This window comes from Lutra lutra, chromosome 3 (genome assembly GCF_902655055.1).
Source record: "Lutra lutra chromosome 3, mLutLut1.2, whole genome shotgun sequence".
Taxonomy (NCBI): domain Eukaryota; kingdom Metazoa; phylum Chordata; class Mammalia; order Carnivora; family Mustelidae; genus Lutra; species Lutra lutra.
In genome coordinates, this window is record NC_062280.1 from 30,209,003 (window position 1) to 30,281,091 (window position 72,089).

At 42.9% G+C, this 72,089-nt stretch overlaps 1 long non-coding RNA gene across 2 annotated transcripts; it reads right to left on the bottom strand.

Annotated features, from left to right (window-relative positions):
* Window positions 1-29,972: 29,972 nt before the first annotated feature.
* Window positions 29,973-34,209, bottom strand: LOC125095284 (uncharacterized). Of its 2 annotated transcripts, none has more exons than XR_007125837.1 (4): window positions 33,938-34,209; window positions 33,184-33,411; window positions 32,218-32,379; window positions 29,973-30,406 (listed from the first exon to the last, which is right to left on the bottom strand). It is a non-coding gene; the product is annotated as an uncharacterized LOC125095284 (long non-coding RNA). The 2 variants fall into 2 exon arrangements; XR_007125836.1 differs by having other exon boundaries at window positions 32,218-32,342; window positions 33,938-34,204.
* Between the last annotated feature and the right edge of the window lie 37,880 nt (window positions 34,210-72,089).

A 72,089-nucleotide genomic window follows, 5' to 3' on the forward strand; every position in this document is an offset into this window, starting at 1 on the left:
TATAGAGATCAGATTTCATCCATAAATTCCTTTATGATATTGTCCCAGTTACCTCTTTACCTTCATCTTATAAAACCCACCTGAATATACTCTTCCCTCCAAGTGTGCTACATCGTCCATATTACATTATACTATATTCTCCCAGGCTACTGCAATATTGATCATTTCTGCCTCTGTACATGTTACATTTGCCATGGATGCTTTTCTCTGAGTGTTCTTCTAGTTAACTAGTTCATCAAAACTCACATCAAATCCTGTTTACTCTGGAAAGCCTTTTCTGATCTCCCTCTCCCATTATGACTTAAACGTATTTTCACCATGTTTCTGTGGTTTTCAGTGCATACTCTATCTACTTATCATGATATCATGCAGTTATTACCATTCCTGGCACACTGTCTGGAATATACTAGATGCTCATTTAATGTTGGTTTAATGAGTGATTCAATGCGTTAAGTTCTCTGCTCCCATTTCAAGCTCATATTGTGTCCACATTTTCTTTTTTCCTTTCATGCACGAGGTCCCAGGGTCTCAGCTTTTTCTTTGTCCTAGGGTTCTTCCAGTCCTCAAAAGTTGGCTATAGAGTAGAAGTCCATTTTCTCCCCTCATTCCTCTTTGTTGGCTCAGTGAAAAATCCAAAGGCCCTTTTTGTGTTATGTTTTGACCACTTCATGGAAATAGAAGATAAAACTAACCAGCTGATTCTAAAAACTCACAGTGGCTTTCTCCCACTGTCCTCTTCATCCCTTTCTGTGATGATAACTGGAATCTCAGCTAGACTTTTACTCTCTGATTCATGCTCAGAGTTGGAGTTCCCCAATCCTTTTGATGCCTTTGACCTCACTTTTAGATATCTTATGAACCCCAGTCTTTGTGATTGGTACCTCCTGGGGCTGAGGATATGGTGAAGGCTATCTATTGCTGCATAACCAACAAACCCGGAACTCAGCATCTAACAAACATTTATTATCTTGCAAAATTTCTGAGGGTTATGACTCCAGAAGTGGTTTGGTTGCATGGTTTTGGCTCAGGGTGTCTTATGAGCTTTCAAGCTCTTGGCTGGGGATATAGGCTCAGCTGAAGGGTCCTCTTCAAGCTCATTCACACAATTGTTGGCAGGCCTCAGTTCTTTGCAGACTCTTAAACTGAGATCCTCATTTTCTCACTGGCTATTGGCTAGAGACCTCCCTTAGTCCCTTGCCATGTGGACCTCTCCATAAGGCAGCTTACAACATGGCAGCCAGCTTCCTCCAAAGTGACATAGCATCAGTTCTGCCATATGTTAGTGGTCATACTGACTCAGTCCTGGAACAGTGTCAGAGGGCACTACCTAAGAGTGTGAATACCCGGAGGTGGGTGTCATTGGGAGTTATCTTGGAGGCTGTCTGACCTAGGCAGAATTGGGGCATTTTGTTTTGGTGGAAAATAACATTTTTGAGAACTCCCCACCTGGGATGGTTCTCAGTTCAGATGGCCTCTGGTGTATTTGGGAATGATTTTTCTCTATGCATTTCTTTACTGATGTTTTGGAGTTTAAATCCAAATTCTTTTTACAGTTTTAGATACATCATTTCAGCTGATGCAACTTTTGACTATTTGGAAGAAAGATGAGCATCCCATAGAATTAGGAGTGTAGAATGCAATCTTGGCCTTAAGCCATCATATTTCCTAGACTCCAAATGGCAAACTAGAATAAAAGTTTCTAATTTCTGCTTTATAAGGAAGGCGTTATTTACTGCACACTGAAGGTAGGTGTCAGGAGGGCAGAGAAGTGCCAGACGTGCCAAAGGCATGTTGAAATATAGATTTAAAAAAAAAATAAAATCACCTGCTTTGTGGTTACTTCTATTGCTTATAAGCTGTACTTATGTATTATTCACAGAAGTGATTTTCTAATTCGTTATCATAGAAATCATTAAGGAAAAACAGCTGCTGTTCTTCAGAACCTAATAAATACATTGACATGACAGGAACATTTCCGAGGGAATATATTTTGGGGTCAAAGGGTCAGAATGTGTGGTTGGATCGGCATACAACCATGAGAATGTGAGGTCTCTTGGTCCATGCAGCTCTGCCCTGTTCACGGCTCAGCTACTGGACAGTGATTTTTAAGGTAACACTCTTAGAATCCTAGGGGGTAGGGAGTAGAAAGAGAGGTAGTGACGGCTAAGGCTGGTTCTCACGGGGAAGTTTCCAGCCACCCCCCCTTCTACCCTTTCTGCAAGCAGAGTACCTCTACATTTTTTATATTAGATTCCTGATAACTACAATATCATTTTGAGAAAAGATTTAGCAGCTTCAAAAAAAAAAAAGGCATCTGAAAGCCTCCAGCCTGGGAGACAAAGTAATTGAAACATCTCTGAAAGATATCCCTGAGCGCATGTGACTTTTTTTGATAACCAAGAGAGTGAGCGGAGAGATCAAATGGGTGGTTTTGCCTCAAAATTCTCCTTTGGGGAAACTGAATCTTTTTTTTTCTGATGGTGCTTTTGTTCAAAATGCTGTTTAACTGTGAAATTTACTATCAGAAGACTCAGGATTGATTAACACCTGCATCTTCCCAGGGAGGCTTTGCGATCTGAAGTCAGAGGTGGAGCATAGTCAGGGTTTCTCAATCGTGGCACTATTGACATTTTGGGCTGCATAATCCTTTGCTGTGGGGAACTGCCCTGGGCACCATGGGATGTTTAGTTAGTCTTTAAGTTGCTTTTAAAGGCTGGATTCTGGACTCATCCCTGGCCTCACCCCAAAGATGCCAGTAGCCCCCTACTCCCCAAGTGTGATAATCAAATATGTCTTCAGACGTTGACTGAGGTTCCCTGGTGGGGAGAAGTCACCTCTGGTTGAGAACCATCGGTGTGGTGGGTAAAATGGATGACCAAAGGGACAATGCTATTTTTGGCCCTAGTACTGTATTTGAATGTGAGGCACTGTCACTGCTTTTCATGCGATTGGTTTAGAACCAGCTCTGAAGACATTCTCCAAAGAGGTGTGTCAAGGTGTTTTGAATAAAGCTCTGGCTTTGTTGAAATGAGTGTCACGTCTCCCAACATAAATTCCTGGAAGGTAGCAGCCGTGTTTACTTGCACTGTTCTAGTGGGTTTGTTGTAAACTGGGCCTGGTTCGTTGTAAGTTTGTCTTGTTCCCTACCAAGGTGTCTCCCTCACCCACGGAGAAACTGAAGTAGAAAAAAAAAAAGAAAGTGTGGTGCTCTTGGTCTCTGGTAATTCTGTTAGTAAAATTTGGGAGGGAAAAGTCGGGGGAGAAACTTTGTTTTGATGTCTGGCATTAATGATCACTGTTTGGGATTAGTATAGATTGTTACCTTGCTTCCTCCTAGGAGTTCCCTGGATGTCTCCTTCTTCCCAGATATAGATACAATCTCCTATTGCCATGGAATCATAAAAGAGGTTTTGTTGGCTTACCTGACACTTACACTAAGTTTGCATCCCCTCTCCCCACCCCCCAGCAAGTCTCCAGGCACAGGCATGAGCATTGAGAGCAACAGCAAAAGGAAAGCTTTCTTGAAAAGCACTTGCCCCTAATGGATTGCAGCTGTAACAGATGACGCTCTCAATTAAAACACCCGGGCTTTGGGCTCTGCCCAAATGAAGAGTCCACGTGCTGACCTTACGCTCAGTCACCTTGGGGGCACGGAGGGTTGAGGGGCATCTGTTTGAAATTTCCTGCCACAACAGTGCCATTTGCAGAAATGGCCAGGAAGCAAACAAGGATGTTGTGGGCTTTCTTCATCAGATGGCTCCTCCAATTTTTTTTTTTTTAAATTTTTGGAGAGAGGCCTAGAAAAAAGGGTGATTGCTTGGTGCTGAGCACTAAACCTCTGTTAGGAAAGAAGACCCCAAAAGGCATGTGCTGCTGGGGCTGAGCTGTCCCTGGAGGAGAGGCCCGTGTTCCCTCTGTGGGGACCAAAGGCAAGAGCAGAAACTCCACCTGCCAATGCAGGTCCTGAGACTCACTGGAGCCCCCAGAACTGGTGTGAGGAATAAATGGACAGAAAAGCAGAATTTGTATAAGTTCGATGCTGCTAGTGGAAAGGGCTATGTATATATGTCTAGAGTAAGAAACTGAATTTGTTTTTAGGTTACCTTTGTTATAGGTTAAGACCTTCAAAAGGTGGGGTTGCTAATGATGCCTGCCTGATAAGGTGCGGGATGCAATGATCTGTGGATGTGACCAGAGCTTGGTACCTAATAAATGGTGGATAAGGTGATAAAAACAGTGATTGTCATCATCATCATTTTTTAAAGATTTTATTCATTTGTTTGACAGAGAGAGAGGGAACACAAGCAGGGGGGGAGTGTGAGAGGGAGAAGCAGGCTCCTCATTGAGCAGGAAGCCCGATGCGGGGTTCGATCCCAGGACCCTGGGATTATGACCTGAGCCGAAGATAGACGTTTAATGACGGAGCCACCACCCCCAGTCACCCTAATCATCATCATTATTATTAATTGCGTGGGGGCTGTTACATATCCCTGTACACATCTAAAGTGAAGGACAGAACCAAGGTAGAAATTGAGATGATTTAGGCTTTTAAGAGAATTGTAGCTTCAGTTACTTATTTTTAGACAAGCTGTTAATTATCTGGATAATTCTCTCTGCCCTTGTATTAGCTCCCTGTGGCTGTGTGACAAAGGACCACAAACTGGGTGGCTTAAAACAACAGAAATTTATCCTCTCAGTTCTGGAGGCCAGAAGTAAAAAATCAAGGTGTCAGCAGGGCCAGGTTCCCTTTCATTTGCCTCCAAAGCAAATCCTTCGCAACAGCCTGTGTCCTTGAGGGCAGAGCAGAAGTGTGTTGGGAGATGGTGAAGGCCAGGGCTAGCATGGTGATGCTGGGCAAGATATCCTGGCAACAGCATTACCTTGTACTTGTTGAGACTTAAGAAATTCTTTCCCGTGGAAGGGAAGGGGTTCACTGAGAGTCTCTGAGGGGGGATGACAGGCTTGGTCACAGACTGCATACAAGGGTTGAAGGCCGGAGAGTGGCTGATTATGACGGATTTCTTGCTTGAGAGGCCAGTGGTATTACTGACAGATTTGAGGAAGCTGGGAAGGCAACCCATGCTGGGAAAGCAGCTGGTGAATTTGCTTTTAAAGACTGGAGTCTGGCCTCATTAAAATATAGGAAGCTCCTCCCCGATCCAGACAGTCCCCATGACTCGCCACCATCATAGCTATACTATTGTGCCGTGTGTGTGTTTGAGGGGAGGGTGGGTAAGGTGTCAGACTTTGAAATCTCTAGGATTGTCAGTAGTCGGACAAGAAAAGTTTCTTGAAGCTCTGTTTTTGGTAGGTCTGCAGAGCAATTTCTACTGGCTATTTAAAATGATGTGTGCAGCTTTGAATGATTTATTATTTTCAAAGCTAGGAAAATATACAACTTCTTAGGCTTAGTCAATAATTAGTGAATAATAAACTCCACCAAAGAACTTCTATAATTTTTCAAGTACCAAATGTTTTACTTCTTAGATATCTGTTTTTCTCCGTCATTGACTGCTATTCAACCATTTAACTAGTTAATATGAGCACCCAAGGTAAATAAATGGAGACCTTTTAACCCAGAGACTTTGAGTGACAGCTTGAACTAAACCATCAGTCTTCCACCAAAAGAAAACACAAAAGCAACCCTTAACTAAGTGAAATGCAGGCATGTTTTGAAGGTCAGGTAATTTATTTTTTTGAGGGAGCGGAAGAGTAAAGAATTAAATTTTATTAATGACATGTATATTTTCAGTCCAATTTAGTTTTACAATACTGAAGGACTGCAGAGAGTGACTCAAATTATTATAAATTACAGAAGAGGTCTAGACATGGTGAGCTTTCTAAATTAAAGTTGTTTTTCTCTACCTCCCGGATCTTGGTGTTCTGTCCATAAAAATGCTTTTCTCTACGATAGTTTTGCACAATTTCAGGACTTCATAAACACCTGAGAAAAAAATACATAGTTTTTTTTTTTTTTTTTTTTTTTTTCATTCTCTCCACATAATTTGGCCTTGAAATGGAAACCCTATCACATGAACTCCGGGTTTGCACAGTCCAGGAAAATAGGCTACTGAGATATCCTAGCTGAGATGCAGCTCTGCAAGCTATAAACACGCTCTTGCATGTGCATGTAGACGCACATATGTGCACTCACGTGACACCTGGGAAAGAAAATGGCTGGCAGGAAGGCTGAGCAGTAGAAGCGGAATAAAAGCCCCAGACACGCTGAAGAAAGCTCCCAGAGGCAGGCTGCCTCATCAGTAAAACACTTGTCATTTCCTCACCGCAATACTGAATTGCTCCACTGTTCTCATGAGATTGCATATTCATAGAATAGACTCTTCCGTTGGAAGTATTTCTGCTCCTACCATGCAGGTTTTCGTTCTGCCTTCTCATTTGTCCTTTCCCAAAGTGAGTCATTGGGAGCGTGGGCTGTTATTCCACATTTGGTTGTGTTGAGGCATCAGCCATGAAGGGATATGAAATGTGCTTTGTCCGGAAAGGAGATGCATTTCCGGGGGGAAAGAGGAAGGAAGGATTAAAAGGAGGAGGTGTGCCTGGTTTGCCAGTCTGCTCCCTGGTGTTTCCTCAGAAGGCAATATCACTCAGAAGAGCCCAATTAATGGGCATGCCCACTGGGTGATTGCTGAGTGTTAAGACATCACCGGAAACATTGGCAATAGTGTGCCCGTTAATTCAGATCATTACATGTAGCCAGAGAAGAAGACAGAGCCTCCAAATGGAACTGTGAAAATAAAACACCTCCTCTTGCCCACGAAATAAATGCTGGACAGAAAGAATATCAGTCAGAAGTAACTCCAGATTGTTGCCCATGTGTCTGGATGCCACTCGGCTGGTCCACTCACTTCTCTGACCACTGCCTGTGACAGGGCATGGTGGCAGCCCAGGGGCACCCAGGGCAGGAGCCGTGGCCTGCAGGCACTTCTCAGTTGTGTCCAAAAGGAATGTTTGGCTGTAGCGCCCACCTTCCAGAAGTGTCAGTCTAGTCTATTTTACATTATTTAGCATCATTAAATAGCAATGATTTTACCATGCTTTTCTCTAAATCTGTGTTATTGTTTCTGCCTGGAATAACTGATGGTGATTTCCTGCCTTTCGAAATCCTGGTTCTGTGTTCATGCTCCTGGTCTCACCCTGGCTTCTCTCTCACCTGCCTGTGAACCCCATCCTTCCCTCCTCCAGTCTGACCCCCTCCTACAGCCTCCCTCACGCCACCTGCTGTCCCCATCTCCACACGTGCCCCACTGTGGGTAAGATGGGTTCACATACGGGACAGAGCTTCGCTGGTGGCCTCTGGCCAGGATTCCATTTTTAAAGAGTTCCATCCAAACCTTGATAAGAATCTGCAAGAGTAAGAGTGTGAGTTTTAAATGATTGTCTGTATGGCTAAAACTCTATGGGATTTTATATAAACTATGAACAAATATTTCAACTGGGAAACTTAAAAAAGAAATAGTCCCTGATTGGCCAGTCAGGAGGAAAAAAAAATGCATTCTATGTGGTTAGAGAACACTAGTGAATTACAGCAGGTCTGACCTGCTCTGGAAAATCTGAAAGGGCCTGCTGGCCACTGAGTTAGGTGGGTCTCCCTGTCCCAGGACCTCCACCTCTCTCAGCTTCCAATTAGACTTCAAGGCAAGCATCACCCCCAGGTCACAGAGCAGTTTAAAGATGCAAATGGTCAGAAATCTTCCAAAAGTTTGCCTCTAAGAAGCTTACAGGGTAAACCCCGGTCTGTACTTAGAAATATTTCTGGAAAACTCTCACTCATAAGAAAAGAAAGGTTTTATTGGTATATTTTCAGGGGGTAACCTGTGAATGGAAAGGAATGAACCATTATCGAGCTCAGTTTTATATGTATTTATTTTGTTTGATCTTTATCAAAAGCCAACATGTGGACATGTGTTAGGGAGTCTCAGGGACATCCTTGACTTCAAGGATAACTGGCAAATGTAGCCTACCTGAGTACCCAGGAAGAAGAGGGTCTGGGATATTCGATGAAAAGCTAGTGATCACTGTTACAGGTGCTAAATGGTAGACTTTATTATTCCCGTTTTACAGGTAAGGAAGTTAAGTTATCCAAGGTAACTCAGCTGAGTGAGTGAATGAGGAAGGACTTGGGGGTGAGGTACAGCGTATCCTGGTATTCTGACACCTTCCCAAATTCCTGGCTAAAGCATTGCAGTAATTCTAATTGCAGTAATTGCCATCCATGGGACATTATACCTTCCTTTCACTTCATAATGGCATTGAGGTGTCAGTGTCGTTATCCCTCAAGCACCAGGCAAGGGAACTGTGGGTCAATGTTGTTCTGTAACATACCCAACTAGAACCAAGTAGGACTGTGATGCAGATCCCTTCCTTTCAGACCCCATACCCTATCTTTGGCTGTCTTCCTATAATACTTTCTATCCAGAGAATCAGCTCTGGATTCGTAATGGCAGCTGGATACAAGCTGGGGGAGGGCTGGGTCAACTAGGTTAGGTATCAACTTTCCTTGAGTACATCTTCCCCTTTGTTAAGTACATCTTTGTTCCACTCCTGCTGTTTTAAAGCTCAGTCTTCCCATCTATTCATATGGATTTGACTGGAAGCCTAAATGGCAAAGTAGGCCTCTCTGTCAAATAATATTTTACAGTACTACTGTCTCCCATATATTCACAGACATTATTCTGCAAGAAAAGAGGGGTTGGGAATTATCATCTTAAACAAATGTTTATTGACCACCTTATTACAGAGGAACTCAGGACCCTGAGGTATGCCATAGAGTCTCTTGTCCTCCCTGGCTCACAGAGGGGCTGAGGAGACAGAACATGGCTATGTCAAAAGATAAAGGACAACGTGGTGTGGAGTTTGCTGGGGGCCATAGGACCAGCGCCAGTGCTGGCTGAGAGATGGTTTTTGAGCAGTCACTAATGTGCCAGCCTCAGTCCTAGGTGATTTTATAGGTTATCACATTAATCCTACAGGAATTCAATGGTGGGAATAATTACTGAGGACAGGGATGGCCAGAATATCTTCAGAGAGGAGGCAGAGCTTGAGCTGGGTTGAATTATGTGGTAATATATATACATTTTTTTTTTTTTTACTAGTAATGAAAGCTGGCTGAGCTGAAACCCAGAGCAGAATTTCTCACTGGCTGGCTGCTCTAGGTCGTAATAGCTTCAGTGCCCACCAGAATGGAATTTTTCTGAGCCTGTGAAGTTGTGTGAGGTGCGCCTGGCAGGTAAGCCAGCGTCATTGCCTTCTACCTGTTGCTTAACTGAACACACTTTTCTTCTCTTGGCTAGTTCTTCCAAGCCTCCCGAAGTTCTAGAAGCAACTGAATGAGCAGACCCCTGGGTAGAAATTAGGCGGGGATGGTGGGGTAGAGGTCTTTTAAGTCCTTTTCCACATGGGTGGTGAGATTAGGCATGGAGACAGTGGGGTCTATCTGAAATAAAGAGGGAGGGAATGATTCTGGGGAAGAGTTCCTTGTATTTCCGAGTCCCTTTTCTGATGTCATTTCTGCTGCTTATACAGAATTCATTTGGGGCTCATGCAGGGGAATCCCAGATTAATGGTCTTTTCCAGGAGTTAGGAAATAGTAGGACACATAGCTAACATTTACATATATAACATTAACATATATAACATTTACTATAAACTTACACCCTTCCTACAGATTATTTGATTTAATTTTTACAATAATGTGGGTCCCTTTTACAGATGAGGACCCTGAGGTTTAGAGAGGTTAAATGAGTTGCTTCAGATTACACAGGTAGTAAGAGGTACACAGAGGGACTGGAATTCTCAACATTATTTTTAAACTTATTTTTAATTTAAGAGCTTCATTAAGATATAACTCATATACTTATAATTCACCCACTTGAAGTATGCAATTCAGTGGTTTTTTTTTTGTTTATTTGAATGTATAAATATCACTGCTATCAACTTTAGACCATTTTTATCTCTTGAAACAGAAACCGTATACCAATTAACAGTCACTCTATTTCTCCCTAACCCCTCTCTCCTGCTAGGCAACCAGCCTACTTTCTGTCTCTCTAGATTTGCCTCTTTCATATGAATGGACTCATACATTGTGTAGGCTTCTGTGACTGGCTTCTGTCACTCAGCAAATGTATTCCAGGTTTGTTCACGTTGTTGCACGTATCAGGGCTTCATTCTTTTATATGGCTGAATAATGTTCCGCTGTAGGAATGTATCGCATTTCATTTATGGATTCGTTGATGGACCCAAGGGTCGGTTTCACTTTTGGCTATTAGGAATAATGCTGCTATGCGTCTTTACATCTTAGCTTTTGTGTGGGTGCATGTGTTCATTTCTCTTGGGTGTACAAGCGGAATTGCTGGATCATATGGTAACTATGGTTCACCCTAGAGGAACTGCTGGGCTATTTTCCAAAGCAAAGTCACCAATTTACATTTCCACCGGTATGAAATCCTCCATGTTGACCACGAACCAGGTAATTTATACCTTTGTCACTTATTTGTGCACAAAAAAATTCCATACAACTTAGTAAAGCTCTAATAAAACCAATTAGAAACCAGAGAGTTTTCTTAATGAGAAAGCTTAAAGCTGAACTCGGGTTTGGAGCCTTTGTGCTTTTTGATTTGAAGACATCAATTGAGCCAAGTGATGAAGAGATAAATGAGGAGGACTGCCACGTTTGTATTTCCCTCAATTCCCTGAGGCATTAGGGGGATTTTTCTGCTTATTTCTAAGGCTGAGTAGTTTCTAGTAGTCCTCGCGCAGGTGCTGCTACAACCCAGGATTGTCTATTATTCTGAAAAGCCATTGACATTTGCTGAAAGACCGCACACAAAGAAGACATGCATAATGTCTATGCATATGTCACGCTGGTCTTGAAAAGCTAGGTACTCCGGCATCAAGTTCACTGCCACTTGATTGCAAGTGACACAGACCTCAAGGCCATTAAAAAAAAAAAAAAGAAAGAAATAATAATAATAAAAAAAGAGAAACACAGAAAGTAAATTTTTTTTCCTCTTGCAAGAGATTTTTGAAAGGGTCCAAAAAGGTGATTTTCAACAAGGTATACTTGAGTGAGTCTTGAGGTTTGCTGTCTGGGTATGGAAGAGCATTTCTTGAGTGCTTATTCTGAGTACACTGGGCGGATATGAGAAGAACATAAGCCATGGTCTCTGCCCTCTGGGAATTTCTATCCTGTGTTATTACAGAATGACTCAAGGCTAAGCTGTGACCATAAATGCTACAGGGGTGGTGAGAAGGGAGAAGTGGTGTGTGTCGGAGTGGCGGCTAAGAAAGCTGATGCAGGATGTGGGAACAGCCTTAAAATAAGCCAAGCCAGGATTTAAACAGGAGAGAACGACATGACTATTCCAGGTGGGGACAGCAGTGACCATGTGACAAAAGCCAGGGGGTATGTAGGGGCCAGGGGACAGATGGGTAGGCTGGAGAAGAAGGTGTACTTGAAAGTTGGAGAAGGGGTTAGCCTCACTGCATCATGGCAAGAGCCCTGGACGGTGGATCTGGACCCGATTCTGCTTTCGATTTTGCTGCTAGCTAATTTTTGATGAAGGCTCTGTGCTTGAGCAACCTGGGGCTTCTGTTTCTTAATCTATAGACTATGAAAGTTGGACTGGTCCTGTTCTCAAAATTGGTTTCACATTACAATCTCCTGAATGTTTATTTAAAAATACAGATTTCTGGATCCCAGCCCTGGAGATCATATTTCCGTCGGTATGAGGTAGTGGTTCTCTTGGCTCCACATTAGAATCCCTCAGGGAACTTTTAAAACCAGTGATGTCTTGGTTTGCACCCCCAGAGATTGTAATTCCGTGGGTCCTGGGTGCAGCCAGACGTGTTCGGAGTGCGCCCGGGTGATTTGAATGGGCAGCGATGCTGAGAACCATGATCTCTGGTTGATTCTGAAGTGCTGAGGGCTGGCTGGAGACTCCATCCCTCCTGGAATGGAAGGACTCTCACCCCTTTCTGGCTCTGACAGCTTTGGATTCCATGAAAAGTATGTTGGGATCATGCAGCAGAGGGCGTTCACTGCTGGACTGAGGGATCTGTACTTTGTTTTACAAGTAGCAGGAGACATGTCAGATGTTTGAGCAGAGCAATCATTTAAGACCTCTCCCCTGTGTACATTTCATTGCTTTGGAGCATGATCGAAGAAAGGGAAAGAGTAAACTGCCTCTTTAGTCATGCTTCTGGCTGGAAAGAGGTGATGGGTGCCAATTCTGTTGTGTGAGAGGGTCTTGTGTCTCTGTGAGACACAGACACAGTCAAGGGAGATAAATGCTCAAGACGTGGCCTGGGGGAGTGGGGCATGGAGCATGATCTTCACTAAAGTCATCATCCTTACTCAAAAAGATGCCACTGGGGGACTAAGACAGTGGTAGATAGTGTAGATTTTAAATTACATTTTATATTATATTCCCTTTTCAATTCTCCTTTTAATCCTCCGATGAACAAGAGGAGTCTCTGTTGACTAGTAGTTTGGCTCTGAGGGCTCTCTGGTACTTGCCAATATACTGTTTTGACAAAGAGACAGACGACCCCAGGCTTAGAGCCCCAGGCAGGTGATGTATCTAGCTAACATTTAGCAAGAGTGTCCCTCCTTATCTAAATCCTCCTGGTCCCGGAGTTTCAGGAAGGTCAGACGGGGAGGTTTGGGTTCTTCTTAATTTTAGCCCCTGATGTGATCTTTCATTTACAGCACTGACTCAAAGTTTGCTTCTTGAATAAATTTGAGTGAAAACATGAGTTGATTTAAAGAGAAATGTTAATAACACAGATGGAAAAGTGAGGCAGAAAGGAAATAAAATTGTGAAGGAGTATACTAATAAATGACATTCAGGAAGCACTGGTGGGATCCTTCCAGAACGTGGACTTGGAGGAGGAAGCCCTAATCTGTGCTCTTAATGCTAGCCGGTCTCCTCACGTCTCTAGCCTGTAACAGTTGAGGAGTCCACTAGATAATCTTAAAAATTCTTGCCAAGTTTGAAATTCTATGTTCCCATGACAATATTTCTAAAATACAGTCCCTTCCCTAGGAGACTGATCATACCTGGTTACTCACTAATGGTCATGGTACCTCTCCAACCCCCATCTTCCATTAGGTGTGGAAAGCTTGTGGGCAGCTCCCTGGAACCCTGGCAGGATTCACCAGCACGATTTCCTCAGAATTGCAGGGCAGGGATATTTTAAGGAATGTGGGCCCTGCAGGCTACAACATAAAAAACTTTCAAGGGAGAAAAACCAAAACAAAATGCACAATGCGAAACAAAACAAAACTAACAAAAACCCGAACAAACCAAATTAGCTTTGTAGTTAACAACTGAATATCCCCCCAACTTTCCATCTTTTTGGGTGTGGATGTGTTGTTTCTTTTCCTAAAAATGTTTTATTAGGGAACAGATGATGAATTCTGTTTGAAATGCTTTTGCTGCCACTATATCTTTGCTTCCTTGGACCAACATGGAAAAATATCTCTTCAATCTCTCCCTTAACAATCTCCTCCCGGTCAAAAAGCTAATGCCCACAGATATGGTTTGGTAGATCATTTGAGAGGAATTTTGTGGTTCTCTAAGTGTGCAGTTCCCAGCTCTCAATGTATATAAAAATCACCTTAATGTATCTAAAAATCAGAGCTGCAGGTCCTTGGGTCCCAGGCTCAGCAATCTGACTGAGCAGGTTGTGGGAGGGGTCCAGGAAGCAAGGATCCGGGTGATTTTGTTGTTGATGGTCTGCAGAGATCCCATCCAGAAGTCCTGCACTAAGGGAAGGTATGTGATTCATGCATTAACTTTTCTGTTGTTATATGGTCTCAAAATCTCTAGCCAGAGAAAGCCATCCTTAGTCTTGTGGTGTATGAACCTAGACATGCTCCCTTTTCTTTCCTCATTTTTACTCAGACTTCAAATGAATATCAAGGTCAACCTGATGGGATCAATATCCCAACAACAGAGGAAGGATAATGTAATGGTTTAAGGGCGTAAGTTCGGGCAGTTCAAAGCCTGCTTTCAAATCCTTATATTCTAGCTTTGTGATCTTGGGCAGGTTGCTAATTCTTCAGTTTCAATTTCCTCATCATTAAAATGAGGATCACAACAGGGTTAATTGAGTTAAGCCCTTCCTGCGAGGTAAGCATTCAATGAAGGTTAGGCTTTATTAGTATGGTTGTTATTTGGGAAGAAAAGAAAAGGGCAGGGGATGGGAGGTGTCATGAGAATGGAGCTTGGATCCCAAGGGTTGCAGGTGGCCAGGGAGAAAGGCAGAGTTCCTTCTGAGAAGGGATGTGCACGTGCAGCTTCTCATCTTTATCCCATGTGAACTTCTCTGGCTTCTTTAGTGCCCTGAGAGGCAGCAAAAGAAAGTGTAATGTGGGATAGGAGCAGGACAGAGCTGTCTCCAGGATTCCCAAGGGTCGGTCTGAGTTTGGCATTCACACCACAAAGATCACTCCATGTCAAGTTTCTGGGCATTAGGTGGGTACTCGGGGATATCATGCTGCTCACAGCCGAGTGTCCCATCTACAAACCTACCATGACTGTGTCCTGGGCTGTTCCTGACAGGACGTCCCCTGGGCAGCCTCTAGCACTCGGGGGTGGGGGCTGGGGCTGGCTAATGCTTCCTAGAGATGGTTTAATGAGGACTCAGCACACAAAGGGTAGTTGCTTCCAGAAAGCCAGTGGGGCTTTGTTAACACATCACTCAGGGTTCTGACACACACCCTGATTTGTTTTGTCTGCGGGTGCCTACTGAAGTCTGCGCATAAATAATGCAGGCATGAGGGTTGAGGAAAAAATTCCCTTTATCCTTTTGCTATGCGAAAGTACTACAACTTAACTTTGGCAGAGTAGGCAAACCTTTATTTTCGGGAGACTCAGGTGTGTCTGACTCTCAGGGAATGAATTAAGTTTGTTTGAGCTCTTAACCATGTTTTCTTTGAGTGGTAAAACCTGCTGACAAGGAAAATGGATAAATTTAAAGAGTAAAACAAAGGGGATTTCATATACAGAGGATGGAAAATTCAAGGTGACCAGTGTAGTTGCTGCTCCCTCTGAGCATTTGGTGACTCAGAGGAGGAAGGACACCAGTTCTCCAAACTGGCCTCCCCTCCCTTTTCTCCAACTGTCATTTCCAGGAAAGAATGAGGTAGAAGGGAGCAAACACAAGGACAGAGCAAGGAGTTGCCTTTTTGGAATAAACTTTTGATGTTTAACACATTTAGAATTTTTTTTTTTTTGATCACGTTTGGAATTTCTTTTTTTTTTTCTTTTCTGTTTTAAAAGATTTTATTTATCTGAGAGAGAGAGAGAGAGAGCAAGCGAGCAAGAGAGACCATGAATGGGGAGAGAGGGAGAACCAGGCTTCCTGACATGGGGCTCAATCCCAGGACCCCAAGATCATGACCTGAGCCCAAGGCAGACGCTTAACCGACTGAGCCACCGAGGCGCCCCACATTTGGAATTTCTAACCTCACCTTCCAGTCTTGGAGTCCAAATAGTAGAAAAAGAATCTAACTACTGAAGTCAGGCGTTATTTTAAACACCAATAGTAATGAATTTTACTGGAGGGCGCGGTGTTAAAACATACAGATAAACCAGAAAGTCACCACCTTCTGAAGTCCTGAACTACCCCTCCCCCCACCCCGCCCATCCTGGCATCTTGGCTGCTTTTCTTTCCAGCCACCAGGATACACTCTTTTCCTGCCTTGTAGGCGCTCCAGCCCTGCCTCCTGCTGTCCGCCAATATGAATCCAATAAGGGGCCTCCCTCTGTGTCGCCAAACAAACCCCAGCTCCTGATGCGGAGGAAAGATGCAGAGACCTGACCCCAGCCAATAACAACAATGTTATAACATGTTCTAGATTTGCCTCTTAGGCGCGCGGCTTTGCTTTCCCCACCTGCCTTTAATTTTTCTCTTACCACAAGCTGATAGAGATATGCATCAAAGACTTATCAGATGAGCGCTCTCAATAGAACTGAAATGCTCAGTCCATCTAATTTGGCAAATTCTAAATAGCTACCTTCAACTAAGTTCAAAGAATATCATTGTTCCTATGTTCTTTCTTTAAAAAAAAAAAAAAAAGGAGGGGGGCGCAGCTCCTTTGGCTAACTGAATCAAGACAAGCCACTGAGAAAATGTAGCAAGGTATTTAAAAAAATGGAAGATACAGGAGAACTGGAAGTTAACAGAACGTTTTCAAACAGTAATTTAGGTTTTCGCAAAGGCTTAGGGTTGGTGTGTATTCTGATGTCACCGAAATACCCCTGATTTAAACATAAGTACTTTAATAACTAGTTAGGGAAAGAAAAACTTTCTTTCCCAGGCAAGCAGCAATAGAAACCTTTCTGTTAAATTCCTTTGATTACAATAGTTCTTTGTTAGCGGATTGTAACTTTGCCCCAGGGCTGTTGATAAGCTCCTAAAATCAAGAGGACCTGTCCTTCTAGTGAAGTGTTCACCTTGAAGATGGATTGGAAAGAAAATAAATGTCTAGCGCTTAAACTTTTTTATTTGTCTTTATGCATCTCTTTGCCTGAGAAGTCTGACAAAAATCAACATTAGTTGGAAATAACGTAAAGCCAAAGCATACTGAATGGAAAAGATTATTCACACTTGTTGCTTGGGAACCCTTCTGAAATTAGGAAATAATTAGGTGTGTCCTTGCTGCTCAAAGCAGAAGTTGGGCAATTACCGGATTCATTTGTTTAAGTGGGTTATCAGGAGGAAAATACCCACTTTGGAGACCTACATGATTTAGCCTGACTTTCTAATGATCAAATGAATTAAGCACTGGATCACTAATTCATTTGGAAGAGGGTAGCTAACTGCCTTTGGGTCTCATCCAGTTGTTTCATCAGAGAATGAGCCGATTATTTTGTAATTCTATTATGATTATTGTTTTATAATACTATTATTTTGAAACATTATTATTTTGTAATACTAAGGATTTTATAATGCTTTTTTCCAGCTACAGAAATTCTAGGAGATGAAAGTTGATTCCATTTCCTCCCATTTTAGTCGAAGGCATAGAGACTCAAGGTTACACACCTACCTGGTCTGGATTATAACCCAGAGGTATGAATTCCTAGGCTAGTGGACTGTCTGTCCCCTCCCACTGCCTTATTATTTGATGAGTATAGACATCAGCTGGGAAGAGCAAAGGAACTGAGATGCACCGTAACTTGGTCTTGCCATTCTCTTCTCTCTGCCCTGGGTCCTCTTCTCTGTGTACCTTCCAGTCCATTGGTTATAGTGATCAAGGGGAAATAACAGAGAAGAAAGATGAGACACACAGAAAGAGAGGGATTAAGAAAGATTTTGTTAGAAAGCTAGAGAAGGAGTCCGGGGAAAAGGCTAAGTCAGATGGGGTGGGTTCCTCTCCACCCAAAACGGGAAGAAAGGGCCAACTCCCCTTCTCTCTTCCCTAGCCCATGCCAGCACTGCTTGCTAAGCATTTCTTCCACACTTCATCTCCATTTCCCCCTCCAGTGGATGAGTGTTTTCATTCCTGCTATGCCTGAGAAAGTTCCAAAAATACACAGAGAAAGTCTGGTTAAATGGTATTTAGAATTGGCCCCAGAACAGAAACTGCTTTGAAAAGGAGCTTGTTTTCAGTGTCTGTTTGTTTGCCAGGATCCAGCATCACTGTGTAGGCTTGGGGTTTGAAATAGGTACTCGCATATCTATGTTTTATTCCAACCAGTCTCAAACATTTGACTTTTTTCATTGCCCAGGCCCATTTTCATGATAATACTGTGGTTAGAAATCCAAGACTTTTAACCAGGCAGACAGGAGTTGAATCCTGGCTGGACACCCTATGAAACTGTGGGCACATTTATTAATCACTATAGGCCCTGGTTTTCTCACCTGCAGTGGGAATCATATTATATATCTCCTGGAGTTAATAAGGAGTAAATAAGATAATGTTAATAAGAGGATTCCCACAGTGCATGACATGGAGTCAAAGTTCAGTAAGTGGCGATTGGCATCACCATCATCATCATCACCATCATCACCATCATCACCATCACCATCAAGTGAAAGCCATGCCCAAGGACTTGACATCTATCTGCTTACAAAATGTTAACCTAATAGAAGCTTTCATAGAATAATCTGGAATACACTTTCTATTCTGGTGAGGATATAGCTATAAGTATTGGTGAAATTAAATTTCCCTTAGATGCATATGTTTGAAGGATTTGGGCAGAAAGATAGTTTCTGTAGAGAGAATGGAACTTCCCAAGTGGTGTCATCAGAGATTTCTGGGGATGTTTCCTTTGCCATGCCTATGACAGGACCTGGAATTATACCATTTTTTGGTTCAAATCCTGGTGCTTCCATTAACTAATTGTTGACCTTGTCAATCTTGGACTCCACTGAGAATGCTTTAGTGGGAACTGATTTATCAGGTTACTAGCCCATATGAGGGTTGGCTGAAGAGGTGGGAAGGGGAACATAATCAGAAATATTTATTTATTTATTTATTTTTTAAGATTTTATTTATTTATTTATCAGAGAGAGAGATCACAAGTAGGCAGAGAGGCAGGCAGAGACAGAGGGAGAAGCAGGCTCCCTGCCGAGCAAGGAACCCGATATGGGACTCGATCCCAGGATGCTGGGACCATGACCTGAGCCGAAGGCAGCTGCTTAACCAACTGAGCCACCCAGGCATCCCTAATCAGAAATATTTAATATGTATTGATGGTATTGGTGTTAATAATGGGCAGGCAAGGGATTCGAAGGTAGGAGAGGGGCATAGCCTGGAGAATTTGCATAGCCCGGGTTCTTATAATTGCTCAGGATATGCAATTTTGCAAGAAAGCCAGAGCCAGGCAGATCTTCTTGTAGCTTTTGAAAGAGTGACAGATGAGACCCACATATAGTCTGGACTCTGTGTTTGGGTGTGTAAGTCACCATGACACGGGACAAATTCTTTGACTTTTCTCGTGTGTAAATGGGGATGCTAACCACTTCCCTGCTTGCCCTGCATTGTGTTTCGTGAGATTCAAGATCATTGCATTAAAGCACTTTGAAAAGTTGACCTGAAATTGAAACATGTTCATAATTTTTTCATACCAGAGGAGATGACGAGTAATCAAGATCAGACGAGATCGGGTGTATTCAGGATGGTCTGACCATAGACAAATGACTGAGTAATCTTGATCTCATTTCTTCCTGCTACCCTTTCCAATATATCCTCTTTCATTCTGCTCATTCCCACTCACTTGAGGATCAGGCCATGTGCTCCTTAGTGCCATATAACAAAATATAAGAAAAGCCATTGAAATGATATATTTACAGGACTTAGCAGCATGCAAAGGAAAAATGGCTCCCTTTTTAGTTATATTAGACAAAAGGTAAATAAATGATTGAATTGAATTTGACATTTGTAGTCAGAAGAGGGCTTTACTTTTCCCTAATAACCTCAAAACCAAAGACTTGAGAAAAATTATGTGATTTGCAGGCTGTAGGACAGATTTGCAATTAGGGTGGGGCGTGATAATGAAGACTTAGAATTGGAAAATCAGCCGGAGGGATTAAAGTCTAGAAAATGCCTACAGAACCTATTCAGTTCTGCAAAGGAAATTTCCATATCGGAACAGCTCACTTGACCATATGCATTATAGCCCTGCCTGCTCCTCGTTTTAACTTTTATTAGGTTATTCCATCTGGCTCCTGGTCACCATTAGAAAGTATTATATGTGAGGAATCTCTGCAGACTGAGGTTTTAGTTCACTGAGAATTTTGATATTTCTACTTATCTTTATTGGGCTGCTTGTAAAGAGATTGAAGTTCTTTAACCAAACACTGTCTGTAAGTCCATATGGAGAGAAGATGATGGCTAAGTGATTAAGCTGTTGAAATGGAGAAAATGCAGAATCCATTAATGGTCAGAAGGAAGATATCAGGTGGTGCCCTGAGCTATTTGGCTGCTTGTTGGGGCTACTTAACAAGAATGGTATGTGTGTGCATGTGCACACACACACATGCAAGTCTGTGATATCCACCTTGGGCAAAATTGTGATTGAAGCTAAGACATTTCTTCTTATTCTCCCTTTTTCTTGTGTATTTCTTCTCCCTGCTTCTCTTTTCTGGCCCAATAATTATTCTCTCCCTGTCTGCTTCAACTTTTCTCTTCAAAGTCTGCATTAGGCGCTTTGCTTTCCTATACACCAAGTGTCATTGATCATTAACAGTGTAGAATGGTATTCATGGGGGTGTGAGAGCCACTTGCTTTGTCAAGTTCTTGCTTCAAAGAAACTCTTCGGCCAAAAAGGGTGGAAATGTTGACCAGGATATCAGGGGCAGAGGTCTAGTGCTTGGAAAAGTCACTTCACTCAAGGACTTGATGATATTTTACCTGGAGGAGCTCTTGAGACCAACGGAAGTGAGAGCCATTCTAGGGAGTAAGAACAGCAAGGAGGGGGAGGACTGTGGTGAGTTCACTGCAGGGTGCAGGACTAACAACAGTGGAGGCAAGCCCTGAGGAGAGGATTTCATCTCAGCTCTCGGGAGAAGGGCCCCAGGATGTGAAGGAGTGAGCTTTGAGGCCCTGGCAGGACTGTGAAGGACATTCTTGTACTGAGTGGGAGTAAGGGAGGTGACATATTAAGGCCTCTCCAACTCAGAGTCCTAGGACTCATCCATACTCCTTCAACCAGTTTTGGGCTGGCAGGGAGGGTATCAGCTCCCTAGTCAAAATTAGTCCATATTTTCACTAGAAAATGCAGTTTTCCATCTGCTCTGTCATGATGGGAAAGCAGTATCAGGCTTGGGACAAAGTTTAGCCTGTGCCTCCCTTTTCTTGCCAAATGCTGGTTTTTGCTTCTTTATCACTTTTTCGTTCTATCTTTTTAAAGGGGTGGTCGGGTAGCTTGAATTTGCTAACTTAGATTTTCACAGCTTCCTGGAGACTAAATAAATTCCTGCCTTGCAAGTTGCAGTTCTCAAGTGCAAGGTCATTCAGATGACATGAGATATAGCGGAAAATGGCATCATTCTCTTTTTCAATAAACATCTTGGGTTAGTATTCATTTGAGATATTAACAGTGCTCAGAGTAAACACCAGGGTTTTATCCCCTCATCTAAATGGGCATTAGCTCAAGATATGTCCCTTCTGTTTTGTCATGATTCATAAATCACCCGCCTGTAAAAATCAAAGGCTGAGAATATTTGGTTACCTGTGGCAGTGATGGACTTTCTATCAGTGACATTTGCCTTCCTGCCTTGGGTTCTTCTTAAGTACTGGGGCCTTTCTCCCTTCACCTTTGACCTGGACTTCCTGCCTCAGCATAAACATCTCCTCTTTATTCTGACAGATGCCCATAGAAGAGCAGTGAAATGTTACGAGATTTGGGTTTGTTTGTGTTTATTTGGTTCCTCTGCAAAGTGGGCTGGCTCAGTGTAATCCACATTGTCCCTCTGCTTTATTCAATGGGCTCCGTGTAATGATGTGCAGATACCAAATATGGCATGTTTGGGCAGAAGATAGTTTAATTCTAGTCTTATTTATGCCTTGTGACTTAATAGCAATAAGGGTTTTGTCTCCAAGAAGCTAGCTCAGAGAGAAAGCCAGCCACTGCTCAGCACACTATAAATGCAGATATGTGCTATTAAAGGTTGGAGCACTCACTGAGCTATCAGTTCCAAGTTGGAGCACTTAAGAACTGAGCTAAGTCATTGTGACCTTTCTTTCCTTTATTTTTTGTTTCTTTTCTTAAATGACAGTTATGAGTCTGTCCCTCAATTCACACCGTTTGACATAGGCCATTTAGAAGGTTGGATTGTTTAAGGAGACCATTTCAAATGGTCTTGAAGTTGGGAGTTTGGACTCAAACTCAGCCTGTAAATATCTTGTTAACATTCCGATTACGGAATCTGATGGGTGGGAGGTCTTTGTGTTGCTCCCTTGGTGATACCCTGGCATTAAGTGTCATTATTATGAACAACGGTCTTCCCTTAACCTCAGATGTCCCAGATATTGTGGTAAAATAAACATAATACAAAATTTACTATTTTAACCATTTTTAAGTGTATGGTTCTGTGGCATTAGTACATTCTCATTGTTCTGCGACCATCACCATCAACCAGCTCTAGAACTTTTTCATCTTCCCCAATAGAAACTCTGTACCCATTAAACATTACCTCCTCATTCCCGCCTCCTTGCAGCCCCTGGCATCCACTCTTCTGTTTTCTGTTTCTATGAATTTGATTGCTCTCGGGTGTCATATTCCTAGGGGACCACAAATACTTCCCTTTTACCCCAGGTGATCACCCCTTCTCTCCCTGGAGATGTCTGCTTCTGGTGGTGTGATGCAAATGTCCAGTTTCCTTCTATGCTTTTCCATGCTTACATACCTCCAAATAAACATGTTTCTTTAAAAAAAATTGAAGAGGGCATAGTATTCTAACTATTCTGTAATTTGTTCCTTCCATGTCATAACATGTATTGCAAATCATTTAGGGTTTAATTCCTTCTTCTACTGGCATCATAGTAGTCCATAATATAGATATACCATAATTGATTTAAATTGCTCCTGAATTGATGTTTAAATTTCCAGTGTTTCACTATGATCCATGATCGACAGCACTACCCAATTTTAACACCCTCCTTTTTGCATATGGGCAAGTATTTTCTTTAAAGCTTGATTCCTAGAAGTGGTCTCGCTCAGTTAAAAGGAATGTGAGCTTAAAATTTTGATAGATGCTGCCAAATTGTTTTTCAAAAAGGCATTTCTAAGTTACATATTCCCTAAATGAATGATGATGTTGCATTTTCTGGCATCCATTCCAGCATTTGATATTGTTAGTCTTTTAAACTTCTGCCAATCTGACAAGAAAACCCCTAAAATTTGCTATTCACATTTATTTACTATTATGAGAGAAGAACCCAAAGAAGAAATAGAAATCGCTGAGGGTCAGATGGGGGAGAAGAGAAGGGAAGTGGGGAGGGGGATTGTTCTGGAGGTGGCGGGACCCCCTTAGGAATGTGCAGGGGCTGGATGAAAGCCAGTGGGAACAGATGTTCCCAAAGACATTTGGCTGGCTCATTTCTGCTGCATCTACCATGTGGCCTCTTGCTGCATTGCTGGGGAGTGACCCAAGGCTTCCTACCTCCCATGAGTTGGCCACAGTTCCCTATATTCACAGCAGAGGCCAACACAATGGTGATCTCAGAAACAACAATGCTTTGAGTTATCCTAGGGCTTCCCTTGAATGTGCTTCACCCTCCATACTCCCTCTGCCCAGACTGCTCTCTCTGCAACGCCTCTGACCAATCCACTCATCCTGAAGTCATTTTGAACATCACTTCCTTAGAAAGACCTTCCTGAAGTCCTACCAGTCCAGTGCTTTTCCTTCAAAGCACTTGTAATGATTGTTGTTAAATGTTTTTCTAGTGATGTCACTGTTGATAATTGGCAGGAAAGCTTGTCTCTTCCTCTAAAGTATAAGTTTACTGAATGTAAGAAACAAGTATATCAGATTCACCATCATAGTCCTGTGGCTGGCACATAGTGGGTACTCATTAAATATTTGCTGGATGAATCAAGGAAAGCCAGGCACTTGCAATATAGAACATCACTACTCTTGGTTTGCCCATGAGAAAACTGCAGTTGAGAGAGGTTCAAATACTTACATATATTGAATGATTGCTGGGTGCCAAACCCAGTTCTCAGCACTGTACTCGGTGTTCAGAGCAGTGACTGGTGCTTGTTTGAATCATTGTGCCTCAAAGCAACCCTAACAGTTAGTTAATATCTTTATCCCTGTTTTACAGGTGAGAACATCAAAACACAGAGCCTTTCTTGGTACTAAATCAAGACAGTTTACTTGGATCACAGCTAGTGTTGGTCCCTGACAACTCTGTAAGGAACAGAAGGCCTGTCTTTCTTCTGTTCCCTTCCCTTGTAAGGGAGTTCCATATCCTGGACTTGCCTGTCTTGGTCCCTTTCCTTTGAAGGCTGATTGGCTAATTGCTCTTGAATAAACCAAATGGGCCAGGGTATTAATGATCTAATTATCCTACTAGGGTCCTAAGCATTTATTTTTAATTATTAATAAAATAAAAATCATATTTATAATTATTCATATATTCATATTTATAATTAATAAATAGTATTTTTAAAAAGATTTTATTTATTTATTTGACAGACAGAGAGAGCACAAGCAGGGGAAGAGGCAGGCAGAGGGAGAGGGAGAAGCAGACTTCCCACTGGGCAGGGAGCCTGATAAGGGGCTTGATCCCAGGACCCTGAGATCATGACCTGAGCTGAAGGTAAATGTTTAACTGACTGAGCCGCCCAGGCCCCCTAATAAGCAGTATCATATTAGTTTTAGGTGTGCATTATAATGACTCAACAATTGTGTACACTGCTCAATGCTCATTGGGATAAGCATACTCTCTAACCCCTTTATCTATTTTACCCATCCCCCTACCCACCTTCCCTCTGGCAACCATCAGTTCTCTCTATATTACAAGTCTGTTTTTTTGTTTATCTCTTTTATTGTTTGTTTTGTTTCTTAAGTTCCATGTAAGAATGAAATCATATGGTATTTGTTTTTCTTTTGTGTGGCTTACTTAGCATTATTCCCTCTAGGTCTATCCGTGTTATTGCAAATGCAAGATTTCATTCTTTTTATGGCTGAGTAATATTCTGTTGTGTCTGTCTGTCTATCTATCTATCTATCTATCATCTTATCTATTCATCCATCCATCCACGCACCTTCTCTACCTATTCATCTGTTGTGGGACACTTGGGTTATTTCCATATTTCTGCTATTGTAAACAATGTTGCAATAAACATAGGAGTGCATATATCTTTTCAAATTAGTGTTTTCGTTTTCTTTGGGTAAGTACCCACCAGTGGAATTGCTGGATCATCTGGTAATCCTATTTTTAATTTTTGGGGAACCTCCATACTGTTTTCTATAGTGGCTGTCCCAGTTTGCATTCCCACTGACAGTACAGAAAGGGTCCTTTTTCTCTCCATCCTCACCAACATTTGTTATTTCCTATGTTTTAGAGTTTAGTCATTCTGACGGGTGTAAAGTGATACCTCATTGTGGTTTTAATTTGCATTTCTCTGATGATTAGTGATGTCCAGCATTTAAAAAGAGGATTCCTGGGGGAAACAGTTTAACCGAAAGGAATAACTCTCCTAAGATGGAAATTCCAGGGCCTGTTGCAGATTGAGGAAAGAGTACAGTGTTTCCTCACCTTTTCTGATGTCACTTCAGAGAGGACTCAGTCCCCAACTCTCCTTCTGGAAGAATCTGGTCTTGCTCATGGCTCTGCTTGTCTTGTTCCCTGTTGAAGCTAAGAATGCGCATATGGGGAAATTGAGTCATTTCCTAGAGATGGACGAAGGGCCTGAAGTCTTTTGTTTTCTCTCTCCTGAGGTCTAGAAGGCATTTAAAATCACATTCCCAGCCTCGAAATAGAGACAAAAATCTACTTTTATTCATTTAATTTCCTTTTCTATGTCCCAGATTTTCCACAGAGGGAGTCAGCCAGAACCTCTTCTTGACTGCTCTGAGTCAGCATGGAACAATGCAAAGAGCAGGGCTCCTGAGATTCACCTGGCTGGAGTCTGAGACTTGGCTTTGCTGCTTCCTGTGTTAAGCTTTCTAATCTGCAGTGTTCCCTTCTGTAAAATGGGAATGGTGATTCCTATTCTGTATGGTGATTGGGAGGATTAGAATCATATCTGGAAAGAACCTACCGGAAAGTCTGGCGGATCTCAGGCAAACATCATATAGTAGCTGCAAGTTTTGGACTTAAAGGGATTTACAAAGTCAAGTTTTCAGGCCGGTGAAATCTCTTAAAGTCTGCCTTTGTTAAATTTATTTGCAAGACTTTTAGAAGCATCCGTGTATATGATACGCGTGCTTTATTTCTACCCCCTCTTAATTCAGTTTATATTACGACATTATGAAAAAATGTGTGATTCATCTAATAGTCACATTGGTCCTGGAGAATGATTTTTAAAATTAGCATGCATCTTTCAGTTATTTCTATATCTTAAAATTCCTATCTGTATTTTCTCTCTTTAGCTACCCATAAAGCCATTAAGAATTTATTGAGAATCATTTTCCTGGGACTGTAATCAGGACCCATCTCTGAAAGCATGACAATTGCCTTTTAAACTTTTAATGATGTAGGATGATTTTTATTTCTGACGTTGAGATTTTCAAATGATATATGTGCAGTGAATGTAAATAGCAATGATAAGAATCGCATAGTTTGAAAAATTTCAGTGACCGTTTATACCCAGGCCAAAGTAGATCGGAGATGGAATATAATGGGAATAGGGAATATGGTTCAATAAGAGAATTTAGCCTGCAAAGAGACTGGTTGGACACCTACCTATATTATGGATTTTTGTGTTCTCAGGATCTAGCACACGGTAGGTGCTGAACAGGCATTTATTGCATAAATGCATGGATAAGAATTGTTTTCCATATCTCTGTGCCATGTTGACCTGTGTAACTTCTATAAATCTTAAGCCCTTTACTAAACTTTTTGTTCATTCTGCATACTTTTATTGAGTGTTTGCTGTATGCCAAGCACTGAGTTTGGGGATACACTGATGAGCAAAACCAGATATAATCCTTCTTTGCTCTCTTGGAGCTTATGCGCTTAGGTGGGGTAGGCATTATGTGGATAAAAAATAAAATCAAGACACATGCAGTTCAGGAAGGGAGAAAACCAGAGTAGCTGGAGGGTAGAAGTAAGGGAGTAGTTAGTGGCCTGTGAAGGGTCTGGAGAGGTGAGCAGAGGACAGGCCAAATAAGGCCATTGAGAAGGACTGAATTTTATTCCCCAAATTCCTACTTAAAGCTCCAACCCCCAGTGTGACTGTATTTGGAGATGGGGCCTTTAAGGAAATAAACTAAGGTTAAATGAGGTCATAAAGGCGGGGTCCTCATCCAATAGGACAGGTGTCCTTATTGGAAGAGAAATACCAGGGATGTGTGTGCACAGAGGAGACTTTACATGAAGACACGTGGGAAAGTCCGCTATCTGAAAGCCAGGGTGAAATCAACCTTGTGTCAGTACCTTATTCTTGAATGTCCAGTCTCTAGACTGGAAGAAAATGAATTTCTCTCATTTAAATCACTCAGTCTGTGATACTTTGTTATGGTCTTGTAAGCTACTATAGCTATAGAGGCCACACTGAAGAATCTGGTTGTTACTCTAACAGCAAATGGAAAGCAGTGGAAGATTTTAAAACAGGGGGATCAGCATGATCAGCTTTGTGTCAAATGATTACTCTGGCCACAATGAGAAAACCCACTGGGTGGTGGGGGGGGAGTTTCAGGAGTCCCAGTCTCAAGTGTAATTCTTTTTCCATCATGCTGCTCAGAGTTGGTCTCACAGAGTTCCTTCCACGGTGGGTTCTGGGGAGGATGATGGTAAAGCCCTGTGGTTTGGTCACCAATAATGGCTGTCACAGTTTATGGAAATCTCTTCTTTAACTCTCTGAAACTGCTGAGCAGAAAGATTCCTGCAGCAAAACAGGGGGCACTGGTGGAGACCTGGCTCCTTTCTCTCTGCCTGTCAGGTTATTTTTGGTTAACTTTGCAGGGCAATTGGAGAAGGGGAGGGAAGTAAATGGACTTCAAAGCAAAATGTGGCAAGATGCCTTTCTTGTCGCCTTCCTATCCTATTCCAAGGGTTTGTTTGCTTCAGCCCTCAACCAATATTTCTAGGACCCCTAAGAGCAACTTTGATAAAAAAAAAAAAATCCCCAGAAAAACTTGGGAAACTGCTGTAATTACTAGTCAAAAGAAACAAAATTGATGAGCTTGTGTAGGTGGTAGTTTTAAACAGCTCCTTTTTTTTTTTCCTGCTCATGGTTCTGCATATTGACAGTTTGGGCTGGGCTCCGTGGGTGGTGCTGCTGATCTAGACATGGGGATTGGCCAGCTGATCTGGGGCTCAGGTCATGTGTCTGCAGCCAGTAGCTGGGTAGAGACTGGCTGATTGTCAGCTGGTTGCCTTGGTTCTACTTCATGAGGTCTGTCATCCTTCAACATGGTAGCTGGGACACGAGAGGATGCCCAGTGAACATGTACTTTCAAGTTTCTGTTTATGGCATATTGGTTAATGTCCCAACTGGTCAAAGCAAATCCTAGGGCTGGCCAGAATCAAGGGGTCAAGGGATAGACTCCACCTCTTGAGAGAAATTTTCTGTAAGGACACAATGTATAAGGATGTGGGGACTGGGAAGGGAAGAATTTGTGGCCAGTTTTACAATCAACCACCCCCTCCAATTTCAGTCATTTGGTGTACAGTGCTTACAACTCTTGCCATACTCACATTCTTGTTTGTTTTCTTTAAATCAACCTCAACTTTAAAAGTACCTATTTTAGGAGCACCTGTGTGGCTCAGTTGATTAAGTGTCCATCTCTTGGTTTCAGCTCCGTTTGTGATCTCACTGTCCTGAGATCAAGTCCTGCGTTGGGTTCTGCGCTCAGCGTGGTGTCTGCTTGCGATCCTCTCCCTCTCTACTCTTAAAAAAATAAAGTACCTCTTCTTAGCCTCCACCTGAACAAACTTGTCTTTGAAATCGTGACTCAATGTGAAATCGTGACTCAAAATCCATATGGTAAAGTCCTAACTCCCGGTAACTCTGAATGTGATTTTATTTGGAAATAGGGTCATTGCAGATGTAATTAATTAAGATGGGGCCATACTGGAGTAAGCTGGGCCTCTAATCCATTATGATTGGTGTCCTTATAAGAAGATAGCCATGTGAAGCCCAAGGCACCTGAACAGCATGTGATGACAAAGGCAGCTGCAAGCCAAGGACTGCCAAAGATTGTCAGCAAATACCAGAAGCTAGGGAGAAGCAAAAGCTTCCCCACAGGTTTCAGAGGAAGCATGGCCCTGCTGACACAATTTCAAATTTCTAGCATCGAGGACTATAAGAAAACCTTCATTGCTGTAAGCCAACCAATGTGCAGTATTTTGCTATGGCAGACCTAGGAAATAAATAATTATATAAAAAAATATTAGCTTAAAGCATATGAAATTGTCACCATTGTATTTTTTAGGTAAAAAAAGCTTACACAGCAGCAGTTTCAGATTCAAATAAATATCTGGCTATTGAAAAAGTTTGTGGACTACATAAAATGATCCTGTATGCTGTCATTGGTCTATCATTACACTTTAGAAGACATTGATTTAAAGTGTTCTATAAAAAAGTAAGGGGTTTGAGGGCGCCTGGGTGGCTCAGTGGGTTAAGCCGCTGCCTTCGGCTCAGGTCATGATCCCAGGTCCTGGGTTCGAGCCCCACATCGGGCTTTCTGCTCAGCAGGGAGCCTGCTTCCTCCTCTCTCTCTGCCTGCCTCTCTGCTTACTTGTGATTTCTCTCTGTCAAATAAATAAATAAAAAAATCTTAAAAAAAAAAAAAAGTAAGGGGTTTAAACTGCAGTGGGAATGTCTGACTCTAGATGATGCTTCGTCTCCACAACATCATCTTTTCTGGCTTCACCTACTTGAGGAAGCATTAGCATAAAAACTATATAATTAATTTGTGCGTGCTCTGAACCTAAAATCAGAAGAAATGAAAATTTTCTTAGTACTGAACCTGACTTTTCAAAAACAAAAACAAAAACAAGAAAACATGAATTCATCTCCAATCTTGAGATATCAAAAAAAAAAAAATCAAGGAGTGGATTTTCTAGACAAGACAAAGTGTGCCATTTGGCTTCTAAATAAGATGTGTGGATTGACTCAAGTTTCTTTCTTCAAGACAGTCCCAATCAACTTGAAACTAGTTAGTAGAATTCCATTTCAGTCACTTTTTCATGGAAATAATAAAAATAAAGGGAATGAAATTTAAAATTTCTGAATCTTGCACATACTAGCTAATTAAGAGACTATCTGTCATGATTATTTTGAGCACCTGATCATTTCCATCAGTCACCCAAGCAGCCCTGATAAGCCAATCCTTTTTTAATCGATGTTGAGCCACTGAAAAGTTGCCATAGATACCAAATTCTACAGCCATCACAACAGAAAGTCAGGTTGGAATTGGAAGTGACAGGTGTATTCATCACATAGTTAACAAGCCTTTGAAGGGAAAGAGAGAGTTTGTCAGAGTCCTTAGGCTGGGTATAAAAGATTGCAAAGAACACTCAAACAATTCCCAAAGAGCACTTCAAAAGCAGGGGGGAAAGATCCGTTTTTCATTAGAAATGCAGGAAGATGTTTGCTTGAAATTCAAGCTCTAAGTAACAAGTTCCTTGAAGTTTTGCTTGGCTGTCATTTACCAGGGGTCACCAGCAAGTTATCTGAAGAGCAGAGTTTCCGTTTTCTCCTCGTCTTCTTTCTGCATCAGAGTAAGGATGGTTGAGGGTATGGGGCTGTAGTTACTGGAAAAACAAACACCAAAAAACAACAGTCCTGATTGCACTGTCTATACATGTGGACATTTGAATATCTATGCATTTTTATGGATGTGTGTGTGTGTGTGTGTGTGTATACTAGTTATCACTATGGTAGGGAAAAAAGTGTAGTACCAAGAAATATCTTTAAGGGGTCCTTGTACATAAGCCAGTATCTATTAATAGTAAAAATATTGGCTGTTCAGAACTTTAGAGAGTTGGTGAAAAAAACAGAGGATTTCAAGTGAAGGAAATGGATCCATCCCAGAGGAATAGCCTACACCTTCTGGTGTGTTGCTCAGGCTGAGACAGACCTGGTTTTACCTCTTGGTGAGCTGGTGTTCCTCCTTCATATCAGCATGGGCTGCATGGAAACACAGTGATGGCCTTGATCCCTAGGAATGAGCACTGGAAAGGGAGTCAGGGGAACAGAGTCCTGACCCCAGCTCTGCTGTGAATGCAAGTTTCTCCAGGACTGGATGACCCAGGACGGGCAGAGGGTCTGCCTCGATTGCTAGAAGTTTCATCTGGTTCTAAGTCTCTTTGAGTCCTGATGGTTCTTTGGGTCTATACTACGCAGCCAGCTGAGGCTCGTGGGGACTCGTGTCTGACTTGTCCACCCTGCCCTGCCTCATTGTTGGCTGTCATCTGCTTCCTGATGTGTGTCACGGGGCCCTGAGGTGCCACTTTGGTTTTGTGCTCCTAAAGTGCTGGGTTTGGGGACCCTATCAGAAAACGAATAGAAATAGTTTAATAAAAGAAAGGAGTTTTCAGGAAGTTCCTGAAGGCTCAGAGCCAAGGATGGAAGTTTAGATAGAGTGCGTGTAACTGTGCGGGAAGTGATTCTGCTCATCCATAAGAGGGGTGGACAGCAGAATCTTGACTTTGATGCTCCCCTTGTCCAAGCATTCTGTATCTCTGTTCTTTACAGCCCCTGGAAGGTGACATCTCATCATAACACCCACATGCCAGTAGACAAGAAATGAATCCAAAACAAAGCAGGGACGATGCAATTTATTACACAGATATGTGATCTATTTTTAGTTATATTATCTATGAAATCTATTTATGAAAAATAACAATCTAGTGTGGGTCTGATATGAGGCACCCCTAATTTACCCTTTTCTTTTTTTCCTATTTCTCAGTTCATGGCTATGGTCATAATTGGTCTGGGGTGCCTTATTTCTTCTTTGCTTGCTTATATGTATGTAGTTCTTTTTATTCTGATACCTCAATAACTTGCCTTCCTCAACATCATCAGTGATTTTAATGCTGCGCAAAATGTATTAATGCCTTTTATGCTGTGCAAAATGTACCAATGCCTTGCTGTGCCTATATTTCAAACCTATGTAAATGGAAATTTGTTATAGATTTTGTTCCATTTCTTGTGCCTTTTTTTTTTCCCCCACCAGGCATTACGCTTTTCAGATCCATCCTTATTGCTCTGTGTCCTCATCTCTTTAGTTGGACATTCACTCATCAAATTAGTCATTGAGGACATATTATGTGGTAGGAGCTATTGTTAGCTAGAAAGTAGACAGTGATGAAGTCTGCAAAGTCTACGTTCTCCTGGAAGGCAATAGGCAATAAACTAGGAGACACATAAATGCATAAAACAGCTTTGGGAAGTGATCAGCATGGTAAGGAGAATGAAACAGGGAGACGTGGTGGTATCTGGAGGTCTGCTGTACTTACAGGCTTGGTCAAAGTCATTCTAAGGGGGTCAGATTTGAGTTGTGACCTGAGGGAAGAGCATTGCAGCAGAGGGGACAGCAGTGTGATGTTTGCAAAAGGCTTACCTGTTCAGAAGCAGGAGGCCATCAGAGGGTTGGTGAACCCCTCAGGCAGGAGTAGCTCAGGACATTTGGATACACTTTTAGCTTCTTCAATCCTTTGTCTCTCTTCCTCTGCCACGTTCTTTTCTCTGATCCGAGGCAGGGGTTTGAGTGAAAAGAGGGTATCTGACATGGACCATAGTCATTCAGTTCCTAAGGTACTCTGACACCAGTGAATCCTTCCTTCCTCCTTTTCCCCTCCTTCTCTCCCCTTCCTTCTCCCTCTTCTTCCTTTCCTCCATACCTTCCTTCTCCTTTATTCCCCCTTTCTCTCCCTTTTCCCCTTCTCCCCAGCAAGCATTTACTGAGAACCTAAAGAGTGTCTGGCACAGTGCTAAACACTGGGGGTACATTGATAAGCACTGTTTTTACCCTGATGGACCTTGGGTTTTGAGCATTTTCTCACTTTTGTTGTATATCAGGATGTCTTCTTTCTTCCCATTCTCTCCAAAATGTAATAGTAATGGTAATGAGAGAAATAGCCATTCTCTTCTTGTTTTCCAGTAGGTAAACATGTCCCCACGACCACCTTCTCCTTTTCTGATTACCGCTGATGGTTTGCAATCTGTCAAAGAATATTCAGAAAGGTTTTCTTTGGTTTCTTCTTGCAAGAACAGTCAGAAATAAATAAATTAATAAAATTATATTTGCTAAAAAATTGAGAATCCGGCTATGTGTCACCACATAAAGATGTGCTAATCATGACTTCAGCAAACAAAAGTGTAACTTGGAAGGAATCTGTGTGTGGTTGGCATGGAGGATGGTAAACTGATGAATACAAATAGTGCCTTCCCTAAGAACGGGCTGGACTTAAGTGTTCATGTAGAAGAGACTTGGTTAGAAGGCTGTGTACTTTCTCAGGGACACAAGGTTTGGGTGGAGTGATGTCTCTAACCTTAACTGTGAAACACTGGTTAACCCATAGCATACCTGGTAAGTTGTCTGAGTTGTCTAGTTGTACAATAAAATCTGTCCAACACTTAGCAGTGTTCACAGGCATTCTCTTCCCTGTCTCCTCAGCCATTGCTTGGTTTGAAGCCTGTTCTTCCTTATCGAAATCACCCCAATAATTTCCTCACTGGTCTGTTTCCGCTGTCTTTATCTGTCCGCCTCTGTCTCCCTTAGATGTTCATCATCCACGTTACAAGCATGAGATTTCTTTTTTTTTCTTTTTTTTTTTTAAAGATTTTATTTATTTATTTGACAGAGAGATCACAAGCAGGCAGAGAGGCAGGCAGAGAGAGAGGAGGAAGCAGGCTCCCCGCTGAGCAGAGAGCCCGATGCGGGGCTCGATCCCAGGACTCCGAGATCACGACCCGAGCTGAAGGCAGTGGCTTAACCCACTGAGCCACCCAGGCACCCCGAGATTTCTTTTTTTTTTTTAAATTTTGTTCATTTATTTGCCAGAGAGACAAGCAGGGGGGAGGGGCAGACACAGAGGGAGAAGCAGGCTCCCCACTGAGCAAGGAGCCTGATGTGAGACTCGATCTCAGGACCCTGGGATCAGGACCTGAGCTGAAGGCAGACACTTAAAATCTGAGCTACCCAGGCATCCCCAAGCATGAGATTTCTAAAATATAAGTCTGACTGAAGTCATTCCCTCTAACTCAGCAGAGCTTCCTCTGAGTAAAGCCTAGACTCCTCACCAGGAGTCCAAGACTCACAGGGCCTCTGTCTTACTTACCTTTGAGCTCACCTCTCCATGCTTCTCCCCCCGTTCATTGGGCCTTTGTCTCTTCACTCGGAATGCCCTTCCTCTCTTTGTATTTATAAATTCTTTCTCTTTTTTCAGGATTTAGATCAGATGTTCTCTCTTCTCTAATTGCTTTCTCCCCACTCTCCAGAGTCGTCTGTCCCTCTTTAATAAGGTAATATCACATTGTTTCATAATTATTTATTTACACATTTCTGTCACTGGGCATGGAATTCTTTGAGGTCAGGAACTATGTCTTACTCATTTGTTACTCTAGGACTTGGCACAGTAGTTAATAAGTATTTATAGAGAGGAATGTGTTCAGAGCCATGAGGCTGGGATAAGAAGTAAGGGCTAGGAATGGGCTCCTCATATTCATTTCAGGAGTGAAGACCTAAGGTTGGCTCTAGGATGAGGACCCTGGTGATGATGTAGAATGGGCTGGACTCTGAGTGGTCAGTCATATGTGTGGGTGGTTCTTACAGGCTGAACCATAGGATTTATGTAGGGGAATTAAGTGAAATGAGATGGAAAGTCATTGAATGCTAATGAAAGTTCTTGAATGCCAGACTAAGGCATTTTTCTACTTTCTCTGTAATAGGGAATGCCAAGTGTTATATGAGCGTAGAAATGACATAATCCAAAAGGCCCTTGGGAATGATACAACCCAAAAGGTGCTCTGGACCACTAATTGGCCCATTGTGGCTGGGCTGATGTGGGAAAGTACAGCCAGAGAGACCAGTGTGAGAAAGATTGGAGTGGACTGGGTATGAGCTGATAGGAATCTGAGGTGTAGAAGTGTCAGTTGGGATGGAAGGCAAGTCTCTGCAAAGTTTGTCTTGATTATGGGGTTATATTTCCCATTAACTCTGTAAAACATTTGACATACCTTGAAGTATTTTATCAGTGGCCTTTGTCCTTGGACTACTTTAGAGCTCCACTAGAGTTAGTCTGGGACTGCTGGCTCTCCAAAGCCAAGAAGAGTCAGAAGTGAGGAGGACTGAGTTGAGGTTTGCACCAGAGAATATCCTGGCACTTGTGAGGATGAGTGACCATTCCTCCTCACCTAAAAGGAAGATCTGTTCTTTGTTTTTTTTTTTTTTCTTCCCTGTTGTGGCTAATGAGAATTTCATGATCAGCAGAACTTCTTCACTCAAATTCATATCTCATTGTGCTTGAAGACAACAGCTACAATTAAGCTTTTTGTTGTAGGTTTCATTTACTCAAGTGTGGATGGCCTAAGTTAGTGCCATCCCCACATGAGACCTGACATCATCCTCCCCTGGACTGGGTGGTTCTCGGGGCTCTACCTCTCAACCCCGTTGACTCCAGAACCTTGATGACATGCTGACATCAGATCTACAACCAAAGGCAGAGTAGAGGCAACCTGATGTCAGGGACTTTGAGAGTTTACTTTATCTGCTGAATACATTCAAGACTTGATTGCTGATGGATAAATTGATATCAGCAATCAACAAAAGAGGCAAAAATGTTTGGGAGAAGTAAAATATTGGCTTACATTTCCACTGGGATGTGAAGGACAGTATTGGGTACCTCTCATGTCCTGGCTCCTATTCTCTCTGCCCATCTTGTACTATAATGAATGATACCTCCTTCCTGCAGGTGTGCCTTAATACTATTTCTCACCTGTTTCTCTGGAACTTTTCTGATCCAGAGATGTGGGGAACTGAAGAAACACACCCGGTACCCAGTAGAGCTTGCCTGGAATTGTAAGCAAGTTCCTGTCTGCTCTTGTCTGAATGTTTGTGCCACCCCCACCCCCCATTCATATGTTGAAAAACTAACCCCTAACGTGATGGTATTAGGAGGTAGGGCCTTGGGGAGATGCTTAGGTCATGAGGGTAGAGCCGTAATGTATGGGTTAGTGCTCTTACAAAAGAGACCCCAGAGAGATTCTGCATCCCTTCTGCCATCTGAAGGCACAATGAAAAGAGAGCTGTCTGTGACCCAGGAAATGGGCTTTCAGCAGACACTAAATTTGCCAGCGCTTTGATTTTGGACTTCCCAGCCTCCAGAACTGTGGGAGATAAATTCCCTTTTATCATGAGCCACGCAATTTATGGTATTCTGTTCTAGTAGTCCAAACAGGCTAACACATTGTCTAATGGGGAGATCCTTGCCAATGAGGGACAGGAGCTGGTGGACAAGTCCTGTCCTCTTCTGTCCCTCAGGTAGACAACTATGAGGCATGTTTTATACAGAGTGAGCTCCAGTTTCTACAGTGATGCCCAACCCAAGGATATGCCTTTGTAGTGGCCTCTGTCCCTTCCTTCCTTCCTTCTTTCTTTCCTTCCCAGTTTCACTCTTTAATCCCTTTCTCTTGGGATCACTTCTAAAAATAAACATCCAGTATGGGAGCTTATGTCTCAGGTCCTTCTTTATGGAGCAGAGAACCAGGTTAGCACTGGGGCTGGGGGTTATCTTTCCTGTGAGGGGTTACAAAACGTAAGTGGGTGGCCTGATGGCATCAGGATAGGGTGCATCTCACCTACATGCCATGTCATGTCATGGGCTCAGACATGTTTGTGAATTGTCTTCATGTGTGCAGTGGAATTGAGCAAGAAAATGTGCTTGCCATGTGTTTGTGGACAAAGCAATTCAACCAAGTCAAAACATCACTCCAACTGCTGTCCTCATTGGACAATAATCATGTCAGCATGCTTGAGTAGTGACCAGAGTCAGTGATGAGGGTGGGAAATGGAAAAGGTTGTTGGGCTCTTGGTCTTCAGCTCAAATAGGTTATTTATGTCTAATGGATGGTTTTGATGTTAGTCTCATTGAGCATTTATCATATTACACTGTATTAAATTTCTCCTCAGTAATGAAGGCATCTGAATTAAAAAATGAGGATTTTCTGGTATGTATTTTATTTTCATAATTATCCTTTTCCCCTCCCTTCTCCCCATTACTTCCTTTTCTCCTCTTCCTCTTTTTCCTCCTTCTTCTGGCTAGGGGCTTCTTCTGGCTAGGTACCCAGTGACTTGGGTGCTTCTGACTCTCCAAGATGGTCAGTGCCTTACCTCAAAACATGGAGCTGTAATACCTGATATGTCCCCCACCATCTTCAACCACATCACCAGCACGCGCTCTTTATGTCCTGTCCCTCCCTCCTGGCTTTGTTCTGAGTGCCCTCTACCCTCCACCTCAACCACCTCCAATCTCTAGCGATAGAGATAAGACAGATATAAAAATCTTCATGCTTTCTGCTACCATCCAAAATATATGTTTGCTTCTCACTTTCTCATCCTGGGTTCCTGGCTGCCAGCTGAGTTAGAGAGTTCCATCTTTGCTTAAGAGGAAATTTCCCAAACAGTTCCAAGCAGAAAGTAAAAAAGGAACAATTCATATATGTTAGAGTTAAGACACAATTTTTGTGGACAAGTCTCAGGAGAAGTCCAACTCCCATTTACACCAGACTGACACTTTAAACAGTTACCTCCAGCACCCCCTCACCCCCCAGCCCCTCTGGAGGGTCAGCATCCAGCCCCTGGAAGAGTGGTCACCCTCACTAGCTCAGGTTCTGGCCTCCCATCATCTGTTCCAAATCCCAGATCCATCATTCCTGCCAACTTGTGCCTGGAATCCTCTTCCTGGTCCAGCTCCTTTGGATAGTGACTTATTCAATGAATGTAACATTCTCCTGGTAGAGCTATTGCCTCTTGGGGGACACTTCTCTGCTGGTGGCTGCTGCCCTTCCCTGGGCCTGATTGCCAAATGGATGAAGAAGCACATGGAGATGGGGCAGATGGAAAAAGAGTTGAACTATCCACTTTGCAGCTTTCATTTCATCTCTAGGGCTGCTCTTGAGGTACTGTTGAAGCCAAAGGCTTTCGGTAGGTACCACCGAGTTTGCTTTGATCTGGGTGGATATGGGACTTGGCTTAGATGGGACACATGTTCAGTATACTGTAGGACAAAGAATCACACAGATGGAGTGAGCTGGACCTTAAGTGATTAGAAAGAAGCCACAGGCCCTCCTGGACTATTCTTAGTTATTAGCATAAAGGTTAACACAGGCCAGGGAAGAAGAAATGGTTAGTTGTCATTCATGGTTAGGCAGGTAAAGATGTCAGAATAAAGAGGTCCCAGACCTCCAACTTACTAGCCCCTCCTCATCCATTGCCCAAGGGCCATGCCTCCAGAACTACTGTTTCTTTTTTTTTTTTCCCTCTCCCCCCACCCACCCAAGATTTTATTTATTTATTTGAAAGAGAGAGAATGAGAGAGAGAGTCCATGAAGAGGGGAGGGTCAGAGGGAGAAGCAGACTCCCCACTGAGCAGGGAGCCGGATGCAGGACTCAGTCCTTGGACTCCAGGATCATGACCTGAGCTGAAGGCAATCACCTAACTGACTGAGCCACCCAGGCAGCCCAGAACTACTGTTTCTTCTCAGTCATCTCCTGGCTCCCAGGCCATTACTTTTGAATGCAAGCTTTCTAGAATTCATTAGGTTCGTTGGCTCAGGTTGAAGACCTTCAACTGATGCTGGGCCTGGCAAGGGCAGGTGGAGATATAAATCCCCTTTGTCTTATTTTTTATTAATTTCTTAAGGAATATCTGATGTGTTTATGGATTGTTATTACTTCCTTTTTTTTTTTTTTTTAAATTATGCTCCTGGTTGGGATGCAAGCTGTCCTAGTTCCTTTCTCAGATGTCTGACTTGGTTTATGGAGGCCAACCAGGCCCATAGGGTTAACTTTTTCGACTCTCCAGACTAAGGAGGTCTTATTTAACATTTAGAGCATTATGCAGTGTTTTCTGGAGGTGAACTTCTTTCTTTTAGCTCACCCAAAAGTGGAAGAGGCAACCAATGGAGCCCAAATCAAAGATTCTCTGCTGGTCCCTAGACACACCTGGGTCTTGAGTCTGAACGTTGTCCCTAGCAGCAGCAGGCCTGCCTTAGCCATGGTTGAGTGGTTTGGGAGAAGATCAAAGGTTGAGAAGAAGATGACTGTATGGGAAGTGCCTCCATCATTATGAGCCAAACAGACACATTAGAACAATATTTGGTGAAGGTTCCAGATCATCGGTATCAGTATCATCTGGGAACATATCTGAAATGCAGTTTGGGACCTCACACCATAGCTACTTAGTTAGAAACCTTGGAGGCGAGATCTCACAAATGCAGTCTCCTGAGTCTTCTGGGTGCTTCTGATGCATGATCAAGTTTGAGAACCTCTGAAGTAGAGGGCCTAGAGCAGGGATTCTCAAAATTGGCTGCTGAAGTGAATTACCTGGAGGGGGGCTGGATTTTAGGAAACCCATTGCCCATGTGGTACCCCACAGGAATTAGACTAAAATCTCTGAGGATGGGATCCAGGCATTTTTTTTTTTTAAGCTTCCCATATGATTTCAGTGTACACCCGGAGTTGAGAATCACTGGGCTAGGTCCTAGGAGAAGGGAGCAGCAGTGAGCCAAAAGTGTCTATGCCTGGCTATGTCCTTCCTTCTTTCTCTTCCTTTTCTCCAAACTCAGGGACTGCTTAGAAGAACTTACAAAATCCTCTCACTGTTGAATAATGTTATTTCTTGTAAATCTGTGTTATCACGGTCTAAATATGCATATGTTCATCATGTGTTATAATTTCTTCTTTTCCAGAAGTGTGTGTTTCTGACTAGTAGATCCAGGCTGGCTGGGCATTTCTCTACTAGCTCTAGTTTGGCTCTTGGAAGCTGAACAGATTCTGCACGGGCCCTTGGGTTAGGTGTCCCCCTCCTGCAGAACTAAGAAATTACTCCAATCCTCTATAAGGCCTTTTGGAAATTCTCCGAAAATGTCTTTGGACTTAATCTGAGATGGTCCTGGGAATACTTTGTAAAATTGGGCTCTGCCCAGGAGAGCATCACTGTACTATTTGGCCCTTTTGGACCCCTCTCAATGCTGTAATTTGGTATCTAGACAGAGAAGCAGGGAGAATTTAAAAATGTTTTTGTTTCTAAATTTGAAAATGGCTAGGTCATGAACACATGTTCTAAAGGATCTTCCCCCGAGGAAGCTTTCAAAATCATATCCTGTCAGTGCAGGAAGGGGTCTTGAGAGCATCCTTTCAAACTCCTTCATTTTAGAGATCTGGCAACCAAGGCCCAAGGAGGGTTAATACTAGCCCCAAATCACACAGCATATTAGCGGCAGAATTAATACCAGAAACCAGATCTCTTAACTCCCACTTGGGTGCCTCTGCCCTGCTCTATCATGCCGCCTTCTTGTATTTTAAAATCTTTTTTTCCCAACATGGGCTTCCTTATATTTTTCTATCACCCCAAGGATTTCTATTAAGGATATGTCTGTTTTATTTTTAAGTGGCTGATAGAACTCATCCATTAGATCATTGAAATTGTTCTGAGGATGCATTAAGCCATTTTTATATATGCTTGAAAACGAGTCTGTAAAAGTATAATGCAGGGTAACGAGATGTCAAAAGTCGTGGAAATGAGGGGATCTGAGTATAATCATAGAGACTCTGAAATAGGCTTTGGAATTTTCCAGGGTTTTTTTGGAGTCCTTTCATTGTTTATGTTTTATTGGTTGTATAGTAATTGACGTGAAAAACCCAAATAGCCACATTTTTCCATTTGGGCCCATGACTCAGAACACCAAAGATCTTTTTGGGGCATTTTAACCATTTACCGTACCTTTAATGGGGAAAAAAAAAAGGCTCAGAAATTCCTTTATTTACTTTTTCACATGTTTTATATTTTCTGGATTTCTTAGTGGCAGCTGTAAAAAGGGCTTTTCATGTGATCATTTCATTCAGTAATTTGTCTAAACTGAGGCCTTTCCCCTTTTTTCGAATGCCTGCCCAGCTGTCACTGTTGCCTGCTAGAGCGATTTTTCTCTATTATGTTGTCACTTTACACTCCCACAGGGTCCAATCCTGCAAGCCTTACATGCATGGAACTCACATTAAAGCCATTGGAAGCTTTAATATGTAAGAATGTGGGTTTGGGGCCCACAGAAAAGGCCTATTTTGAAACCTCAGGCTCGGGAGCACCTATGCCCCTTGTAGTTACAATGCTGGGATTCTGCCCCATCTCCTGTCCCCCTGGATTGTTGATATGGCTGATAGGGCCCATGGTTGAAGGACATCGAGGGCAGATTTGGCCACCATCTGAAGGATAGGCTTTCTCAATTTTGTGTTCTGAGACATCTTCCCTCCACCCTCACTGTACCACTCAGAGTTGGTATCAGAAGCAGGGAAATGGGGATCCCAAGGGAAATGAGATGCATTATATCAGATCTAGTGTTTTCTATGTTTTTTTCTGCGAGGAGAGGGCCTGCCTCTCAGAAAATGGATTCAACACACATGAGGGGAAATAGAATTGTACATAGAGCAGGAAAATACCTAGGGTGAGGGGAGAGAAAGCTTGTCAGCATGGAAAAGGTCCAAGAGTTAAATTTTTCCTCCTTTTTTTCTTTTTTGCTTAGGTGGTTTGCTTGCATATGAGATGGCTTTTGGGTGTGGGTTTAATTGATTTCATGTGAACAAATCAAGACCAAGGAATTCTTGGGCCTGAAATGTTCTATTTTATCTTTAACTTTTATCTTTATCTTAACTCCTTTAAGAATCAAAAGCACCACCTCCACCTGGAAGGCCTTCAGGACTACACGAGACCTCCCTGTCTTGGCTTTCTGAGGCTTCTCAGAGCATCTATGACTGGGAGGGCAACTTCACCTGACCTACATGTAGTTGTAGGTCTGGTGGTTCAGTGGTCTGTGCAAGTATCCACTGACACAGATTATCATTGGGACAGGAAGGCATTGGTCTGAAAGAGGAGGCAGGGGATCTTATCGAGAAGGAGTTCTGAGACGGGAGAAGATTGGCTCTCTCTCTCTGCCTGGCCTGAGAATAGGGCTGGGAGAGCTGGATTCCTGAAGACTTTGTGAAACTCTCAGCACACTCATAGAGTCTTTATAGGGCTCAGGTGACAGAGGACACAGAACTGGGGACAAAGTTTCTTTCTCTTACCTGCTCACGAGTCTCCATGTAGTTCTGGTACTGAGGGTCCCCACATGGGTACCAGGTAGATCCCTGGAGAAGTGCTGAGCCCAACAGAAACTCACCTAGGGTATTGGACCACAGGAGGCTGGAGAAAAAGAAACTCCTCATAACTCTTTAGGAACACAGGGGACAGTGAATGGTGTCTGGTGGTCTCCTTGAAATGACAGAGAGAGGTTTCAAGAACAGATGTGGGCTCAGAGCATGACTCACTGGACATTAATACTCACATGAAGGTCATGTACACACACCCCCACTCCCTTTAGAGAGAAGGCCATGGGAATGCGACTTTTTTAGAATGAAGGATAGACCTGGGTGCTGCCAGTGGGAAGATGTGGGATGGGGGAGGAGCCCAGAAGGGCCCTTCTCCCATGCACACATCCCTCTTCTCACCCCTGAATCAGGCTGCCTCCAAGAAGTGCTGCTGGAATGAGACTGTGCTCTTGTCCCGTACACTCTTGTTCATTTCTAACCACTCTGGATGCTGAGCGCCTTCCAAAGGGAAAAGTCCTCTGTTGTCTTAAATATTTATCCAGGTTTCAGAACTATTGATCCTGAACCTCCTGCTCCTGAGGGATCTATGCCAATTTGGTTCGTTTACATGCTGTCTTATTGTAGATGTTTTGTTGTAGTTGGTGCAATGATGCCATGGGGCTGGTGCTAGAGTGCTTAGGTACACATGTGTCATTTAGATGGTCACAGGATCCTGTTCTGAGACCTCTTAAAATATGAAAAAAAGAAAAAAAGAATCTTCATAGGGGAAAGAGCATTGGTCTTGAAGTTAGAAGACCAAGTCGAATGGCTCTGCCGTTTCTAGTTCTATGTTTTGGAGCAAGTCATTCAAACTGAGCATCCATTTCGTCCATCTGCATTCCAAAGTTTGTATGAGGGTCAAGTATTTTACATACATGTAATATATAGTGTCATACATACACACCCACACTACAGCCTATAATTTATAGTATGTGTAATCTATAGTATTCATAGATGTTACATACGTGCATATGCTATTTATGTCTATATGTTAAAAGCTCATCTATACATAAATTCTGGAAAACTCTAAAGCCCTAAATTTCATGTGTATTTGGGATTTTTATTTTTGAGATAACGTGGTTCTCATAATTCCTGTCGAGTTCTGCTGGAGTACGTCTCCGATGACGTTTGAATTTTAAACAAGAAGAACTGTGATATAATAGCTCAGTTGTTTTAAATGGACTGTCCCTTCTCCTCTTGGGGAAAATGAAAGTAACAACGGAAAGTCATCTAGTATGCACCTCTGTTTCCAACTTCGATTTACTGTGTAGGCACAGGAACAAAGAGAAAGGTAAGTCGATCAGCTGTAAAGGAAACGGTGACCTTCATTCATTTTTACTCTCTTTTTTTTGTGACTGAGGAACAATAATAATAAATTCTCCTCCCTTGCCTATTTCAAGACAGAGCGATTTTAAGGATGTTTTATGACTTCGGCTTGTCTCAGTCCAGCCTGCTCCACTAGTGATGATGGAATAACCCTTGATGCTATTAGCATAAGTGAACGTTACTTTGTTAACTCTCATGGGGTCCTAATCAGCGCCAATTCTCCCTTTGGCATTGCCTTTTGGAGGGTGCAGCCAGGTGCTCTCCCAGATGTGAAAGGGAGAGAGCCCTGCCTACCCCCCTTCCCCCCCGCCGCACTACGATGCCAGAACCTTCAGCTGAACACCGGTTCATGCCTGACTGAGAACCACTCGAGTGTTCCTTGAGCTCCGCACCCTGCTGCATCTAATAAAATCTCTCCCTCCCCCAGTCCTGTGCTAGGAAAACAGACACAACTGTTGGTGGGGAGAGCCTGTTTGTGGCTGGGGATGTGAAGACTCTGGCAATTGTGTTTCCTGGTATCTCTGCCAAGAGAGAGCAGATCCTGCAGCCTGGGGCTTATCACCAGGGACAAACCTCCAGGATACATGTTTAGGGGTTCAGTCCTCCTTTTCTATGAAGAGTGTGTGTGTGGGGGGCGCGGTCCTTGAACTACGCAGATTAACTCTTTCCCTGGCAGGGAGTGGGCTAGTGAACCAGTGTGTTTGCCAGCATGAGTTTGTGGGTGGGGAGAGAAAGAAGGGAAACAAAGTCTTGAGATGCTAAACTGCTGAGAGATGAAAAGCTACCCTGGGTCCATAATTAGCTCTACAGAGGACACCTGTGGGGTGGAAAGCAGCATCTGAGAGTAGGAAGACCTGAGATTCAATCCTAACGGGACTGTCCCTGGGACATACTTAACCCTTCTATGTCTCAGAGTTTTGATCTGTAGAATGGAAAACAGTGCTTCTCCTACAACCCTTCCAGGGTTGAAGCTTCTAATGACAACTTGCCTTTGTACTGAATTGCTTCAGAATTTACAAAATACACTTAAAAATAACAAGGTGAGCTATGATATCTCCCAAAGCATGGCCCCTGAGTCAGAATTAACCAGAAGCTCCTTGACAGTCTCCAAGCTTGGACACATGACTAAAGGTAAACTGAAAGTACCCCATTCTGGGAATTTACACTGGTTCATGAGACATTCTAGGGCCAATTGCAGTGAGAGCTCAGTTGTCCCCATAGAACTACCCTAAAGAGACTGCCTTGGAGTTCTTGTCCTTCCTAAGTTTTGGGGCTCTATCTTCCTTCAGTTCTGTAAGTCTCTTAGTATTCTCCAACTAAATTCCCTTTCTGGCTTAAGGTAACCTCAGATTCCAACAGATTGAACTTCCAAGATTTCTCAGGAAGGTTCTCCTCTGAGGACCTTGGGATTGGCCGGCATGGGAGAAGCTTTCCTTGTGACCCAGCGTTTGTTCTTACTCTGGGCTTAATAAGAACGATGGCTCCCACTTTGAGCAAAAGAGGAGACACTGTGGAGGTCTCTGGGGAAGTCATTAGCATTAGGGTGTTACCTTTCTGGGACATTTAGAAAACAGCCATACAATGAATGATTCAGTGGCATTGGAACTTCTTGGAACTTCTTGACCGGCAGGACAAAGAAGTGGTTGAGTTCAAAGGTTCTGGAACCAGTTTACCTGGCTTCACATCCTGGCTCTGCTGCTGGCTAGCTCTGTACCCTCTGAGGCTACTGTGTCTCAGTTTCCCCATCTATAAAATGGAGACAAATGTCATACCACCTCAGAGGCTGTTATGAAGCTTAATGAGCTGGGACACATTTTATGCTCCGAATGGTGCTTGGCACACGGGGAGTGTTCAGGAGCTGTGAGCTAATATTATTCTTATCCCGGTGCTGATAACGATTCTATTATCGCCAAGGGAGCAAACCCTTGGGGGAAAACCTAGAGTGTGTTGACAGGAAAATAAAAGCATTTTTAAAAACCAAAGAATGAAAAGAAGGAACCATTGCTTGCTGGTGTCTGGAGAGATGTGCTAATATCAGAGTCCTCTTCGCTGGAGGGAAGATTTCTTCACAATGTTGACTCCAGACTGGACTGTTCCATTAAACAGAGGAGAGGTTTCTAGCCATGCTTTCCCCAGCTGTTGGGGAAGCAGCTATAATGGAGCTATTAGGCAGAGTCTACATCATGCAAGACTGGCTTATCTGGGGTCCACAGAGCAAGCCTCAAGCATACGTGACTCTCGTGTTTCTAAGAGAAATGGAGCAATGCTCAGGGCTTCAGGACACCTTGGAGGGCATGCGGATTTATGACAAGCGGCATGTGTGCTCCACAACATCTATGTAAAACATGTCTACTTGCCCAACAATGACAAACTGCTCACCTTGGCAAAATAGGCATGATATTCATTTGGAGCCTTGCTTCTAAGAAAGATAAATCCCGCTGTCATTGCACAAAGAGATAAGAAAGACCGATGACAGTTTTTCATTGATAAAAGATTCTGTCTGTATTCTAAAAGAATTTACTTTCTTCCCCGCCACTGATACCCACATGAGTTAAGGCAGAGATACACTATCTTTCATGTTTTTGTCAGAATGTGTTATTACTACGGGTGGCGGTGACTCCATTGCTTCATTTAGTGATCTGACTCAAGTGCGATGTTGCCTGCCCATGAGTGGCAGGATCCAAATGAAGTACATGCTCCAGAATTAAGAGGCAAGCCTGGAATCATCTGTGGCTGGAAGGGCAACTAACAAAGGTGAACCAGAAATGGGAGAGGTTAGCTGCTTGTGAATCTTCCTGGAAATTAATCTTCCCTAGGAGAAGTTTTTAAAATTTGTTGCTGACCAGGGTATTTCTGAAAAATCTTGCTGGGAAGACACTCTTGCACAATAATTAAGATAAGATAAACAGTAATCTAATTAATTGGTGCACGAGGTGAGGCTGGAACAAAGTTGAAAGAAGAGAATGAGAGAGTCACCATTTGTTCACATCCTGTCTACAGAGTATGGGCAGAGAGGGAAGTTGCGTTCCTCTTGATAGGTCTAAATCTGGGTGAGTAGACACAGTCCTTACAGATAACCTGAAGCAGTATAAGAGCCAGGGTTTGCATGTCTTAGAGACTTTGGCAGAGCATTAACTTTAAATCCTTACAATAACCTTATGGTACACATACTACTTTAAAAGAAAACATATTTTATTGAGGTAATACGGACATGGCATAAAATCGGCTGTTTTAAAGTCAACAACTCAACAGCATTTGGTATAGTGACAATGTTGTATCCCTACTGTTCTATCTAGTTTTCAAATATTTTCATCACCCCAAAAGGAAACTTGGGTACTACTTTGAAATCCATGTTGCTGCAGATGAGGACAGTCAGGCAAAGGGAGCTTATGTAACTTGCCTTCAGTCAGATGGACAATCATGGCACGTCTGGGATGAGGACATACTTGGGGTCTAGGGTCCATGCTCTTGGCTACCTCTCTGCCGTGTCAAGGACTCATAAATGTTAACCACTCAAGTGAAGTGACTTGGCCAAAGTTGGACAATTATCAAGTGGTGTAGCCCAGACTGCTCAGTTCCCAAAGCTTCTGCTTTTTCTGCTGAGATAAAACTTCCATTGAGCTTATCAACCAAGTTCCACAGATAGCTGCCATATGGACACACGGAGTCAACATTCGGAGCCTGCTCACCCTACAGATTCAGCATGCTGAGGGTCAGACCCTGAGTCTTCCCAAGCAACACCCACCATCCCCCACAGGTGTGGACATCCATTGAGGTCACACTTGAAATGGCCCGCTCTACTAAACATCTTAATTGCAACATTGATCTATTTGGAGTGGAAAGTACGTTCCGCTACCCTGCAGTAAAATGGCTATTTGGCAGAGAAATGAACCTCCCGTCCAAGACTCATAATTCTTTTACTCTGTGGCCTACCAAAATATTTGGGTAATCACTCTAGTGAGTGCCATCCAATCTGGGGTGTCCCTACTCACAGCGGTTTTTCTGTAGCTGCTTACGCTCCGCATGCATTAGAGAGATTTACAGTCCTTGGCCCTGGAAGCTGAAATGTGCGCTGCCCTCATAAGAATAGAGTTCTGTGCGCCTCAGGCTCGGAGTAGATTTGATTGCCTTTCCTTTCTTTCGCCGTGTCAACACTCTTCAACAGCGCAGAATTCTGTATGCTCTTGCAACGTGAGTTGGGGCTCAACAATTAGGCAGATCGAGGAGCTGTGAAAAGTAGCAGGCAGGCCCAGTTAGGAGAGGGGGAGCACACCCACTACAGGACAGAGATGAAAGCCAGTTCTGACTGGCATGGGCCGCGTTGGGGGGAGGCTGTTCATAGAGACCTGGCAGCCTACTTAAAGCTCACTAAGACCTGAAGGGAACGTCGCAAGTGGGACTCGACTGGAAAGCGTCAGGTTAGTGGAAGACGAGGATGTTTCTGACATCTGGGTCCAATGGGACAGTAGCGTGGAAGCCTTGCCTCTTTGGGACCTCGGGCCATGTGCATGGACTACATGCCGCCCACGTGACAGGGAAAAGGTGGTCTGGGGTCTGAAGGGCATGCACTCAGTGTGCTAAGAATAACCATGATGTATGTTCTGCGGGGAGATGCCACAATCAGTCAGTCCATCAGCAGCAAGTCACCTGCTTGGAGTAGTTTCTCTTTTATTGGCGGTCATGGATCTGCACTGTGCCACCCAACACCAGCCTGACAAAGAGAAGCCATAGAGGTTTTGGATTCAGGCAGATCCTGGTTTGAGTGCCGGCCATGTCACTTGTGTCACTAGATCACAGCCATCCCGAGTCTGGTCTCAATTTCCTGAAGTGTATCTTGGAGCTAATAATACTGATAATGACTTTGTTTTAGAAACTGACGCATAGAATACCTGTAAAGTACCCCATATGTAGTAGGTACCCAACATGTGTCATTGAGACCTATGCATGCGAGAAAGTGGAGACTCCTTAACTGTGAGCTGAGCAAATTAATTGGGCTGTATGTTGAACATTAGTCTTGGCCTTCACAGCCTTCTGCTTTAACCAAATAAACCAGGCATATACTTACTGATGATGCTGAGTTTTTTTTTTATTGTTGTTTGTTTTGTTTTAAAAATTTATTTATTTATTTGATAAAGTGCATGGTGGGGGGCAGAGGGAGAGGGAGGGAGAGACTCTCAAGTAGACTCCATGCTGAGTGAGAAGCCCCATGCAGGGCTCGATCTCACAACCCTGAGATCATGACCTGACCTAAAACCAAGAGGCGGACACTCAATGGACTGAGTCATGCAGATGCCCCTGCGCTGGGTTTATATACACTTTTGGTTCAAAGATGTGAATCAACATCAATGTTTTATTTTGGTGGCAATTAGCAACTCCTCACCCACTTTGTGTAAATCCAATTTGCATTTGCCATTTTGTGACAGGGCTGGCATCACAAAGCTTAATTTTGGCAGGTAACTGTTGCAGTCGCCCAGTGGAGCTGCAATTTAGTAATGAAAAAGTGTTTCATTTTAACTATGAAATTTAACACAAAGAATACAGCTGCTCAACCGGGCAGTGACAGTGTATGTTAATTTGATTTATATACACGCAGTGTACCGTGCCTAATGTTGAATGCTGGAAGACTCCGGCATGGCTGATACTAGCTTTGTAAAGGAGACTACCATTCTGGGCCGACTTTATGTGCATCAGTTGCCCTTCTTGGAGCAAATAAAGCTGCAAGAAACAGCCTGTGCAAGAGAAACAAGAGGGAATGTTCCCTTGCATGGCATGGATGAGGGCTGGGCTTTTCTGGAGGTATCCATCAAGGTATCTCTTCCTGTGTCTGATCTGTTGGCAGGTCCAGGGCATTGCTGTCAAGTCAACAGAAGCTGTGGAGTGGGGACTGGTTGAGGGCTCCCATTTGGCTCGCGGCATGCTCTATTTGGAGAGCCCGCCTCAGTTACCTGTGAGGACAAAAGAGAGAGAGGTGCCCCCTGCTCCCAGGCTAACTGGAGTCTTTGAGGGCAAACTCCTATGTCAGCTGAGACCCATGTGAAATGTATTTGGAAATAAAAGAGTATGAGTGGTGTGTGTGTGTTATATAGTGTGTGTTGTGTTATATTAGAGTATGCATTGTGTGATGGGTGTGTGTTGTGTTGTATTACAGTGTATCTTGTGTGATGGGTGTATGTGTTGTATAGCATCTGTTGTGTGTATTACAGTGTGCCTGTGTGATGGGTGTGTGGTGTGTGTGTGGCCTATCTGTGGAGTGTGTATGTATGGCGTATGTGTCATGCGTGTGTCATGTGTGCACGGTGTGTGGTATATGTTCATGTTGTGTGTGTATGGGGGCCCAGTTGTCACACTTGCTTTGGCCCAACACTGAGCAGTGACCTTGGTCCAACTGTGTCATGTCAGACATGTCAGCACACGACCAGACCACTCTCCTTCCTCACCTTCCTACATCGCTGTGAAACCGGTCTATCAACACATAGAAGTGTACAAAGTGAACGTTGAAAGTCACCCGTAATCCTGTACCCCTGTGGTTACAGCTGCTGCTCCTGTGAGATCTGTGTTTCCAGTGTTTATCCATGTGAACAGTAAGCATATTCACCATCATTGGTGGGTGTCACATGTCATGATAACTCTCCATAGTGCCACTTAGTCTTCCTAATGATCATGCTTCGTGGCTCTATGATATTATGCCCAATGCTGTGCCAGCACTTAGTTCTACTTTAGTGGTTCCATCTGGGGGGCTTTCAAGCTTTCAGTTTGGTAATACCACTATCCAGAATGTTCTCCCTTCTGTCAGGCCTGGACCCATTGCTGCCTTCAACTTCACACTGAGTGCTGTGGCTGGAGGCTTTGCAGGGACAAGGGACACTCAGGACCTGAGGCACATCCTCACCAGCCCTCTGGGGAGGCCTGGGGCAGAGGACAACAGATTGGGCCCCCAGTGAGACATGCCACCGGCCACCTTCTTGGGCACCTCCATGAAAGCAGACTGCCATGCCCGTTTGCCCTTTTGTTTCCCTTCCTTTCTCTTAATCGCTGATTCCCAGAGGGGTTAGGTCTTGCTGAAACAATTTATTTTTCAGGACTTCCGGCAAGAGCAGATTTCCTAAAGGAATTGTCGCACGATTTGTGTTGGAGGCTTGGGCCCCCTTTGGATTCATGGTTCTCAGGAATTTTTGCAGGCTTCCACAGTGCTGGAAACTTGCTGCCTCCCAGCCCCTATCACGCTGTCCTTTGTTGGGTCTCCACATGTGTGCTGTATTTTCCTTGAGCTATCCGGTTGTGTCCTCAGTCCCTCCTTACGAAGCCTCTCTTCCATGTCACTCTTCGAGCACCGTGTCTCCCGCAATCCCTCAACCTGTCCCTGCCGTGACCCTGAGCCCGCACCTTCTCATGCATCACTCCCTGTACACATTTCCTACATCCTTAATCCAAGGTCATTGGTCCCTGAAATCATCTAGCTGTATGGGATTAATTTATTTCACCGTGTGGAAATGACCTGTTGCAGAGCAGGGCCATGGATGCTGGAGCAGTAGAAAAGCTTAGGGAGGGAGGGGACCATGGAAGAAATGCCTTTCCAGCACTTCCCATATCTTGCCACACTCCTTTAACACCAGAATCAAGAGGTGTTACCTTGACAGGGAAAGTTGACATTCCCCATTCCTCTGAGCTGATCTAGCTCTTTCTCCTTTCCACTGGCCCAGCAAGTTTTTTTATCCTCTGCATCTTTCTCTACCTTCTCTTCTCTCCAGTTGGTCTTTTCTAAGACCCAGTGGCCCTTCCTTTAGGAAACATTGCTCTTGGGACAGAGTATAGCAGGAGTCTACCTTACTACCCTATCAGACTGACTGACGATGAAGTTAAGGGGCTTTGTCACTTCCCCTGGGCCAACAGTGCAGCGGCTAAATGTTGGCTGGTCACATGGAAGAGGTTCAAATCCTTACTTGGCAACTCACTAGTTGTTTGGGTTCACATTTCTGAACCTTAGTTTTCTCATCTGTAAAATGGGAATAACACCTATCTCAGATGATATGAGAAATGTGAAATATTTGGCAAAGTTCCTCACTCATAACTGCCATTTATTGGTAAGGATTATTACTTGAAATTTAGCTCTATTTGGAGGGAATAAAATATTTCAAGGAATTTCAAGCTTCAGTGGAAGATTCTGAAGAGTGTGTGTGTGTGTGTGTGTGTGTGTGTGTAGATGTATATTAATGAATGCACGCCTAGGCAGTTATTTGGGGGGAATTGAAGAATCTCCAAAACATACAAGGGGAAGAATCTTCTCTCAGTATTAATCTCATCCTTCATGGATGCCCATTCTCTTTGTCTTCTTTTCATCTTTAACCAGCTGGTTGTATCTTTCTTCAAGCCTGATGCTTTCCATGACCATACCTCTTGCTTTGTAAATTTCCACATTCCTTCTTTGAACTGTCTACTTCCTTCTGCCTTCCAGGCAGAGCACTGGTAGGCCATCGATCTCTAGGGAAAGCAGAGTGCAGGGCCCTGTACAGAGAACAAGGATAAAGTTGCTGGCAGGGCAAGAGCCTTTTGGAGAAAGAAGCCTTTTAGAAGGCAATTTCCTAATAACTACTGAAATTAAAGATATATTTGTCTGATTATTCCAGCTCCAGGAATCCATCCCAAGAAGATTTATATAATATGTATCAAGAGGCATATTTAAAAATTCCACGGCAGCATTTTTTTGCCAAAGTAGAAACTGGATAACACTTAAATGTTTACCAATATCAAATACTCTGTAGCCAGGAAGAAGAATGAGGTTGATTCATAGGGGTCATCACAGAAATCTCAAAGAGGTGATGACATGAAAGGAAGAGGAGGGAAAAAAGCTGAGACGTACGTGGGTATGTTCCTTAGTGTAGAAAAAGGACAGATGCATACCACACTGTTGGCAGCTGTGTCCGCCTGTGAATCAGGGAAGCAGAAACACAGAGAATCACAGAATAAGGACATTTACTATAGGGGTTGCTCCTTATACAACTGGGGGGAGGAGCTGAGCAGGAAAGGGCCTAAGAGGGGAGTTGAAGGTTCTGGAAACTAGCACATCCAGCATCAGGGGCAGGATCACAGAGGGGGACGGTGGGAGGTTGTTGACTGTTCCTGCTGAGCCGTCATTGAGATTGTAGTGAGGCCCCAGGAGGTTACCTGGAGTTCCTGCTGCTTAGCAGGTGGCTGTGGGGAAGACGAGCTGCAAATGGAGAGGAGAACAGTGACGAGGTCATTGCCTTAGACCAACAAGACCTTCAGAGCTTGATGCTGCTGCCTCACTTTGGTTTCGCAGATCTTACATGACCTCACCTTCAGCCAACAGCAACCCAGAACCATATAGGGAAGGGATTCTAGGATTTGGGGTTCTGAGAGTAACCAAGCTGACAGCAGAGTACTCCAGAACAACTGTGTTTGCCTCTGGTGAAGGGAGCTGGAGCTAGGAGATCAGAGGCTACTTGTAGGCTCTGCTATATATGCAAGCATATTCTCCTGAGTCTTTTCCAACAAAAAATGTCCATGTGGAGTGCTGCTTGTGTATGAAAAACAAAGAAAACAAACAATAAGGAAACCAGATGATCGTAAGTTTTTTATTTTGCAAACCCTTAATAGTCTTCCACATGTCCTTCCATATAATTCCTTCCTTCTGTCTTCATGAAATTCTTTTTTTTTTCCGCACAAGATTGTCAATGATTTCACTCATTAAAAGAGAAGCTGAAAAGTTGCATGTATGTATGAGTGCTGGTGCGTGCCCATTCACACGCATGTGCATGTGTATATGAGCATGTGTGTGTTGGGTTTGTGCGAACCTCCGGTCTGATCTACTCCTGGCCCTTTTCCCTTTAATGATGGGCATTTGACCTATGCCAAAGACACCCAGGAGACAGGAGGGCCCGAAGGGGGGCCTTGGTGAGATGAAAGCTCCCTGGGAGATGAACCTCATACACCACACAGGGGGCTTTTGTTCCATTAATTTTTATTGGGAGAGGCATATCCCCTGCTGCTGTAGACTGCCTCTCCCTGGGGCACGCAGCAAACTGTGCTCTTGCAAGTGCTGCTTGTACAGATAATTCAGGAAAGAAGAGGCAAGGTTAATATCATGGCATCTGGCATGGACACCATTGTTCAAGACCTTTGGCTTGCTCCTTTGGGGTTCTAGGGTGGTGGGGAGAAATTCAGGGACCATGGGGCAAGCTGGCACCCCATTAGTGAGAGGCACAGTCTCTCTTCAGATCCTGTACGGGTAGGAGTGGGTAGGAGTGTGTGGGCTCACATCGTGAAGGGGAACTTGGTGTCATGGCCTCTTGTTCTCTTTGAGCCAGACCCCTTCAGCTCAGGCTGAGCATCTGCCATAGAACAAGGGAAACCACCTGAGGAGAATGTTCCTCTTTCTTGGCATTCTTTCTTAGTGGGTCACCAGGTGTCTAATTATAGAAGTGTCAATTGTTTTCCGGTGGTGCAGGGGGCTGTCGACAGAGAGAGCATCTGAGATGCCTGAGCTATGTGGATATAAAAGAAGAGCTAGGACATGGACCCCTTGAGCGCTCATTCCTTCTAAACTAGTCCTTACTAGTTAAGAATTTGGTTAAACTCTCTCAGAGCCCTTTGTCTCTCTCTCCTTATAGCATACCCCCTTGATGGTTTGCCAGCTCCTGGAGCAGGGACGAATTGCTGGCTATGCATCCCCAGTGCCTCACACAGTGGCTGGCTTGGAGTTTAATTCCCTCCATGACCACAAATGCCTCAGCTCAGCCCTCCAAACATTCTGAGTTTATTTCCTACTTCTTTCTTATTTGCTTGCCCTACTTCTATCATGATGGTTCCTTGATGCCTGAATGCACGGGGCATACTCCAGCTCACAGGCTGTTGAATTGGCTGTTCCCTGCATCTGGGATGCTCTTCTCTGATAGCCCCATAGGTGATTCCTTCCATATCTCACCTCTCAGCCAGGCTGCCCCCACCCTGAATACACTGACACCTTGCCTTTTACTTGCCTCTCCTCTGAAGCTTTGATCAGCTTCTAACATACCGTGCAGTTTATTTTTTTAATTTAATTTTTTTGTTTATTGTTTATATCCTCACTTCCATTTAAAAATAGGCCTTTTGAGGGCAGGGATCCCGGTCTATTTTGTTCACTGAAAGTACATATTAAGCTTTAAAGAAATATTTGTTGCTATTATTGGAATTGATGGACAATCTTTTGCAAATAAATTGCTTGGAGATATCTCCTATTTTTGGTGAAAATAGACAGAAAGGACCACTGGTCGAGTTAGCACTAAAATGAAAGGAGACTATCTTTCAGCATTTCCTCAACTTGTGCAGTGCAGTATGTTAATGCAGAGATGGGATATGTAGTCAGCACAATCATCCTCACAGATAACAATAAGTGTTGGATTCCTCACCATTGCAGAGGGCTCTTCAGATGTCACATGACTTGTATTTGAGGTAGGAGTATTACTTCTATTTTGCAGATGGGTAAACAGCCTCAGAGAGCTGAAGTGATGTCTCACAGCTGGTAAATAATGTTGTGAAGGTCTAGACTGGGTATTGTGAATGCTAGCCCCTGTCCTTTAATCCCCCCCCCTCTTTAAAAGGGCTGTTCTCCACCTATAGGCTGTTCTTTGGAGCCACATGAAGGTTCCAGCCAGAGTGGCTGGGGTGAGGAGGAGAGCCTGGAGGCACAAGGTCGACCCTGTACTATGGGTTCACCCAAGGGCAGACTATCAGCTGAGGCTTTCAATATCTAGATGCAGGATTTCAGAACAGAGCAGGTGGAATTTTTCATAGGGGTTTTGCTATTTTAAAATATTGCATAAACAATATAATTCATGCAGGGAGTGTTGACTAAAGCATCTCTGTAGAGGATGGGCAATGTTGTCTTCAACCAGCTTGACTGTCTGGGACCTTTTTTTTTTTTTTTTTTTTAAAGATTTTATTTATTTGTCAGAGAGAGAGGAGAGCGAGCGAGCACAGGCAGACAGAATGGCAGGCAGAGGCAGAGGGAGAAGCAGGCTCCCCGCCAAGCAAGGAGCCCGATGTGGGACTCAATCCCAGGACGCTGGGATCATGACCTGAGCCGAAGGCAGCTGCTCAACCAACTGAGCCACCCAGGCATCCCTGTCTGGGACCTTTTGAGGGAGACATTCTTTGAGTGGTGGCTCTTAATGGGGGCAATTTCAGAGACATTAGGGAATATCCAGAAACATTTTTGTTTTTCACAACTGTTGAGGGGGTATTATTGGCATCTTGTGGGTAGAGGCCAGACATGATGCTGAACACTCCGCAAGTCACAGGGCAGGTCCACCATGGAGAATCATCCAGCTGAAATGTCCATGGGGCCCAGGTTGAGAAACCTTGCTTGTTTTTCTGAATTTCTGATTCTTTTTCCCAAGAGGGTGTGGCGTAAGGGCTGGAAATCTCTCTTTAAAAGAATTCCTTCTTGGGAATTAATTGGCAAAGGGAACAAGGAATTATGACCTCCTAGGGCTATCAGCTCACCACCTGCTGTAACATCAATCATGTTCCTGCCTGTGCCACTGCTGGAGGCAGAGAGCTGCTGTGCTGGACTGTCAGTGTGAGTCCAGAGTCTTCAGACTCCCTCCTTGAACTGGGATGAGCAGGTGGAGCCAAGTGGAGGCTAAACTCTCTTTGTTGTCTGTTGCCTAGAAGCCCCAGGCATCGCACAATTCAGATGAACTCTGGGCCCTAATGTGGGGCTCTGACAGTTCTCTGTACTGCTAGAATGCCCAGGGATATTTGTTCTAACTCATCCAATTGGTATTGAGATACTTTCCGAATGAAGGATAACACTGTCAGCTACTACTCTGGAAATTAGCATATGCCTGCCAGGGTTTACTCTCCTTGCCAATAAAGTCAAGTTGCAATATCTCTCTTAGACTCCGTGCTCTCCATTTCTTGGAGACTCATATCAGGTAATGGATACGTACATGCACATATTCACATATAAAAATTTCAATAAAATGTTAGGGCTGAAAAAAAAAGAAAACTTTAAAGATTATTTATTCTTACACTATTCCTTAATATGTGAGGAAATAGAGACCCTGGAGTAATGTAAATTATTTTCTGAGACTTCTCGGTTTGTAACAGAATAGGACGGGAACTGTGGTCTATCCAGCTCCTAGCTGGGCACTATTTCCACTAGTCAAAGATTTTTAGATTATTAGAGATATCAGGGTAGAGGTATCCCTTGTCTGGGTGAAACTCATTTTGCATTTTATTTAGTTCACAGATTTGAGTAAGCCCGGTATCATTCGCATCACAGAGATGTGAGGGGTGGCCACTCCTCTTACTTGAGGATGCCACACATTTGATAAAAGGATTTTATACCATCTGGCTTTTCTCTCAGCTCTAGGGGATCTCTCTGCATTTTACATTTTCTCTGTAGATGACTTCAGCCTCCACCTCGTAGTCAGTTACCACTCAGCCAATGCTTCCTTGAAGATGTGGGCTCAGTCTATCTCCAGACCACAGTGTGTGGGGGAAAGGCAAGAACACTGGGAAAGGCAGGGTTAGATGTGAATGACAGGCTTCCCTGGTGAGGGTCTGGTTGCTCTCACTGGACCCGGAGCTCCACTAGCCTCTACGTTTCCCCAGAGTCTAACACGACACCCAACAACTTACTATGTAATTAGGAGATGAATGAATGAACAGAAAAGGAGAATTCAGAGCTGCTGAATTGATGTGGAGAGCTTTTATCAACTGTGAATTTGCTTATCTGCTCCCCTTATTTACCACCCACTGAAGAAGTTCTTACTCTTGGTTTTATATAATCTAGAGGATGAGTTTTTTTGCAGCTGAAGAAACTGCTTTAGTTCATTTGGGTGGCCATAGATCAGCTAGCTTGTAAGCAACAGAAATTTATTTCTCACAGTTCTGGAGCCTGGAAAGTTCAAGATCGAGTTTCTGGGAGATTCAGCATCCTTTGAGGACCCACCTTTATTCACAGACTGCCATCTTCTCACTGTGTCTTCACATGGTGGGAAGGTTGAGAAGCTCTCTGGGGTTTCTTTGATGGGGGCAATAATTCTATCCACAAAGGCTCTATCCTAATCACTCCCCAAGGGCCTCACTTCCATATACCATCACATCAGGGATTAGGTTTTAACATATGATTTTCAGGAGGACACAAATATTCAATCCAAAGCAGACACCAAGGCCTCCCCCTAGAGTTCCTGAATCATTATCTTTGGATGTGGAATCTGGGCATTCGTGGTTGTGGGAAGGTCTGCTGCTGGTTCTATTGTCTGCTTGGGTGAAGGACCAACAATTCACAAATTATTTGCTAGATGAGTTGTTTTTCTGTGAGAACACATCTTTAATATTCAGTAGGAAAATAGGAGACTCTTTGTGGTCATTATTCCTGCAACACAGCTGTGGTAGGTGTTTTATAACTAAGTATAATCATTCTTTACCCAAGTGTTATAAACTCCTGTTACCACTCTGTGTCTGAGGGGTTGCATTTTGCTGATCTACTAATGTATGACTGTCTTGGATACCTGCTTCATTCATTATTAAAAGCAAAAGATTAATTCATTTAATTGTTTTTGGTGAATGATCATAGTATGGAAAATAATAGGCGAATGTCTCTGTCCTCACAGAACTTCTATTCTTTGGGGAGACAGTCAACAAACAGGATAATAAAATATAATATATAATATGGTTAGATGGCATTAAGGGGTGAATTAATTATCTATTGTTGTGTATCAAATTACCCTCAAACTTAGAGACTCAAAACAACACATTCCTTTTTTTCCTCTCAATTTTTGAGGGTCAGGAATGTGGGAGTGGCTTAACTGGATGTTTCTGGTTGAGGATCTCTCAAGAGAGGGTAATTAAGATAGAGGTTGGGGCCATAATAAGTTGGAGGCTTGGCTAGGGCCTGGGGATCCACTTTTATGATGGTTCAGGCTTATGGCTCTTGGCAGGACTTGGTTCTTCTCTGTGTGGATCTCTCCAGAGTGTTGTTTGAATGTCATCACAACATGGCAGCTGACTTCTGAACCCAGGGCAAGTGAGTCAAGACTGAGAAAGTGCACAAGCAGAAAGCCACAGTGCCTTTTTGTGACCTGTCTTAAAAGCAACATCCTAGCACTGCTTCTACATTCTATGTGTCAAAAGTGAGTCCCTAAGAGAAGCTCATTCTCAAGATGAAAGGCATTAGGCACCACCTTTTTAAGATAGGAGTATTTAAGTTTATTGATGTATATATTTTTAAAGATTTATTTATTTATTATATACATAGAGAGAGAGAGTGCAGGGGGAAGGGGCAGAGGGAAGGGGAGAGAGAGTCCCAAGCAGGCTCCATGCTAAGTGCAGAACCCAAAGTGGGGCTTGATCTTATGACCCTGACATTACAACCTGAGCTGAAACCAAGAGTCAGTTGCTTAAACAACTGAGCCATCCAGGCACCCACAGTTTGTTGATATATTTTAAAACTATCACAAAGACTAAAGGGAAAACAAGTGGGGAAGGGAGATGTGGAGTGTTGGCGGGGAGTGGGTTGTCATGGTAGACAGAATGGCTGTGGGAGACCTCACAGAGAGGCTGAGATGTGGGCACATCTCTGGAGGAGGCCAATGTGGTTGGAGGCAGGAGATAAATCAGTCAGGTAGAGGGATGCAGGGAAACCAATTGGGAAAGGCTTCTTAGATCTTTTAAGGATTTTGGTTTTTTACTTTCAGGGTGAAGGGAGTTAATGGAAGATTTTGAGGGTGGTACTTTTTATGTTCTATACAGAGTAGGGTAGAAGAGGACAAGGAGAGAAGCAGGGAGACTAGCTAGAAGCTCTTGCAATAATCTGATGAGGGAGAATCATGACTTGGCCTTGTAGAAGATTGGTGTATGTGGAGATGAATATCAGAAGATGGGGGGAGGAGGCTGCATTCTAGATGTACTGCGGGTAGTACTTCAAGATTTGCTGTTAGATTGAATATGGGGTGTGAGCAAAATAAAAAAAAAAACACAACGAAGGGTTACTGCAAGGGTTTTGCCTTATGCAGCTGAGGGAGTGATTTGGCATTCAGTAACATGATAAGGAATTAACATGTGTCTCAACCAGCTTGATGTACAAAACTGCTTCAGATTTCCTCAAAGAAGAGGGACGTTTTTCTGAAGCATTTTTAAACCAGCACAGAGACTCAAAAGCAAACAGAGATGATTGGATCTTCTGATATCTATTTTTCAAATTAATACCCCAAAAGCTTAGAAAAGAACATGGACTTGATTATTTTTTATTAACCATTGTTATTGGTGACCTAAAAGAGTAAGGGAGGTGGTGCTAGCTGTGTCTACTGACCCTAGTTAGTGAGCTTCAGTGATGGCCCAAAAGGAGATCTCTTGGCTAGAAGAGTAATCAATGCAGATTAAAAAAAAGAGAGAGAGAGAGACTTACTTAAAAGACTGTTATGCATGCAAAGCAAGCTAGAGAACTCTTGCTCAGTTAAACATTCTTATTTTAAATGAGTGAAAATTCTTTTATTCATTCACCCACTTTACAAATATTTACGGATTGCCTAATGCATTAGGCGCTTCTCAAGGTTCTGATGGAAGGCAGAAGTATTGGATGGGAGCATTTCAAGTTCCCGATATTTGGCCATTTGTAGTCTACCAAAATGGAGATTTCTTATTGTTTGAGATAATAGGTGATGAGAAAATTTTTGATGTAGAGGTTGACTGCTCTAATCGACATGCCCTTTCAGTCTGTATATGTATGTCGATATTCAATATTTTAATGTCCACTTCTTGTGCATTCTGCTTGTACTCGGTAATGTTTCCCTCTCTAATGACTTAGTCGTCCTCATTTCTGTCTTTTAATAACCTGACACACCTGCTTGTTGTGATTTAAACTTCATTCTCTTTTCTTGCCCTCTGTGTAAATGGAGCACAGCTGTTTCCTGTCACCTGTGTGTCCAGTGTCCTTTCCTGTACTTGAACCTATCTATAAGGTCGTATTAAGGGGTATTACCAGGCCCGAGGATGTACTTTATAACTAAGCACATCACATCTCAGGCTTTTTGGTATCAGTTTAGAGTATTAAAGACCCGTCTCAGCCAGTTAGAGCCTGACTCTCTGAACCCCAGCTCTTGGATCTTGCACGGATATGCTGTCTTGCATGGAACAGTTGTGACAAGCTTAAGCTACTGGTAATAGTGTTCCAGCCTTGAGGGCAGGTTTAGCTAAGGCTGGTTTACAGTGATGATCGTCATTTGATAATGCTCTTCAATTTCTTATTTCAGAGCTGAATATGAACCAAACTGAAACTGTCGCTAGGCACACAGGCAATTTTATTTAAGATTGCAGTAAGAAGTGGTTGTGTTTCTCGATTCCCTTGGGTTCACCTGCATTTTTTATTCCAATACAACATATGCTCAGCTCTGCACATCTCAGAAACACGACGTCTTATCACTCTGTTGGGAAGTTCCTCTATTCCTATTATGTGGCTTCTCTGGTGCTCTACAACTTCATTTTGCCTCGTCTCTGTCTAGAAAGCAACATTCTCAGAGGTTTTCCTGAGCGAAGTAATACAATTACATTGGAATAGCTGCAGGATGTGTCCAGGCTAGAGCACAGTGATTGTGCAATGTGGAACAGGGATGCCATTACTTTTGCCTGTCTTGCTTAATTAGAATTACACGCAGCATGACTTGGGTCCTATCCATACCCAGTTTATTGGGGAGTAACACCATGAGGTGGAGAGAATGTCTGTAGATATGGAGAAAAGGAATTTTTTGTGGTACATAAACTGTTCGATGAATGGAGAGAGCATTAACCAGCACCTGCATTCTCGGGGAGTCATCTGATTGCCTTGAAACCCATTACACTATTTTTCTCCCTTTTCTTTATCACATTTGGCTACAGGCACAGCAGCTGTCTCTGACAACATCTATTGTTTGATTGCATCCGTTGCCTTTAAAAATCCAGGTCCGTGAGCCCAGTATTGACTTCAAATGGAATTGGTGCAAAGGGATAAGAACGGAGACAGCAGGTCTTTGCCAGGCACGGAATGATGACTCCATTCCAATCACATTTCCCTTTAATGAGGGTCCTGACGCGGCTCTCATTCCCCTGCAAGTGCCATGCTGCATCCGGTGTAATGGCTGCACTTGATGGATAATTTATGCAAACAGAACACAAACAAGAAGTCATTAAGCCACCGAACGAAGGTCCTTGACTTTTGCAAAACCAAACAGTTATTCTGATCCTGATGAGTTTAATTTTACTTTTGGTTGAGTACTGATGAATACATTATATTTAAAATAAATATTGTATTATCAATATTCATGATCAAACTGAATGTCATTTGGTGTTTAATACAGTAGCCCCCCCTCTATTCAAGGGGGATATATTCCGAGACCCCCAGCAGAGGCTTGAAATGGCAGATAGTGCCAGACCCTCTATAGACTATGTTTTTTTGTATACACACATGCGTACCTATGAAAAAGTTTAATTTATAAATTCGGCACAGTAAGAGATTAACAACAATAACTAATAATAAAATGGAACAATTATAATGACATGCTAGAATAAAAGTTACGTGAATGTGGTCTCTCTTGCAGAATATTGTACTGTACTCACCTTTTTGATGATGATGATACAGATAAAAAATGCCTGTGTGATGGGATGAAGTGAGATGAATGATGCAGGCATTGTGATGCAGCATTGGGCTATCATTGACCTTCTGACTATACATCAGAAAAAGGATCATCTGCTTCTGGACCATGATTAACCATGGGTAACTGGAACAGGGGGAAGTGAAACTGTGGATAACTGGGGGGAGGGGGACTATTGTATTGTTTGTTTTTTAGAGTGATGTTTGTTTTTTTAGATCATGATTTCCATAAAAAGTCATAAAGCATTCATGTTTATAATTTTAATCTCATCTTAAGTCCGTTTCAAATGGACTCTCACAAAGCTAGATGGAAAAAGAATGAGGTGAATATATTATTTGGATATTTCTAAACATCTTTACTTTTCATTCGAATAGTCCTTGTTTTGTATATGCAGCTCTAGGACATATTTAAATGTGAATTTGGGAATTAGAAATGAAGAAAGACTGGACAACATAAAGGAAAATGATAGTGAACATGATTTGGCTACCAAGTGATTAAAATCTACTTACAAGGATATTAAAATTTAAAAAAAGTAAGGCTTTAGTGTGCCTCATGGCTTTGTTGTAAACCAAGGGCCACGTAGGTGTACAATATTTGGATGTCAGTTTACATAATATGTTGTGTTCTCAGTGTTTTCCAGAAGCCTGGCAGTTTATTTTAGTAATTTTAATTTTATTAGAACAGCGTCCTTGGTCCCGGTTGCTGTATGGCATCTCTGGGAGCACTCATGTGAAAATCATTAAAGTCTAAATGTTCCTGGCAGGTAATCTCACTGTCTTTTCATCTTTCATCTCCAGGAAGGTGGCTCCCATAGATTGTTTAAAGGAGAAGAAACACAGTAATATCAGGCACAAATAACAATGCTGTACCCAACCCCCTCCCCTGCGGAGGGGAAGACATGGAGGCTGTTATATCTGAGGAGTGGAATCCTGCAGGTTTCACCTGTAGGAAAGCTGGGGAGAATATTCCCTACCCAAATCAGTTGCAGCGTGGCACCAGCCCCCTGGGCCTTTCAGTCCTAGTGAACCCCAGAGGGGACAGAGCCCCTAGCACCTGTGGTGGGCAAGCCTCCCAGACCCACAGCTGGGGCAGCTGTATCTCTAATAGTCATTTCCTCTGCCACTTCAGGGTGGCATGGCAAACAAGAGGAGCTGGCAGCTTGGGGGCCCTCAGCTTCGGGAGAGGGGATCTCTCCGGGAGCTCAGTGCGAGGTAAATATGAGAAAGAATTGGGGAGGACCGCAGTGGGGAAGGGAATCAAGCTTTCTACATTGTCAGGGCCCAGACTTTTCCCCAAGGAAGGGAAAAAGGGAAAAGAGAGCTGTACGTACATAGTTCAGAGATGGAACAGACCCAAAGGAACAGGTCTGGGCAGTGGGTAGGCCTTTTTGTGGGTTGACAGACAGTGCCACACCCTTGGCAGCTATCGGTGACATGTGTCTTGAAATGACACGTGATATATATCATTAGCTCATCTGGGAAAGATGATGGTGGCTACACCCCAAACTTCTTGTTGATGCTAAAGGTATCCTTATCTAGGAATCCTTATTCCTCAAATATTTTAGAAACTCTACAGAAGATGCATAATCAAGTTCTATCTCTCCATTTACTGATTCTGTGGGTCTAGTGTAGGGTTTGGTTTTGGTCTTTAACAGGAATCTCGAAGTGGTTCTTCTGTAGAGTGTCAGGTGACTCCCATGGTTTGGATGTCACTATTGTAGGCTCTGAAGTCAGGGGTCCTGTAGCTACAGAACTGTCTCCAGTCTATAGCTTTAAAGACATCCTCACTGGGGCACCTGGGAGGCTCAGTTGGTTAAACGTCTGCCTTTGGCTCAGGTCATTATCCCAAGGTCCTGGAATTGAGCCCCATGTCAGGCTCCCCGCTCAGTGGGAAATCTGCTTCTCTCTCTGCCCCTCCCACTGTTTGAGCTCACTCTCTCTCCCTCAGTTTCTCTCTGTCTCAAAAATAAATAAAATATAAAAAAAAAAATAAAGACATCTCACTTAACTTATGGTTCTCTGAAGAGAGCTAATTCTCCTGGGCCCCCCTCTCTGGTAGTTTCCTTTTCCTCTCAAGGTCCTGAATCTTCACACAAGAGTTGGAGTGATCTGGTTAGATTATTTTTAGTTTGGCTTTGGGGCCAAATTCCATCTAAACTTCTATATACTCATTTCTGCTCCTTGACCGTGAGTCTAGAGTCAACTCCTAGATGGTGAGCCTAGAGAACAGATATTTTCCTACTCCATTTGTGAGAGGAGAGATATTTTTATATACTAATAGGAATAAGTTAATATATTTAAAAGTGGGCATAACCTTAGGATATGGATGTAGTCTTTAAGTTTTGCCTTGTGGACCGAAATAATATCTATCTATCTATCTATCTATCTATCTATCTATCTATCTATCTAATCATCTTATTTACCTACTTATCTATATATTATTTATTCTATGCCTGTCATTGTTTACAACTCTGCAGCTACATTTCTCTGGCTCTCTTGCTGACCAGCTTCTGAGTAGGTGTGGTCGTGGAGATGCGTGCAGAAGAGTGGAAGTAGGGAGATGGGGAGAAGCCAAGTTATTTCTCCCTCTCTCTGCCTTCATGCTTTATCAGTTGTTGTATCTCTTCTGTGCTTCTAGCTCCCCACAGCTTCTCCCACCATAGTTCTAGCTCTTGCCAGGTAGCTTCTGAAATGTTGCTGGGAACGTCACCTCCTCCCTGTGTTCTTTCAGTCCCAGGATGATAGCAACTTTCTGTTGCACTAATTCCTGGGTTGCTTCATCTGTTTTGCTTCTTAGCTCCTCAGTTATCTGTGTAACTAATGCCTTCTGTAAGTTTACTATTTAAAATGCCTAGTGAGGAAAGCTTCCTACTTCCTGGCTGCATTTGGATGGATTCACTGACCACAGGGAGACACTCTTGCACAGAGCTTTCTAGAATTTAAGGAAAGTGATGAGGTGCAGCATAGTGGATCTGGACTCAGAATACTAGGGTTCAAGTTTCGACCACAGGCAAATAATTTCATCTCTTTGGACTTCTGTTTCTTTGGCTGTGAAACCTCAATGGATAGACTCTAAACTTCTCTTTGTCCTTAAAATAACTTTCCCACAAAGGGAATAAGATTAGGACTTTAATAGGCTTATTGAGTGCCACAGAAATATCATCTATGATCTGCCTCATATTATAACTTATTATAATTACTCATAATAAATGCTCACTATATATAAATACTCATTATAAATACTCATTATAAATATAAGCACTCTTTTATGCTGAGCCCAGTCATAGCTTTTCAACATAATGATCTTGGCAAAGGATAAGATTTGGCAAGCAAGTCAAAACCCATTTTCCACCCATGATTCCAAGTCTTGACTTTTTTTCAGATACAGAGGCTGAACAGAGAGAGGCTAAATGCATGTCAGACACAGGAGGAAATATGTTTTTTTATTTTAAGATTATCTGGACATGATAGCATAATTTCTATCTATCACCTATCTATATGTATACATATATACAGTCACATATTTTTAAATATATACAAATAGTGGTATATGTATGTGTGTGTGTACATATTTAAAATCAGAATTTATTTGAAAGAGGGAAGCAGCAGGGGATAACTTAATCCAACACTTTCATTTTATGGATGAGGAAAATGGAGCTCACTCACTGAAAACAGGGATATGTGTATAAGTTCTGTGGGGAAACTGAAGGAAAACAATTAAAATGAGAGGTATTTGTTTGTAATTTTAGGCCATCAATAGATTTTTCGGTTGGCAAGTGGCCCTCCACCACTAGATGTGTTATAATTTTTGTATCTTTATTTTGGTGATTAATACCCATATCAATTTTGTTATTACTTTTATTTATTTTATTTTATTTTTTCAGTGTTCCAAGATTCATTGTTTATGCACCACACCCAGTGCTCCATGCAGTATGTGCCCTCCATAATACCCACCACTAGACTCACCCAACCCTCCACCTTCCAAAACCCTCAGTTTGTTTCTTAGAGTCCACAGTCTCTAATGGTTCATCTCCCCCTCAAATTTCCCCCAATTCACTTTCCCCTTCCTTCTCCTAATGTCCTCCATGTTATTCCTTATGTTCCATAGGTAAGTGAAACCATATGATAATTGACTCTCTCTGCTTGACTTATTTCACTCAGCATAATCTCTTCCAGTCCCAACCATGTTGATACAAAAGTTGGGTATTCATCCTTTCTGATGGAGGTATAATATTCCGTTGTATATATGGACCATATCTTCTTTATCCATTAGTCCACTGAAGGGCATCTTGGCTCTTTCCACAGTTTGGCGATTGTGGCCATTGCTGCTATGAACATTGGGGTACATATGGCCCTTCTTTTCACTACATCTGTATCTTTGGGGTAAATACCCAGTAGTGCAATTGCAGAGTCATAGGGTAGCTCTTATTTTGTTAATTTTTTTAATGGTTTTATTTATTTGTCAGAAAGAGAGAGAGAGCGAGCACAAGCAGAGGGAGAAGTATGCTTCCTGCTGAGTAAGGAGCCTGATGTGGGACTCAATGCTAGGACCTTGGAATCATGACCAGAGCCCTTGAAGGCAGATGCCCAACCAACTGAGCCACCCAGGTGCCTCTCAACTTTGTTAGTTTTTAGTTTTGGAATGTAGGGAATGGAAGAATTCATCTGCCAATTGTCACAGTAAAGAAAGGGAATGAGAAACCTACAAATAGGTTTTAATTTCTCATAAACTTTCTGATCTCAAGTTTGGTGAAATCAGCTTGTTTTAAGTCCCAGTGAAGTTCCATCCTTATAGTCCTGTGTAGGGGTAGAAAAACAAAAGGTGGGAGACAAAGATATAAAAATTCTGGGATTTATTTCAGCAGTTCATTCTCGGCAGAGTTGATGGGATTGCAGAATATATGAAACTCTGTTTTATTTTGTATAATCTGTCTACCTGCTGATTTTTTAACTGTAAATGGTATAACGGTGCTTGCCATAGATTTCCCATTCACCGTAAAAACAAAAGTGTTTGAAATAAGGAGCAGAGCAGTTGATTTGTTTGGTTACATTTCACAGGGACAGTCCATTCCTGGTGTATGTGCTCCAGATGTTGGTGAGCAATAAGATAGAGCTTTCCAGAAACCCGAGGTTGAGATTTTTTTCCTCACAGTTTTGTCCAGTTCATTATTTGTATGCCATATGTGCTCTCAAGTTCACCCCTCTGCTCTATCAATTAAAGCCTTTTACTCGTTGTTGTTGTTATTGTTATTAAATTGTGATTATCTCTATCTTGAAGCATTTTCATTTAAATGTTGATTGTTCATAGCGCACAGCTCCAGAGCCATACCCACTGGAGGGAGGTAGGAGAAATAGGACATTAATCTTATCAGCTGGGTTTACAGCTTCATTGTCTGGTCTTATTTTATGAGAAAAAAGCACATGGTGATGGAAGAGGGAAATTGCTGGGGGGTAAACGTGTCCTTTTAAATGCCACTCTTGGCTTCCTGACAAGGTAGAAAGAAAAAGCCTATGGTGGTTTTGTTCAAGTACAGTGATGGAAATGAAGCCAGGGCGGACTTTTTGGCAGAGAGCTGAATTTTCCCTTCTCACATAGAGGTTAACTTTCATGGAGGACGTGCTCTTCCACAGGAGCATTAAGGAGCGTCATTATGTATTTGCTCAGCTAGCTTGAGGGTATGATTGTTAGTGGTGCCACCTCAGAGAGGATTGGTCAGACCACAGGGAAAGCCAGAGAAACTCAGGGGCCTCTGTGGGATCTCACTGGCCAAGTAGCTTGATTCCTCATTAGCTCTGCTTCCTGAAATCAAGTATCTGGTTGTGATAGTGGTCTCAACCACCAACCAGCTCAGGGAAAAGAAAGGAGCACTATTGTTTGGTTAAAGAAGATATACTCTGAATTCAGATTGCCTACATTTATATGTTACCACCATCTTCTACCAGCCCTGTGAGTTGAGCAACTTTCTTCATTTCTTCAAACCTCAGTTTTCCCATATGTAAAATGGAGACAAAAATGTGACCTCAGGAAGATCATTTATGTACAGAGTTTACCCAGTGTTCAAAGATTGAATGCTCAATCAATTGAGCATTGAGTATTGAGTGCTCAAAGATATTGGCTTTTATGTATTTTTTAAAGAGATCTTGACATGTATTAAGGTCATGATATATGCACCAAATACATGTCCAGGCAATTCAGACCATCCCCCACCTTCCAGGCCTCAGGGAGTTTATGCCATGGAGGCAAAGGGGGAAATCTGTGGTGGGATGCTGAAAATTTGCTTTTCTTTGATATTCTGTCTCTTTTCTGAAACAGGGAGTGTGCAATCCCTATTCACAATGGTGAAACATGGCTTAGAGTTTTATGATTGGAAGGCTCCTTTGGTTCTGATAGGTTGAGGCTCCTTTGGTTCTGGTATAAAGGAGCACATTTCTCTCTGCCTAGGGCTGACTCTGACTAGATCTGGAGGGTGAGGGGAATGAAAGGAACCCTGAGGTCTCTGTACCCTCCTGCCCAGCTCAACAGAATATCAGAGACAGCAAGTAGTGCAGAAGACCTGTCAGGACTATTGTTAAGTTAACTGGAACAGCACTTTTGTTTTATATCTTAGATATAATGTTGTAGAGGTAGAATTGAAGATGAGTATCACAATCTCATCTAATCAATGATGTGGCAGTTTGGTTATTTTCTGATAAATATAACCTATTGATATCAAATTAGAGAATTCAACCAGCTTTCCTGCCCACATTTCCAGAGTATTCTCTAAAAGTCCATCTCTCTGAGGGCACACACATATTTTGCTGAAAGATAACCTTTGGTATGAAGTCTTATTGGACACATTTTATTAATTAATTTAATAAATGTTTATTGCACACATGTTATGTGTTATGAAATGTAACAGACACTGGAGTATGCAGCAGCAAACCAGACATAGATGGGCCTTGCCCTCAGAGACCTCCCAACCTTATCACCTTATAAGCAAGCTCTTCATGGTAGCTTTTTTTTTTTTTAACTAGATAATAGCCTTCAGTTCTTTCTTTACCTTTACCCAGATGTTAGTGTTTTGACTGACAGAATATGGTGAAGTCATACTAGACTATTCAGGGCCTGGCCTTCATAAGGTCTGAAAGGTTCTGCTTTATATATTTCTCTGTTTCTCTGGACCCACGGTCAAGTAAGAAGCCTAGCTGCTCTGAGACCACCATGCTGTGAGGAAGTCATTTGAACTGAGGAATCTAATGGATAGCCAGAACTAAGGCCACCAACATCTGGTCCTGCTCAAGCTATGCCTGTCCTCTCCAAATGTTTGACCATTCCTTTTTGTTCTCACTAAATCCTTGACCCACAAAATCATGAGCATAATAGAATGGTGGTTGGTGTGTGCCACATTTTGTAGGGTGGTCTGTTAGGCAGCCATGTAGGTGGTTGGAACACTCAGTGTCTGATCTATCTTTGATTCCTAGAGGTCATGACTTGCACATAGTGAGTGCTCAATTAATAGGCATTGGACTTTAAAAATTGTATATCACTCTTTCTCTGTGTTTGTACCTCTGAATTGAGGACTTTCGTATTTATTCTGAAGAAGAGTCAGATTCATACTTCCCAGAGAAAATTGACATAGAAGCAGGGATTAGGATAGACACTGTAAAATGTTTGGGCTGACACCACAAGATCTGATTTCTCAGGACATCCTAAGGCTAATCTCTCTCTTCCTTCCCCTTCTCGTTCACTACACATACCTTTTAGAATTTCCAAATCAGCTTTGCCTTTTCACATGGATTCTTGAAGATTTTGGGCATGAGACTGAGGATGCCTTGGCTCTTCACCCTGGAAGTTCTGTGTCCCCTATCAGAATATCGGTTCCCATGGAGATATGCCAGATACTTCAAAACACCTTTAAGGACCAATTTTGGCTTGATCCTTGGCCTTGGAGTTGGTTGATTCTCATATTCTTCAACTCTGACTCTGAGCTAATCATCTTTGATGATCTTCACAAAACCTATGTCAAGCCAATTGACTGCCCTGCTTCTTCTAGTTCCTTTAAGTCAACCTTCCCTAGTTCTTGAGTTATTGGTTCTTAGTCTTCCTCTTGTTCTGTACAGAGTCCTGGCGCTCCTGTAAACTCTGCTATAAATTTCCAAAGGAAAATTTCTGAAATTGGGACTCAATTCAGTGGAATCTTGCCTATTCTTCATCTGGCTTTTCTTCCTCTGCACAGATGGGGCATTTCTGCATATCCATCCAGACAGAATCAGGTATATCTTTGACTGCCTGATATATTGCCAAGCAGCATAGCCTATGGGCCCTTCTCACCCAACACGAACTCCTGGTCACCTAAGCTTTACACCTTGGGCTGACCTTTAAACCTTTTCCTTTCCTCCCCCTGTGTTCAGTGAGGCCTCTGGCCTTGTAGAATCTTCTTTCCCAGATGTTGCTCACAGCTGCCTCCTCCATTCATTCCTGCTGCCATTACATGAGGTGCAGGATTCATTACCACTTACTGTTCTATTTCAATGCCTCTCTTCTCTCCATGCCAGCCCACCCACAGTGTCATATTTATTCTCTAAATATACAGCAGCCAATGCTTTCACTCCCCCAGGGAAGACCCTGCGGTGACTCTCTACTCTTCACTGTTAAGACACACACTTCACCTGGCATCAGCCATCTTCAATTTGTCTGTTCACCTATATGTCTCATTTTTCTCTTTACTACAGCAAAACTGGATTATGTTGTCTTCAGGCAGGCAAAAGTCTTTTCTGCAACTGAGACTAGGCTCATGAAGTTCTTTTTCTGTAGAGCTCTTCTCCCTTCTCCAAAAGCTCACTTATGATCAAAGACCATCAGAAATCTATCTCCTCCATCTTATCCCAACTGATGTAAACCCCTTTTTCCAGCCTATCTAGGTGCAGCCCTTTCTTTGGCTGAGCTCACAAAGCACTTGGTTGTTCTCTATGGTGGTGATGACTGGGGTCCGCATTATGAATATCTGAGCATGGCTCCGAGATCTGTTAGCAGCCTCTAACCTCACTGAGCACTAAGGTGATATACACAGGAGGAGCTGTCTCAGTATTTGGCAGAACGAACAGATGTGAATTCAGCTGAAGCTCAGGCTATCATTTGGATCATCTTCCTCTCTTCCTGGCATGGCCCTCTTCTCTTCCCCACTCATCAAAATGCATCCCATCCTTGGTGCAGATTCCCTTTTCTTTTTGAAGCAGTTCCAGATCATTCCCACATAGCCATCTCTGGCCTTTGGATGTTTCCCATCCTTCTCTGCATTGCTGGTTGGCAATTAATCACACCCTGGCTTATGACATTTCTTGTATAGCATTGAGCTGTTATTTATCTCTTGTATATTTTTCACTTTCCTGGCATTTATGTCTTATCTCTTCAAGTTCCCCGAGAGCACAGAGCATATCTTTGGCATTCTTTTTTCTCCCTCAGTGCCTTGCTCACTTGTCATAGCTGCCCTATAAATATTTCTGGAATATCAAAGTTTAACCTTCCTCAGGTGAGCCTTACATTTCTTTTAAACCAGAGGTCTCGGGGCGCCTGGGTGGCTCAGCGGGTTAAGCCGCTGCCTTCGGCTCAGGTTTCATGATCTCGGGGTCCTGGGATCGAGCCCCGCATCGGGCTCTCTGCTCAGAAGCCTGCTTCTTCCTCTCTCTCTGCCTGCCTCTCTGCCTACTTGTGATCTCTCTCTGTCAAATGAATAAATAAAATCTTAAAAAAAAAAAAATTAAAAAAAAAAAAAAAAAACCAGAGGTCTCTGAGGCCTTAAGCCAGACAGTAATTATTGTGGGACTCTCTCTGACTAGTGGGGGGGGGGGGGCAGTGGGGGTTACATTTTGGCACCTGGGGGTCTTTGGTTCCCCTTTAAGTCATATAATAGCAATGACTGACTCATCCTGAAGGCTACCATGTGCTAAGCCTAATATATTATTTCATTTAATCCTTACAATGGTCCTACAGGGGTAATTATTATTATGATTACATGTTAGGAAATAGAGGTGTAGAGAAAAGAAATTATTTTCCAGACTCTGATAGCTTGTATGTGTGGTGTGCCAGAATTTCAAACTCTGTGGTCTCACTTTAGAGTGAGATTTTAGCCATCCTTCATGGCACTCGTTGACCACA